Here is a 71,692-nt window from a genome sequence, read left to right as displayed (position 1 = left end):
TGTAGGTGCCATTGGGGCAAGGAATGGGGTTGGGATCCTATAAGGACAGCAACATTGGCAGAGGTTACAGAGGCCACGATGGACCAGAAGTGCTTTGGACATTTGAAAAACAAACAACATAAAAAAAACATATCCACTGTACTGTATCAGTCTGTAACTCACAATGCCTCCTCCTGGGCAGTAGAAGCCGCGGGGGCAGAGGGTGGCTGAGCGCTGGGGGTCTCTGGCCAAACCCTGAGAGCAGACGAAGCCCGGGGGGCACGCCATGACGCTCAACATGGCCTCCTCACTGGTGGTCTCATTACTGCAGTAGTAGCCCTGCAAGCATGGAGAACACTCCACAGAACCCTCATCCTACACAGAGGAGGAAGAAGACAAGAGACAGGAGAAGAAAAAGAAAAGATATATCCATCCAGTATGGGGGAGGGACACAACAACACAACAGACTGAAAACACAGGGGGAAGCGAGCATAGCATTTGGAAGACGACGGAATAACACTGATATCACTTTGGCAATGAGAGCAAGCTGAACTATAAGGAGGGCAATTTGTTCATTTCACCATGACTTCAACTGCTCTTCTGACTGACAGTTACAGATAATGTAACAGTACATAATGTGGTGAGCGATGTAAGATGATGATGATGATCGCTTGGTAGGACGAGAACTAAAAACATCATTTCTGGTTCCCACTGGCCAGGTCACTTGACAGTCACACTGGACTTTGTTATGGATGGGGTCTTACAGAGTAGCTGCCAGTGCCGCACACTCTGGGGCTGACGGTGGCTGACTGGGGACAAAAATAGCCAGCAGGGCAGGAAGAGCAGTCCTCCAGCCTCTGACCTCCTCTCACACGGCGAAATGTCGAGCTGCAGAAAGGCAGGGGGCGAAGTGGAAACAGTAAATCATAGTCATAATCAGCTTAATCTATCATCTTACCCCACATGGCACATGTCCTCTTTCTCATCATGATCCTCTTCATGATCATTCCCCCCCACTTCCCCCACCACCCCTTTATCTTCCTGCACACACTCCTGCTTACGGTGGGCAGTGTGAAGGTTTGGAGGTGCCCTCTTGACAGTAGCAGCCTTCGGAACAGACCAGGCAGTCTTCTCGGTGCACGTTGCCCATCGTGGTGCTGTAGCTGCCTGCAGGGCAGGGAAACTGGGAGCCATATGTAGTCCCTGGTGATGTAAAAGGAGGAAGGTCATAGCCACAAGAATGACTTCTGACTTCTGAACTCTCAACTCTATTCAAAAATCTAATTTTAAGGTTTCATTTTATGCCTAAAGGCATTTCTCATCTACATTTTATACAAAGAAAAGAGACAACAACTTTAAATGAGGTCAATTTGTGTGCTAGATCTTTTGAAGTCATGAAGGTGTACCTTCAGGACAGTAATGTCCAGAGGAGCATCGCCCTGTCGGAGCTCCAGACCCTGCCAGGCAGTACTGGCCCTGTGGACACGGCTGACATTCACTTTCAGCTTCCAAGCCACTGCGTCCACTCCATGTCCCCACAGGACACTTGTACTGGGTGGGGAACATAGTCCCAGGGGGACAATAGTGCCCCGCAAAGCAGGAGAGAGGCGGTCTCTGGATACCACCTGTGCCTGGTTAGAGCAGTAATAACACATACGGTATGTTAAAGATGATGAAAATGAGGACAAATATAAAAATGTGTAGGCTGCAGGAAACATAAAATAAATACTGTTATTAAAATTCCTGTCATTTGAATTCTAGAAAACATTTTGATTTCTGCATTCAGGACAAATAAATGACAAACATCAAATTGTGTTCCTGAAAAGAATAAGTATTGAACATGGGTACGTGTGGCACCTCGCAGACAGGCATATCGCGCTGGGCACTGCCGACACTGTGAGCGGTCAGTGAGGTCAGTGCGATCGCTCAGTGTCCCCGGTGGGCAAGCATTGGTCATGGCGTTGGGTTTGGAGGAACCAGGGGGACACACAAACCTATCAGGATTCAGGCAAGCAGATCGAAACAGTGACGCATTTCCAAGGTAGGAGGAAACACTGAGGTGAGCAAAGTAAAGAAAAATAAGATGGTCCAAGCTGCTACAACAGGGTTACATAAACACTATAATCTACAGTCTCAGTACTAGTGCAGTGTCGGGAAAACATACAGTATTGACTGACAGAAAAACGCTCTTCTCGAGTCTGAGGAGGTTGTTTACCCTTGCATGCAGTCCACGTCCGGCGCCCGCAGAGCTACCTGGGTGCAGGCCTTCCCTGGATAGCACTCCCTGCAGTCAGCCAGCTCATCCTGACCCTCCAGGGGGTTGAAGGTCCCTGGTGGACAGGGCGTGGGGTTACTGGTGCCCTCGGGACAGAACAAACCGGCTGGGCATTTGAGACAGTCCTTCACACCTGGAGGAAACAACAGGCAAATTGTTGTTGTTGTTGTTATTGTTGGTATGTCAGGATTAACGTAGGTCTAGATTAAACTGTGCTCTCGATCAGTTCCCTCTGTTCATTGTAATTAATCTAGTCTTCATTTGAAAAGAGAAAGGGAAATGATAATACAGATCAATGTAATGATGCGGTGCGCCTTACGTATTGCCCCTTGATGGGCAGTGAAGGTGCCTCGAGGGCATATCACCTCCTCCAAGGTGCCAGCAGGGCAGTATCTCCCCCGAGCACAAGGCAAGCCAGGGCCTGCTGAGCCTGTCACACACACACACACACACACACGCACATGCACACACACACATACACACACACACATACACACACACACATGCACACACACACACACACACACACACACACACACACACACACACACACACACACACACACATGCACACACACAACCACAAAAACATGTAGAGCATATACACATGCCGGGGTAGAATTGGCACAGTGTGTCATGCTGTAAGATTCTATCACCAAAATAGATCATGTTCCATTCTGTGTGTGTGTGTGTGTGTGTGTGTGTGTGTGTGTGTGTGTGTGTGTGTGTGTGTGTGTGTGTGTGTGTGTGTGTGTGTGTGTGTGTGCGTGCGCGTGTGTGCGTGCATGTGTGTGTTTTCCTTTTGGCTTCTTTGGCTCTAGTCACAGTGAGTAAGTGCAATACATTTGTTTACCATTTCAGTAAGTGTTGTTCCATTGAGCAACACTTGATTGTGTTAGCGCTAAGACTTACCTGCAGGACAGAAGCGTCCTTCCTTACATCTCTTGCAGGCTGCCCTACTTGTCTGCCCCAGTTGTTCCCCCGCTGTGCCAGCGGGGCAAGGTGACCCGTGGGGGGTGGCGGTGCCTTCTTCACAGTAGTAGCCCTGCGTGCATATGAACTGGGAGGTGGGTCTCTCTGTGCTACCTTCAAGACAGTAAAACCCTGGGGAGAGGTATTTATGGAGGAAGGTCATAAGAGCAATCTTTAAGATACATACAGAAATAAAAATTAAAAAAATAAATATCTGTGTTTTTACACGACATCAGAGTAATGGCATACAAACATATTAGCACGCATAACATAGGTTTAATAGGCCTATGTCATAGGCCTATTAAACTGTAAGACACTGTATGTCGAGCAGTTTAATACATAGGCATTCATATCTGACATGATTTTCTGCACTTAACATGTTGTGCTGAATGACACTATGGTCAATGAATGGGAAAAAATGGATAGAATGTGTTTAGGAACCATCAACTCTACCTGCAGGACAGATTGGACAGTCGACCAGCCTCTGGATGCCTTCTTTAGGGCCATATGTCCCTGCAGGACATGGTACAGCCACACCTCCCACACAGTAATGGCCTGGATGGAACAACATATATCAATACATATTTTTTTTGTGGGGGGGGGGGCAGAATGAGGGGATGACATGCAAAGGACCGCAGGTCGGATTCGAACCCGGGTCGGCCGCGCGAAGGGCCGAGCCTTCGTGGTGTGCGTGCTACCAGGTGAGCTACCAGGACGCACATATCAATACGTACTTAGTTATAGGAATTTTCAGACCTTTATCATTATGTTACAATATGACAGAGTTCTTATTTTAATATCCATGTTGGTTGCCCTTCTTCCTCTGTGTTTGCTTCTGATTTGATGAAACTTTTAGGTTCGTTCTAATTGGACCCAATTATGTGAAGCCGCCCATGACAAAGGCCACACACTTGACCTTCTGCTCTCGTGTGGTTTCTTTCTCTGATTTTGCCGTCTCTGATCACGACGTGGCTGATTTTGCCGTCTCTAATCACGCCACCGTGTTCTTCCAGGTTCCACCTCTCTCCTGACCCCAAACCCACCACACTGATTCGTTCCCGCCCTCTAACTGTTCTGTTCCTCGCTTAAGCTTTTACTGCCTCAAACAACATTTTTTAATACCAGAGAACATCGTGGCCTCACCGCAGAGGAGCTTGTCGGTGATTTTAACAGCTCCTGCATAAATATTTCAGTTCTGTAGCTCCAGTCAGATATAAAAAGCTGAGAACTTCTTCTCTGCCATGGTTGAATGAAGAATTAAGGATTTTAAAGTGACGATGCACGGAGGTAGAGCGGAAATGGAAAGAGGATAGAACAGTGTCTCCCTTGCTTCCCTAAAAGATCCTGTTCACTTATCAGTCTATTACAATCAAAGAAGCAAAGAACAACTATTTTTCTGAACTGATCGCTGAACAGGGTCATAATGCCAGAATTTCCTTTTTAAAACGAAATTCTGTGATTGGTCCCCCGCCATTTCTTAATTACTTTTGTAACAAATAGTGGAGATTCGGCAGCACTTTAACACTGAATTCAGAGAGCTTGATGTTGACTCCTGCCCAGCGTCAACATTAACCCACTTCAGTGTCATCTCTCTGTCAACCCTGGAACGCTCTGTTGCGCCTTCCAAATCATCTACCTAGCCTGCAGTGCATTCCCACTTGGTTTTTAAAAGCTGTATTTCAGATGGATGATCCAGATATTTGAGCCATTATTAACTGCTCTCTGTCTACTGGTATTTCCCCCTGTTTTAAGTAATTTTAGACCCATCTCCAAGCTGCCATTTTTATTGAAGATTTTAGAAGAAATTTGTTTTCGCTCAACTGATTTCTTGTATGAACAGCAATCAATAATAATAATAATAATAATAATAATAATAATAATCAGTTTTTTCCGCCTACACAGCACTGAGACTGCTCTGGTCAAGGACACCAATTACTACTGCTTGTAGCGGACTCAGTTCTGAACTCCATTTGAATTCTCCTTGACCTCAGCTCAGCCTTTGACACAGTGGACCATAATGTCTGTATCAGCCATCTAAAGAACTATGTTGATATTAGTGATGTTGCTCTGGATTGGTTCATCTCCTATCTGTCCAACAGGTCCTTCTCTGTAATGCTTGAAAATGCCTCCTCCTCTTGTCCTCCTGTCTAGGGCTCCCCCAGGGTTCTATTTTGGGGCCCCTCTTATTCACACTATACAGTATACTGTACTGTACATGCTTGCCCTGGGGCAAACCATGCATAGACATGACATCGATTTCCAGTGCTACGCGGACAACACCCATGTGTGTCCCATTAAAGCCTGGTACGACCGATGTTTCTTGTAATATGTCCTGCCTTGCTGGAGAAAAAAAATATATATATGTCTAAAAATGTCCTGCAGTTGAATGATTCCAAATCAGAATTGATTATAATTACCCCCCCTGGCCTCAGCAGCACCAGCAGTGTTAACAATCTCTCCTCTAGTCTGGGTGCCTTATAATGTTTGAAAAGAGGCCCGCAGCCTACAGTAGGTCAGGTGTTATTTATGTCTTTTGATGCTCAGGTGACCAAAGTAGTGCAGCCCTGCTTTGCCCAACTGAGCCAGCCAAACAAGTCCAGGTCATTCCTTTCCTCCGCAGATTTAGAAAAGGTCATTCATGCTTTTATCTCCTCCAGACTTGGCTAATTGCATTGCACTTTATTCTGATATCAGCAGGTGAAACATCCAAAGACTGCAGTTGATACAAAATGCTCCTACCAGGCTTTTAAATAACAATCATCATCATCATCATCATCATCATCATTATAATAATCAAGGCGTTTCACATATCGGGGGGGGGGGGGGACTCAATTAATCCACCAATGTGGGTGATGCAGCCAGAGAAGCTACCACATTATACCAGTCCTTGCTGCCCTTCACCAGGCCCTTCACTGGTTACCTGTGAGTTTTACACTTGATTTTAAGATCTTAATGCTTGTTTTTAAAGCCTTGAATGGTCAGGCTCCTGCCTATATCTGCTATCTGCTATCTGCTAACTGATCGCTGCTTGAGATCCTCCAGCAGGGCCCTACTAATGGTTCCAAAATCTTGATTGTCACTAAGGGGACCGGCCTTTGCTGTTTGGGCCCCTCAGCTGTGGAAGTCCCTGCCTGGGATCTCTTCTTAAGATTCACTTTTATCTTGTGAACTTTTCTTAGCTGATGGTATTTATATATGTATTCTTGGATTTTATTTACTTTTATTATCTGTTTTATTGTAAAAAAAACTTTGTAACTTTGTTTTTGAAAGGGGCTGGCTATATCAATAAAGTTATTATTAATATGTACAATAGGTAGTTATAGCATATTTTACAGGAGCCACAGAAAGGAAAGTGGTATAATATAGTATGCGGAGATAAACACTGACCTAAAGGACAGACCAGACAGGCTAACTCTTCACCGGTGTTTTTGTACGTTCCTTGGCGACAGGTGCCGGGCTGACTGGACCTGTGCGCTGGTTGGCTCCCTGGTTGGCTCCAGCGGGGGGCCACAGCTCCCAAACACAGTGAGGAGGTGTTGTTACAGTTATGGCAGTGAGTCTGGCCAGGTATGGAGGACTGACCAGGAGGGCAGGGAAGAGGCTGCAACATCCCACTCTCTGGACAATAAGTTCCTATGGCAGGCAGTAGACTCTATTACTCATTATTCCAACCCACATCATTCTGAGTGTACTTGTGATAATATTCAATCCAAAAGAAGCATATTTATTTCAAATGTGCTCATACTGTATTTTAACAGTATGTTATTACTATGCTACCTGCTGGACACTGGAGACACTGGATAGTGCACAGATTGGAATAGAAGCCTGGGGGACAGTCATTACACTCAGTCTGGTCCAAGTTAGGCTCCTTGCCAGGGCCACACTAGATGGTACAATGTACAAATGTTTAGATTAATTGTTATTTTTAAGCACACATTACCTATAATAATGACAAGCAAGAGGTCTTTTGTTTTTCCGGTATGACAATTAGTGATGGTTGGACTTCTGAATCAATGATCAAAGTCATTGATCAATGATCAATCAAAGTTGTCAATGCTGTCACCACCTTATTACCTTGTGAGGGGATCCAGAGGTGCAGACGGAGCCTAGGGGGCAGGACATACACTGGAGGACCCCCTCAGGAGAATGCAGTCCTGGGGGGCAGAGAGAGAGGGTCCCACTGAGAGGATCACAGGAGAAACCAGCAGGACACAGACGACAGTCCACTCTGTCTTCTGCACTGATCAGACCTGGAAAACAGGACTGCAACATACAGGGGTGGATGAGTAGAAACATAATGATGACTAGAATAGAATAGAATAGAATAGAATAGAATAGAATAGAATAGAATAGAATAGAATAGAATAGAATAGAATAGAATAGAATAGTAAAAGCTTCATTGCCCACTGCAGTGGAAATTTGGATTTGGCTTCACAAGTTGGTTAATAATAAATAAAATACAATGCAATAAAATGCAAAACAATGCAATACAATACAATACAACACAACACAACACAACACACAAAAACAATATACAAAGCCAACAATATCAACATAAGATCAACTGCCTGTCATACAGTAGTGACTACAATACAACAGCAAAATAAATCAAATTGTCAAAACATGATGAAAAAGGTATTTTTTATCACAGCGGTCCAATTACCTTGCAGTCTCTGATACTACCTTTCCCTGTGTAGAGGTTGAATGTTCCTGTTGGACATCTATGAGGTGCAGATACATTGCCAGGACAACTATAAAATGGAAATATATAAAAAAAATTATTACAGGTGAGTGAACACATCTTCATCTTTTGAGTATCTATTCATTTCACTTGAGAAAACACGTTGAATTTAAATTCTCACCTATCTTTCTAACTGTAGTAAAGCTACACAGGTCAATAATGTCAAATGATAGTCTTGGACTTACAATTGACCAGAGGGACACTCCAAACAAAGCAGGTGGGAGAAGTATGTTCCCTCTGGACACTGACCAAGGTCATCCTGTTCACCGAGGGGGAGGTCTGCACTCCCTTCAAATGATTCTTACATACATAAAGAAATGTCAGGCAGAATGTAAAAAAATCTATCATGATTCATATCTTTGACTACAATAGGTTGTCACAGAGGATTTCATTTTTGTTATGTTTTTCTGTTTAAATTACCAATTGCTTTCATTCCATGATTCTTATGTAAATATAAAAAATCGACCTAACTCAAACTAGGTAACTGCCCTTACCTGCTGTGAGGGCAGATTGTGTCAGCAGCAGACAAATCCATGAGGCTGAAAAACAAAACAGATGTTTGACTTTCCATGCACACATTATTACAGAATTTCTAACGAACGCCACATTGATCTAGTTGTTGTTTGTATATTTTCATGTGTTTAGTCTGAGCCGGTGAGATGGTTTGTTGCCAGGGATGAAAGTGAGAGGCCCTCCGTCACTGAAAGTGAAACATGAGCATGGAATCGGATTCTCCGGCGACTGCTCCAGCTGATAATGGCATGCAGTGGAGTTCTCCTGTAAGTGTATCTTGCGCGCCCTTCATAATGCATGAGCATGTGCTAGAGCTAACCTAGATATTCCCTCTGTTGATGAATCCGTTTAATTATTTATGTTACATGTGTCATTCATTTTGAGGTTAGAAAAGACCAAAAATGGCTTTGCAGAGCAAAACAAATTGAACTTGAGTTGAATGTGAAATGCTTTATCACACGAGACATTTTCTTCTTCAAAGATTGTGGAGAACAAAAGATAAATGATTCCACTGTGGTTGGCAAATGAATGTAGGAGGCTTCCTGTGTTTCACTCCTCCAGCAGTGGGTGAGGTGGCTGATGGGTGCATCTGCACCTATGTGCACGTGCAAACTGCACTATCATCTATCTCTTTGTAGCAAGCCAGGTGCAAATGCATTCTTTGCAGTACAAAGTAGAAGTAGAATTCAATTATTTTGGAAAAATAAGTTGGTGTATCATTTTGTATTCAAGAAATGTTGTTTTTTTCCCCCTTCACATTTCCAACAGACCCTTTCCTTTGCAAGAAATCAGGTGCAAAGTATGGAAAGTTGAAGAACTCTTCTTTACCCATGCAAGACCGCATCCTGTTGTTGAATACCACTTCCTGTGCCCCCAACCACCCATACACAATATGTTGGTATTTCCATATCTATCAGAGCAGTTGCAAGAGGAACCAAAACACATTAGCAAAAGATATCGTATAGGACTGCACGGTTTAAAGAGCGGGAATCAGAAAAACTGTGAGCAAGGATGCTACTCTCAATTCACTTTACACTGCTCCTTCTTTGGTTGACCCAAGGTAAAGTATCAATATTCTTGACAGTCTATGGAGTTTCGCATCAGACTCTTGACATGCACATGGATTATATATTCTGTAAGGTAAGCATGAATTCCTCTCATTGCAGATTTGGTGACCTGTGTGGATATGGAGATCTTAATTGTCTCATTAGGGGATCCTCTCCCATTAAACTGCACTTACAATTGCTCCACTGGGTTTGTCCATGGCTGTTGGAGTAAATCATCAGACAACTCCCGCTGTTTCGGAGTCGTCACCAGAACCCAAGACAGCTTTTGCACAGTGTCTCATCATATATCAAATGTGTCCATGGAAGATCTGAAGAACAACTACACTTGCTACACAGAAGAGAAAGATGACCCACAACTCAAGCAAAAAACAGAGCGTGTTGTGTCACTGTCGCTATATATTCAAGGTAGACATTATGACATTATGAAAGCTACTGTGTGCTGTATCTCTTATCTTTGACCATTCCTGAAGATGGCAATAAATAAAAGGATGTTTACACAGTCAGAAGTAGATCTCATGAGTTAATCTGTATGGGAACTGCTTTTCCAGATCCACTAAGTGGCCCGGACAGGACGGTTGCCCCTAAGACTGAAACTGCAATTGGTGAGTATTGACACAAGTCCTATTTAATGTACGACTAAATGTATCTAAATATCTGACATAATATTGTGTTCTACATTACTCAGTAACTCATCCTGCTCAACCAGAAGATCCAGAAGAAGGTGAGATGACACTTAAGAAAACTTCTGAATGTGAAATTACGATTATTTAGACAAAGTATGAATTTGTACAGTATAGTAGCAGGTTGAAAGCTTCATTCATTGTTAATGTTATTTCCGTGGTAACAGGGGATATTACTGGAATCAAGGTGTTGGCAACAGTTACTGTAGCTGTGGCCATGGTGCTCGCAGCATTGGCCGTTTACCTATGTATGAACCGGAACAGACAGAACTGGAATGGTAAAGGTGACTATACCGTATATTATAACATGTAAACACACACTAATGAAGGCAATTCAAATTGCAGAATAAGAAAATATAGATATTATGTCTGTGTGTCATCATGTTAAAAATGTCATGTGTATTTCAGGGGGGTCTTTTGTTTCCACCTCAGGGTGAGTGGAATGTTTTTTTATTGAATCCTTGCGGAAATCAATATTCAATCACCAGCAAATATCACATTATGTGTTTATGTAAAATACTTAATTGGATCATTTCTTCATCCATCACCCTTTCAGGTCACCAGTGACCTCTCATGCTGTCTACTCACCAGCTAAGGGTAAATATTTTACAGTGCCAAAATAATCTTGTATTAATGCAATGAATTTAGACTCAAATGCCATGTCATGCCATTCATGCTTGATTCCTTCCTTCACTCATTAGGTGAAAGAGTGACAGTGAGGATTCCCACGCCAGGTAAGGTAGTCTTCACTGGATTAAACAGTCACTATGACTGACTCTACAAAGACTCCTGATCACATCATTTACTCCTGTGACCCAGATAACCAGAGTGACACTGAGGTCCCATATGCTGACATCATGATCACTGTCCGAGGTGCCAGCACGCCAGAGCTCACTCAAATCTGCTACTTGACTCCCGGGGATCAGAGAGAGGTGAGAGACAAGCGGCTGCAAATTCACCACTTCTCATTTATCTGTCTATCACTTTCATCAAGATGAAAGAGCAGCCATTCTGCTCTGTTCCATGAGAAGATCCTCGCAGCAAGGCATGCTTTACAAATGCCACATGTCTGTTACAGTTCAGTTATCAGTTGGTTGTAGATTGCAGCCTCAAGCACTAAGCAATCACATGGCTATAGCTATACTATACCTTCTATAAATGACCCCTTTCTCTGGTCTCCCTCCAGCGGTGGAGAGATGAATCAAGCCTCAGCTCTGCTCCAAGGTGTCACCTGCAGGCCTCACGCTCAGCTGACCGGCTGCATGTCCACCAGCCCAGAGAGGTCAGCCGCAAGCTGAGCACCAACTCAGAGTATGCAGTCATCACATATGCCTAACTGAAGATGATCCTACTGAAATGGATGAGAGAGAAGATTAGCAGTATAATAATGTCAGAGTTTTGCTATTATGCTTTGTGTCATTCAAAACGCTGTGTTGTGTAACATGAATGTTTCACGTTTTTATAATGTATCTAACCTTTTGTTTACTTCTTGACTTTGCCAAAATATAAATAAATGATGATTTCCTGGTCAGGTGTGGGGTGTGGGGTTTTTCCCCTTCCGTCTTTTCGTATGGTCCTTGTCAGTGCCCGTAGTTTGAGGCGTTGCATAGAAACAAGTGTCAACAAAACTCAGCTGATGAGCGTCTGAGTGACTAGTGTGAGTGACTGCTTTTGTAAAACACATATACAAAGTAAAGGTACGTAGGAAATGCAAGTTGTTCGTGTGATAGACTGTTGCAGCTCAGTTCGGTGTTCACGTTATGTAATTGTAAACATTATAACGTAAATATTTGAATATAACGCCATCGCATTGCAGCTACATTATAGGCTACTTGTTTTTTTTAACAAGGCTCCAATGTTAGCTAGCTAGCAATAGCGAACACTTTAACACAAAGTTAAGTATCACCGCAGCAACCAGGACACGATGTCAGTGCCTTTCTCCAACACACACCTGCGGGTCCCGCGTGGATTTGGCTCCATCCTGGAGGGGCTGGCCAGAGAAGTCCTGCGAGACCAGCCTGAAAACATCCCTAACTATGCGGCATTGTACTTTAATAACCTTCTGAAACAAAGAGAAGGTAATTCAAACTTGTGTTTGGCGCACCAGTATAGCTACTTGTCTCTGCATTTATTTTAGGCTAACGTCAGCTGTCCCCCAGCGGGGCTGAAGCAGTTTCAGGGGATGCTCGGTGAATGGAAGTGTGTGGGTTGGTTGGGTGGGTGGGGGGGAGGGGTTGGGGCTACATTAGTTATTAGAAGGAGATCTCATAGAATAGCCTAATGTCTGTGTGTGATTTTGGATAAAGTGTTTTTCCCATCCCACTTACCCAGAGACAGAAACAAGTCCTGTGTGTGAAAGCAGCTAATGCCTTCAGACATACCTTTATTTATATATATGTTTTGTGTATTCTGAAGTATGTCAGACAGCAATATCAGGCTATCTTGGCTTAATTGTTGAGTGTCTATGGGGGTCAAACAACATAATCATGATCCCATATAGTCCATGGGCCAGTCCAGGTTCCGGTACCACTCAAGGTGGCAAAACTTGCTTATAATTTTTGATAAGACACATGTCTAGACGTTTGTGTTTTCTTGTGTTCAGACATAGGTTTATAGATGTTATTTATTTACCTTGACAGTTTCGACGAGTCATCTCTCGTCTTCTTCAGAAGCAGTCGCACTGACAGCTGGGTATGACGTGTCAACCAGTTGGTTTTCAGCAACTGGCGGTGTGCCCAGCTGAGCCTATGTCTGAACACAAGAAAACACAAACGTCTATGTATAAATGAAGACATGATGAACATCATTGAACTATTAAGACACATGTCTGTAGATTATATTTTGGTATGATAGCCATTCCTTAGTGGTAGCTGTGACACAGTTACCAGCTTGTGAAGTGAACCACCCCTAAAATAAATTGCATTTTAGATGCTGGTGCGTATCCTGGGTTAGGCACATGGTCAGGGCATTTTTCAATCTTTTGTCAATCTCTTTCAATCTATTTTAAATGGGACCTTCTTAGCTTTCATTTAAGGCAACTGCTGCTAACAACAACTGCTGTTTGCTTCAAGAGAAATGCGGTTTTGGGATTGTGTAATACTTGAAGTGCAATATTGAAGTGCAATACGTGGTTAGGTAGAGTTGTTAACTCGTAGCCCAGGCTGCATCATGTCTGACTATGTTGTCCTCTTGTCTACGCGCTGTTTGTCTTCAGCTGTACCGTACTGTCTGTTACGTTTGTCACGCTCTATTGCTGCTGTACAAATGCCTAAGACAAATTTCCCTATGGGACAATAAAAAGTTAAACTCAAAACTCAAAAACTCAAGAGGAAACCTGCCTATCTCTGCTGCCAAAAGGGCCTAAACACCTCTGCCCTTTTCACACCTAGAAAACCCCCACTTTGCACTCAACAAGAACAAGAACAGCTTAGAAGTTAACTGAAAATGCATGCTGACATAAGCATGATCACATCATTTTAATCATCTATTCATATCCTAATTAATATTAGGTCAATAATAGATAAGTGTAATTGTGTTAATATTCCCATGAAATACCTAGGTCTATAGATTCAAATGTTATTTTCTAATGTTAGAAGTAACTGGTCAAGATGAGCTCTGATAATAAGACTGCTGGTTTATTGTTTATTGTTTATTGTGGATCCCCATTAGTCTGCACCAAGGTGAGACTACTCTTCCTGGGTTCCAAACACATAACATAAAAACATAATACAATAACATTGTCGACAAGTTGATAATTATAACAAACAAAGACAAAAAGAGAAAACATTACTGTCCTTTTCAGAGCATTAGTTTTTGGTAGAGGTAGAGTGAATTGAGCATCTACTGCCTGTCTTGTTGTATAGCCATGTCTACTCTTAGTGCGGTACAGTTGTGAGAGTATGCCCTGTGGTTTCCCAGTGTTCCAGATGTTAAACAGAAAGGTTACCAAGCTGCATGCTATTCTTTGTTCCACTTTCATCCATGACAGTGTGGCATGCATCCCCTCCACTGCTCCTCATAGAGCAGCGGAGAGTGAGGCGTGCCGCCCTGTTCTGGCCCAGCTGGAGTTTGACCAGGTCTTGTTTAGAGGCGCTAGACCAGGGGTGTCATTAGGTAGAGGGCCGGATTTGTTCAACTGAGACCTCATGGGGGCCGGATTTTTTTTTAAACTAAAATCAATTCGACTCATTTACCCATTTACTTCACAAAATAAATACTGCTCTTTCCATTTCTCTTGAAACTGCCTGCATTCCGTGTCAACCTTTCTCTTTTTCGACAGCATCTTGTTGATTCCCTTGTTTTTTCGTAGGTAGCCGAATGCGCGATTCAATTCCAGCGTGGCATCATGGCGGCTTTGTTTACACCTGATGACCTACTGACATACTTCCTTGTAGTGCAGATTAATTAACTTATGAATGAACTCTTAGCTTGCTTATTAGCCACACGTAGTTCATGATAATGGGGTGCGAATTTAATAATAATAATAATAAAAATACTAAAAAAATAAAATAAAAATTGATATTCCAAAACATCTCGCGCGCCGGATGAAACCTGCCCGCGGGCCGGATCCGTATCATCCCTGTGCTAGACCATACTGTTGGGCAGTAGTCTAGGCAGGATAAGACTAAAGATTGTATTACCAGTTTAGCTGTACTAGGAGTCAACATCAGATTAGCACACCTTCTGATCATTGAAGTAGTGCTGCTCATTTTAGACACCATGCTGTTAATTTGTTTCGACCAAGAAAGTAGGGGGGCTCAGCCCCTAATCAGAATGTGACATGCATACAGTGCCTCGCAAAAGTGGTTGAACAAGTCCCAGCTTTCAGCTCGGTGTTAACCGGCTACCAAAGTGACAGACGTGTTGCATTCTGAGATAATTTTCTGCTTACCAAAGTTGTTGTTTTTGCACCATTCTGTGTAAATTCTTGAGACTGTTGTGATATCAGCAGTTTCAGAAGGGTTGCACCAACAACCATGCCGTGCCGCGGTCAAAGTCGCTTATGGTGTGAGTTGCATGTTAGTTAGTTTGTTCAGCCATAGTAACCACACGCAATGCCAGCATTTGTAAAATAGCTGTTGAATTCAACAATTTGATCAGAGTAAAATAAATGATAAACAATAAACATGTTGCATGCAGGTGTAATTACACCTCAATTAGGTCAACAACAGACATCTACACAGTATACTATAATTGCGGGAGCATCTGTCTGTCTCTCTGTCTCTCTCTCTCTCTGTCCTTCGCGTATCTCGAGAACCGTTGGTCGAATCGACTTGAAACTCGGGGGGTGCGCTGATGGCGACCCGACGGAGGGCGGTGCCCTGTTTCCGTCCTGTAAACCTATCAATTTAAATGTCAAGCAAACAAACTGAGCCCGAAATCACAAATCAGAATGAGGGGGTCCCCGGTATATTTTCTATCTTATAAGGGGTCCTTGGCTGAAAAACATTTGAGAACCTCTGCTCTAGGGCAACACCACTTCCAGGAACCCCCATCCTGTGTAAGTAGGGTTCCCAGAGTAAAACCTGACCATTTCCACCACTGCTTATGGATGAGCATCATCTGCTGCATGCCATCGAGAACCGTTGGTCGGATCGACTTCAAACTTTGGGAGTGTGCCCTATTGTGCAGTGCGGTGCCCTGTTTCCGTGCAATCCGGCATAGCGCCACCTACTGGCAACATAGAAAATGCTGTTTATCTCAAGAACCGTTCGTCCGATCGACTTCAGCTTTGGGGAGCGCGCTTATGGGGACTCAAGGGAGTGCAGGGAGCTTAATTCCGTTCAGATCAGGGAAGCCATACCAATCATGCCCCTCCGAGTGCTGTGAGCATTCCAGTTTTTGTGTTTCGTGTTTCTGATGTTCCTTGATGCCACAGGGCTAAAAGAAATGATACAATTTAGGCGAAAATTAAAACTGGCCTTAAATGAAAGCTAAGAAGGTCCCCTTTAAAATAAAGTACCAAAAACAATAGTACAAAAGATTGAAAAATTAAGACTAAACCATTATGCACCAAGGTCTAAAATGCAATTGACTTTAGGGGTGGTTAACTTCACGAGCTGGTAACTGTGTCACGGCTACCACTCAGGAATGGCTATCATACCAAAATATCATCTACAGACATGTATCTTATCAAAAATCATAAGCAAGTTTTGCCACCTTGAGTTGTACCGACAAGTGAAATTTTGAGCTCTGGCCCATGGACTAATAGCCATCCAGGAATTGAGCGAGCGGGGCTCCTTTTTCCAAGCTTTGTCTTGGAGACGCCCACAGTCTCAGACTTTGAAAACCCCTGGCTGGGCTAAGTTATACTGTCTAATTGTTGTTTTTGCTTTGCTTGGAGAGAGTGGCATGGACCCTGCCGAGTGGGCTGCCCGACTGGAAGACAGATTCTACAACAACTATGCATTTAAGGCTAGTTTTACATTTAAACTACAACATCTTTTAGTCTGATATACTCTAGAGAGCGTCCTAATAAACTTAACCTATATATAGCCTATTCTATTTTGAATTCTTTTTTTAAACAGGCCAGTCCAGCAAAAGAAGCTGCATCAGAGGTGACCAGTCCTGAGTGAGTCCAATCTTATGCACCATCATCAGCAGAGGAGAGGGAGAGGGTGACGTTGAGGGAAAGGGCAAAGAAAAGTGAAAAAGAAAGAAGTGATGAAAATAAAATGTGTCAAATTTTCTATTTCGTTTTCTGATATGGACAATTGAACAGGATATTTTCTTTTATATCACTGATGAGATAAACATACAATCTTGTCATTAACAAATGCAGGAAATTAAAGCACTGACCGGTTGTTAGTGTGATATTGAGGGTAAGATGCAAAGGACAGGACTGGAGGATAAGAGGCCTTTAACTGGAGCAAGGACATCACGAGTCTAGGAAGGATGAGCCCAGGGAGACATTTAACAACATTGTCCCATGTGAAGTAGTTTAAAGAAGCATCAAAGTTGATCACATAGCAGGTTTGAAATGTTTGAGTGCTTTCTTCTTCTTCTCATATTGAACATGTCTCACCTCCAGTCTTTATTTTGACTCATGTCACGTTTTAGAGAAAAGTCATCTGAATCCCAGACTGAAGATGAATCCAGTCACCAGGTGGAGGCCTCATCGCCCTCCACCGCAAACCCTAATGTCTCTGAAGAGGTTCAAGTCACTGAAAATGCAGGAGAAGAAGAAAAGGACAACATCACAGACAACGAAGCTACGTCAGTGGAGATGGAGCTCTCACAAGACGAATCAGACGACAGGCTCCCCGTGACAGATGTACGGTCAGGTGAACAGAGCGGGACCGAAGAGGAAAAAGACCAAACGATAACTGCATCCGATCAAGTCGACAGGGAAGCTAATGGAAAGGAGAGCAGACCTACTGTAGACAAAGATGTATGTCAGTCTGAATTAGAGCCCACAGACTTATCATCATTCAGTGGGAGTACAAATATAGATGTGTGCACCGAAGAGTTGGAAACAACACAAGATAAACTAGGTCAAACGTTTCAGCCACAAGAGACAAAAGCTGGAGATGAGGAGATTAGTGATTCAGCTGGAGAAGAACAAAGTGGTGAACTTGAAGAACCAGTGGCAGAGCTTCCACATTCTGGGCTAGCAGAGGTGAATGTGTGTGCCGAGGAACTTGAAAGGACAGAGGAAGCGGTAGAAGGGGCCACGGATGATGATGAACCTTGTGATTCACATACCGCTGAACGGGAAAGCTCAATAGCCCAGTTGGAAGAAACAATTCAACAGTCATCGCTGTCTAAAACTGAAGCCCCCGAAGGTAATCTAGAAATGGAAGATCAGGCAGATGAAACCGTAGAGGAGGAAGGAACCGAATCCAGGCCTTATGACATTTTATCCGTTGAGGAGAAGGCCCTTGAACGAAGGCCTCAGATGGAGGATGTGTTAGATAGTGATGATGCGCCGAAGGAGGAATCTCTGGTTGAGATTAACTTTGAAGATGTGCCAGAGGTTGAAGGGGGAACTGAGATTGGGGAGAAAGAGCTAGTGGAGGAGAGATCAGTGGACGTGTCACAGACTGAGGTATCAGAGATGCCACAACAGGAGGAGTTTACTGAGGTCCAGACAGACCATAATAAACCTGGTACACTAGACCACGATGAACCTGAAATGGAGGGAGTAGAAGTTAATTCTGAAGGGGAGGCGGAAACCAAAAGTCAGCAGGGGGATCCAGATATACTGAAGCAGAAGGTGGGCACAATTGACTCTGATTCAAATGATAGTGATGATGATGATGAGAAGGGAGAAGGTGTTAGAACCATCAGCGCATCACATAAACCCACAACTGAGACAGAGGAAGAGAACCCAGAGGATGAAACTGATCATGATAACGACGAGCAAGATAATGGAGAAATAAGAGACGTGCAGTCTCACCAGAATGATGATATTGAAATGGAGAAAACAAACTCTGAGACAGATGACCCTGACACCAAAGACGGCAAGAAGACAGAAATGGGTGGAGAAGACACGGAAGACATACAAAAACAAGGTTCTGGTGAGATGGAGGATACATCATCTCATCAAATTGATGATGGTAGCGTGGTGGAAATGAATTTACCACCAGCAAAGCAGTCTAACGTATCTCCTCCAGGAACGGAAGCAGAGAGTGAAAATGCAGGGGCAAGTGCAGAGATTCTTCCAGAGGAGAGTGAAGAGAGAGAGGGGACACTTGTAGAGCCACAGCAAGAGGATACAGCAGAGGTCACGTCCAACCACCCGGGCTCTGAAGCAGAGGAGCTTGCGGAAGGAGGGAAGATTGATTGTGAACGGCGAGAACAGAGTGGTACAGCAGGTGAAGAGGGCAGAGCCGGCCCCACTCGACAGCTAGATGACGACAGCCAGGAGGAGCACAGGCCACTTGAGCCTGAGAAGGACACCACGGAGCCTGAAAGCAAGAGTGATGACAAGGTAACTGTGCTATCCTTCTTCTCCACATACACAATATGGAAGATCACTGACCCCTTTTAGAGCCTATTCTACAACACCTGTTTACATGTCCAGAACGTACAGAGACAAACTGCTGGCCTTAATGCCAGCTAGCACAGTAATACCAAACAGACTGACGTCGATTTTGATGCAGTGTTAAGTCGTAACTTAAGTAACTATGGTAATCATGGAGTAGGGATGAAACGATTACCGGTCTATCTGATGATAAACCGTGATAAAATTCCTAATAACCATTACCGTTTCAAATGTTTATTATCATGAAAACCCTGTTTGATTACAGCGCTTTGAAAAACACAGTACTGTAAATACTGTCCATCATCAACCAAAATTAGCAACAGTCTCCCAGATGCAAGCGCACAGATTGAGTTTTCAATATAAAACTTGGTGAAATGATTTTAGTGAGTGTATCGGTACTTTTTGAACATTTTGAGAACGTTTTAACAATAACGTGATAATACTGATGATAGCCACGACCATTTTGGTCACTATAATTGTGATGTGAAATTTTCATACCGTTTCATCCCTATCGTGGAGCCCTCCAGACTATATTCCTTATTATGGCCATATGTTAAAAGATTTGAACATAACACAGACTGCAACTTGCCACAGCTCTGTAAGAAAAAGCCTGTACATTATCAACAGGCTGAGGAGAAAAGTTTGTCCAGTTTCAGACAGAGGTGTCTCTTGCTTGGCTGCAGTCTGCTGTGCTCCCATTCCTTTCTCAGATAGCCTATATAAATATACGCTTCAAGGACGAGTCTGATCAACAGTGCCCCTCTCTTTTTTTGCTCCGCTGGACTCTCCAGAGGCAGGTGATTGAAAATGTCCCCAAAATAGTTCATTTGCCACATGATGACGTGAAGGCCTATGCTCTGGTAAACTCTGAAGGTCATCACCAAAGCTGTCTTGACCAAGAAGTACAGTACAGACAGACGCAGTCGTTTCAGCGTCAAAGTTCAACTGATTCTGTGTGTGTGTGTGTGTGTGTGTGTGTGTGTGTGTGTGTGTGTGTGTGTGTGTGTGTGTGTGTGTGTGTGTGCGTGTGCGTGTGCGTGTGCGTGCGTGTGTATGTGTGTGTGTGTGTGTGTGTGTGTGTGAGAGAGTGCGTGCGTGTGCATGTCTGTGTCTACTGTATGTGTACATGTGTCTTGATGCTGTTTGAAGCCTTTACTGCTGTATGGTCATAAATGACCACTGTAATATTGTTCGCTTTGTAAATTGTTATTGCCAATTCCCATCCTCTTGGGAGCCATTGCAGCCTCTGCAGATTGAAACTGGGCCCGGTCATCTGTCATCGTAAAAGTGTGATTGAACGATGTCTCTTGTGAATTAGGCCTTTTACCATTTTTAACGCCGTCACAGTTAGCCCGTCTGATTTGTCTGGACCAACATGGCTCGCACGGAGGAAGCGGTAATAAGAACGTTACCATGGTAACCCCCCGCCGTCCTGCTCTCTCTTGGTGTCGCCATGGAAGTAATAGGGGATGCTGATAGTTGCTAGGCACCATCTGCATCCGTGATCTATCTTTAATAGTAGTTTTTAACTGACTGACATAAAACTACAGTAATTTCTGTGTTTTTACATTCGGTCGTTCCTTTGATATTCTGTTGCTTACTGGCAGAATTTATTTCGGCTGAAATAGGACTGCCACCTAACTACAGAGTATGTAGGCCATCTATTCCAACAGTGACCTAGCTGCAGGATCTCAGGTGCCTTGTCCAGTGGTTTTGTACACGTTTGTGTCTGTAACTCAACGCTCGTAAAGAATTCATAGAAGTCGCCTTACTGTATGTTCAAAATATATTTTTTATCTCGATCTGAGGTGTATAAATACTGGGAGATACACCAACTGTTAGGCTATACTTACAGACTAAAAACATTATGATTAATTACAGTAAGTTTGATTGCACAGTGGTTATCAATCCTACAAATGATGGTGGCGAAATGTCTTGATTGATGTAGTAAGTCAGCTCAGTGAAAGTAGGCATGACCCAAGTCATTTTTTTTAGGAGACAGTTGAACTCATTGTTGACATGGTCTGTAAAGCAGGAGGCGGGCGTTAATGTCATAGATATAACTCAGATAAATGAATATGTTTTCTGCTTCTCTCCCTCTCCGTCTTGTCTCTGAGAGAGGAGTGTAGGCGGCCATACCAGCTGGGATCTGAGCGATGGAGAGGGCTGTTAGCTCACTCTCTGTCTCTAATCAATTTATAACACCTCCTGATGTAAACCACTCCACGATACTGACACTGTTTTCATTCCAGAGTGTTGGCAGAATTTGAACGTCAGCAATTTTTGCTTTGTTTTGTTTGCTTTGGCCATTTGGCATTGGCATAGTGTATCTCATATCTCTATTGTTGCTCATCTGTCAGTTGGGTTTAAACTTTACTACTGACATACTGTAACTTGTGTATTTTCACAATGCTCCTTCCCTCGACATAATAGTAATTGTCTGAGTTACTAATTAATAACCAAACTCATGAAATAGTTTCATCAACTTAATTTGTGTCATAACTCTCAAACTGTATACCGATAAGTCATATAAATTGTCTAAGCACTATTATCCTCTTATATGAGGCGAGGTCTGTGAGGTCGGCAATGTGAACTCTGCAGGTTAGCAACCTTAATGAGACTGAAAAGAGGGAGCACATGGTGTCATGTTTGTAGGAGGTCTCTCTTTCCCTCCCTCCCTCCCTTCTCTCTCTCTCTCCCTCTCTCTGACTGTGTCTCTCTCTCACTCTGTATGTGAGCGGGTGTTAGTGAGCATACAGTGATTGTTAGTAGGACCCAGCGAGGCATCTGTATTGTACTGGAGACTCGTGTAAGAGAGCTTTCTTGGTCGACATAGAAATCGAGGCACAAGGCGTACTAGGTCAGCCCATCTGAAGACTGAAGTCGTCTCTGATAGTAAGCCATGGACTGTCACAATGTGAGTAAAAGCTTTAGATGAACTTTCTTAACACCTTACATTTTCCCATTTTTAACCAGTGATCGGTTTGCTAGATACTCTGTCCATACACTTACCGGTAGTTGGTTAATACAGTTGGTCGGTATGTGCTCACAGAGTTTGGTTGCCTTCAAACTGCCAGGTTTATGTTCCTTTTTTGCACAGTTAGAAAACTAATGTAAAACATAGTACCGTATGTAAACAGTGTGTGTATTTATGACTTGCAAGTACAGTAGTTTATTTCTAACACAGAAGAGAATTCAAGTCGTCTTGTTTAAAAGTAACAGCTGACGGGGTAATCTTGTGATAAGTGGATCATATTATTGCACACAATTTACATCAGACTATTTCAAATCAGAATGTGTGTCCGATCGATCATGTGGATGGAGACCGTGAAGCGATAAGCAGAAACAGAGAAGCGTGAAAGGTGTATATTAGCCAACACAATCCAGTGCAATAAGCCCTGCTGCACTGTGCTGCTGTAACAGAAGTGCTTCCTGGCAGCTCGCTGAGCAGTCAGACAGAGAGAGGCTAATGACTGCTGAGGCTGAACAGGTGGGTGGTCACACTCCTACACTGGAGGGGTTTCACCGGAGACATAATGCACTGCCTCACCAAGGCAGTGGGATAGCAGTGGGCTCATTCTGTGGGCTCCTGCCTTTGTGCGAGGTGTCAGTCGGTTTCTCAATTATAAGCAACACACGGCCGGCTGTAGCTGATATGTGTCAAAAAATTGGTGTTTATATAACTCCTTGACAGCTTTGCCACTATTGCACTGACACCTTGTGACAAGCAAAAAAATTCTCTTCCGCCCACCTCCTTTGGGGATAGTGCACGCTGTGCTTTCTATGGCTGAATCAGCCATTGGTGTTGACCGCAGCAACATTTCTGCTGGGTCATCTCTTCCTGGCCAAGTTGCAGGGCAAGAATTGCGTCTTCCCTTGAAAGACGATTTTAAGATTAGATTTCAAATAGATTTTCAAACATGTAGCGATATTTTCACTTTGTGGCTTGGTAATAAAAAGAGAACCATGTTTCTTAAAAACAAAACCAAAGCAGCTTACTATAATAATTGTCTTTGGTCATCACCCATTGGTCAGTTTTGAAACCCACACATCTATGTACGCCACTAGTGCCATTTGATGATGTACTGATGTACAAACAGTTTGGTGCAGACCTTTTTGCATCGTTTTATTTTGTTGGTTCCATTGCAGAAACCACAGTGGACCGTTTTAACGTACTATAAGAGATATGTTTTCATCTGCAATGTATGAGAATTTTACTGATAACTCCAGCTCAGCAGTACCAATGGAGAGAATAGAGGGAGGCAATGTGGGTCACTAACCTCCTTAGAGCCCCACTGAAAACTTGGGACAAGGTAGAGCAGCTTTGCAACTGGCACACTTCCCTCTCTGCCAATAAGATACCAGTGGACATACAGTATGCCATATAATGTTAGCCGTGCAATCTGTTAAAAGCCGGAGATCGCTCATTCTCCTGGTCGTGTTCCAAGAGGAAAGCTTCTCGATGACATCCTACTGTGTGTTGAGCCTCTACGTTGTGGTGCTGCCCCCCGCAGGAGGAGTGTAGCCGGCCCCAGGAGGAAGAGGAGGACATCATGGACATCCCCCTGGACGACCCAGAGGCCAACAAGGCCGCGGCCAAGATCCAGGCTGGCTTCCGTGGCCACATGACCCGCAAGAAGATGAAGCCGGAGGACAAAGCAGAAGGGGAGGAGGTGAGCAGCACTGGGGAGTCGCTCAACGGCAGCCAGGGGGACACAGGTCAGTGGTGTGTAGAACCAGGGGATAAGGCTGGGTCACATAATGCCACTAAAAGACGGCATTATGACTAGTGATCATAAGGTTGGTAATAGAGCCACTAAGTACTGTAGGTGACGTAAGGTAAGTGATGGGGAGGTGACACTCCCACTCCAGTATGTAGTCTTTGACCATAACTAGGGTGATGTAACCAAGGGGTATTAGCTAAGTGACATAAGGTCATCTCTCATTTCTCTTTAATTTCAATAGTGTATTGTGCGACATACAGTTACAGCAATTCAGATACTGTATCCAGACATGGGGAATGGCATAGCATAAACTGGCATAGTTTAAAGTTAATATACAGTGTGTTGTTAGTTGAATATTCGTACTCTTTTATTCCATTTGAAGTCACATGATTCGTTTTGGAATATGAGATTAACACTGTAGCATAATACAGAAGCACAAGTAAGTTGATTTGTTATCTAACATAGCAGAAAAGAACAATTAAAAAGCCATACATAATTAAATCCACCTTATTATAGCGCCCTCATGAGTTCTTCCAAGTGTGATTAATGCCATAGATTGTGACTGACTCATGTAATTAGCACATAGGGTCCCCACTCCACTCCAGCAACGCATGATTGAAACTTTCAATTAACACGTCAGTTAAAGTGCTTATTAATTAATCATCTGGCAGATGTGCTGTTGAATCAGCAGTGAGAAAAGGAGACACTTATATCAGAGTTCAGAGATGTCAACACCCGAAATATGTCAGCGCTTAACGCAATTAGTTTTAATATCACACTAAAAGAAAACACACTATCCACTCTTAAATGGGTCTTGCGTTTCCGTCAGACATCCACTTAAGCAGTGGTTTGATCTGAAACTGGTGAGCTTAGGCAGGTTATTTTGAGAAGAGAGGTCAGAGAGGGCACTAGATTCCCAGGCCTCAAAGTTTCACCTTTTCCTGTAAGACGGAGCATGATTTTCTTTGGAGGATATGGACGGCAGCAGCAGCAGCAGGGATGTACTTGGTTGGTTCTGCCTAACCCACTTGCTGGCTGCCTTGCATGGTTATGTAGGAGATGTATTTATAACTCCAGGTGCATTAGATGTGCCTCGGAGGGCCAAGCAGAATTAATGGGCCTGTCGGACCGGGACAGAGCATCCCAGGCTCCTCCCACTGGGGGAGACCCCCTTTTCACAACAGACCACAGAGGTGGCTTCTTAAACTAATCAATTATATCAGACATCACCTACGGTATCACAAGGAATTAAATCCTCATCAGCGTCATGCAACTCCTATCTGCTCAAACGGAATTCTATTTATTAGGGGTGTAACGGTTCGGCTCGATGTGACACAGTGGTGTCATGGTTCGGTACGTTTACGATACAGCAAAAAAGTAGAAATGCCGAAATGTTGGCCTAGATTTTTTTTGTTATTATTTATTTTTTATTTATGTTCACTGTTCAGCAGTGAAATATTTGTTCGGTTTGCAATGCGTATTGAACCTGAAGCCTCGTAACCTAACCGGGTCAGTACGAATATATAATATATTACACCCCTATTATTTATGTGGCTACTTTTGCATCATAGAACACTCGGTCTGCTTTGAAAAGGAATTCTAATGTAGCAACTCAGTATCACCATTGAGATTTTGGTGCGTCATTGTTCGAGGTGTCATGTTGCAATTTTTGTTTCGTTTTTTTTGTTTGCCAACAATTGAGTTTAGCTACTTCTCTTTCTTTGATCATGTATTGGAGGAGCATTATGGCCTTTTCAGTGCAGGAGTGTGTAGAGTGAATGTTCCTTGCAGTGGTTGACGTGTGCCTTGCCCGCTTGTGTTTTCAGAGACAGGAGGATCGGGGGCAGTAGAGAGAGACGACACATCTGTGCCAGAGCAGTGACGCCGCTGCCCTGCCCTGGATGGAGAGACCGAGGGAGACCCAAGGTAGCGAGAGAGATGGCTGGCATAGGCTGGCTGTGCTGGCTTTCAGGCACACCTTTTTACCCCAGGAGTCACTTTCTTTGTAAAACAAATTAGCGGTAGAAAAATTAGCTAACAGACATGACAGATTTGAGGGTGTTATGTGCATTTTTGTGGAACTCTTAACACTCCTTCTCTGCTTCCCCAGCAGTCTCAAACAGTATGGATGTCTTTGACCCAGAATTTGCAACTCACTGCATGTACTTGTGAAACTTCTGGTAGTGTGCTAGTTTCTGTGAATGTGAAAATGAATGTCCTCTAACCGCTAAGCAGGGTTTATTTTGGATGGATCAGTTCACACCATCTGTGTACAAATCTTGGATGCATCATGTTTAGACTTTGCATAACTAATGGCTTGAATGATTTGATTATTTTTTTGCATTGTTTTTAAGTGCTTGTGACTTTAGGATTATTTATCTATTTTTGCTTGCTCACAAGAAAAAGATTAAAATGTCAAAAACATCAAAACACAGGTAGCTATGTATGTTTGATCATAATCTATTCTTATTTATGTTATTTGATTTAGATTGTAATTGCCTTGATTATCTTTTTGATCACATATGATAAATGATTTCTCTTTTCACACTCTCAAGCATTTTCTATAAATCTGATCTTCCAGAACAGTGCATGCAGTAATTAATTACACTTTTTTTTCCCGCCAGAAGCTTTATCTTATGAGAAATAGATTTATTAGCTTATGTTTTTGTGTTGATGGGTTTGACTTGTTTAACATACTTTAAATCAGGTATATTCAATTTTATTGTCAGTGTCTAGAGAATTTACAGAGCTTTCATGCTTGAAAACCAATTGAATGGAACCTTGCTGTAGAATCATGGCGCTACATTAATAAATCCATCTAAAACATACAGGTAAATGTGTTTTAAACTTCATGAATTCAACTTCAGTATCATTTCCATCTTTTTGCTTGGTTTTTCCACAACTATCAAACAGTAGCTTTGACCTCACCTGTTACCCACTTCTCTACCTCGGAGTTGTGTGCTAAACAAAATGCAAATATCACTCAGCAGGCGTTCACTAATTGACACAATACATGCTCAATGATTGAATATCTGTCCTGCTACATAGATCACCAACCAGTCGTTATACTTACATTATATTAGCCAGGATTCTCCTCAATGCAGTAACTCATTTATATAATCAATCAATGAAATAAGCATTTTGAGGTGCGGTATGTATGTAAATGTGGCTGCCTAATTGAACAGATCAGAGGCAGAGACTGTTTATGACAGCAACGTGACAAATATAGGTCCAATTCAGCCAACGCTGCTCATTACTCCATCACTGCAACATAAGCACACCCGCTAATTGGAGAGAGCATGGAGCTGAAACAAAGCGGTTTTATTTCCCATCTGGTTGGCTGACTTAACAACACGGGGAGGCTCGTGTATAACGCATACAACACATAATCGTGCATTTCTAATATTTCTTTTACAACTTCTTTCCTGACGAGTCAATCGAGTTTTTACTTCTGATGATAGTCATCAGAGAGGCCAGTGGTCATACAGTTCATCTGATTGTATGTCTTTGTAGAGCCTTTGTATGCATGAATGCTAGGTCTCAGCTATACGTTTTCTTTTCTCTTTTTTTGCTATCAACATCTGCATTACTTTTAACAGTCACACCAGTGAGTGATGTATGTACAATACTTTGCAATCCGTGTCTGTAAATGTATAAAGATGATCTTTGAATTCAAAAAAAGAACAACATAAATATGTGCTTCAGTTTAAGGCCATCTTGTTGGGTTTATGAAGCTAGCATCTTCAGTCTCCCGGCTCTCCCACTCAGCCTGCCCACACACATCAGAGCACAGCACACTGCACGCACACACACACACACGCATCTGAGCACAGCACACTGCACACGCGCGCGCACACACACACACATCTGAGCACAGCACACTGCACAAACTCCAACTGCAGACATGCCTTCACACAGCACAAACATGACCCATACTTTATGCAGATCCCACTCATATAGTCACTCACATGCACGCACACACATATTCTCTCACACACACACACACACACACACACACACATATTCACACACAAGTTCCTGGTTGTGTCACCAGCTGGTGGAGTTAGAACATTTGAGCCATCATGAGTCTTGCTCTCCAAGGTTTTAAAAAGCAACGTACGTACTGTTCCGGTAGTTCTTTTTTAGCCTGACTCTCTTCCTGGTCCCCAAAAAGCATCTGTGGATCTCATGGACCTATTCTCTCTCCCCCTCAGTCCCTCATGGTGCCACAGTCTCCTGTCTCTTTAATAGATGGGTGTAAAGTCAATATTCTGCACACCTCCAAACATAGCACAACACCCACTGCATGCTGTCAATTACATTCTGAGAGTGCAGAAAAAACAGGTGATCACAAAAGGAGCCTGAAAAAATGGTGTTAGGGTCTTAAATTAGACTAGATTATGAGGCCAATATGCAGCCTTCAAATCTAGTTTGGTGGGACTCCGGCCCGGTGTTGTGTTGTGTGTGTGTAAGGTCTGTGTGTGTTTGTGTGTGTAAGGTCTGTGTGTGTTTGTGTGTGTAAGGTCTGTGTGTGTAAGGTCTGTGTTTTGGGGCTTTTATTTTGAAGGTTTTTGGCTTTTATCACGTAACAGCCAGACCTAAAACCACGTAACAGCCAGACATAAAACCACCTAATAGCCTGGTCTAAAACCACCTAACAGCCTGACCTAAACCTACATAACAGCCAGACCTAAGACCATGTAACAGCCAGACCTAAAACCATGTAACAGCCAGACCTAAAACCACGTAACAGCCAGGCCTAAAACCACGTAACAGCCTGGTGTAAAACCACGTAACAGCATACCTAAAACCATATAACAGCCTGGTCTAAAACCACGTAACAGCCTGGTCTAAAACCACGTAACAGCCAGACCTAAAAGCACGTAACAGCCTGGTCGAAAAAACCACGTAACAGCCAGACCTAAACCCACATAACAGCCAGACCTAAGACCATGTAACAGCCAGACCTAAAACCAACAGCCAGACCTAAAACCTTGTAACAGCCAGACCTAGAACCGTGTAACAGCCTGACTTAAAACCACGTAACAGCCAGACCTAAAACCACGCAACAGCCTGACCTAAAACCATGTAACAGCCTGACCTAAAACCATGTAACAGCCTGACAGCCTGACCTAAAACCATGTAACAGCCTGACCTAAAACCACATAACAGCCTGACCTAAAACCATGTAACAGCCTGACCTAAAACCACATAACAGCCTGACCTAAAACCATGTAACAGCCTGACCTAAAACCACATAACAGCCTGACCTAAAACCACGTAACAGCCTGACCTATAACCACGTGACAGCCAGACCTAAAACCACATACCACGTAACAGCCAGACATAAAACCACGTAACAGCCTGGTCTAAAACCACGTAACAGCCAGACCTAAAACCAATATTATGTGAGCAGTGTGTTTCTACAGCTGATAGTAGCCTTAAAATTACAATAGTGAGGCAAAGTGAAATAGCTGTCTCCTCATTTTATTACTTGCCAGGTTGAATGTGGACTATTTTAGGAGGTAGTGATCATCCGAGTGATCTGCCTGGTTGGTTCGCTCCCCCCTTCCTCAGACAGCTTGTCAGTGGGAAAAGATCTCTGGACTCTCCTGGGGTGTAATTAGAGATAGCTATGAGCCAGGATGAACAGCAGAGGGCGCAATTATCTGCTCTCTGTCTCTCTCTCTCACCATCTCAGGACTCTAGATAGATACAGTAAATGTCATCCTAAGTAGGTTATCAGTTATGAGAGGGGGGGGGGGGTGATTAATGCTGATGACTGTATTTGCATAAACAATGTCTGATAAATTTGTTTATTTAAAAGGATCCCCATTAGCTGCTGCCAAGACGACCACTAGTCTTCCTGGGGTCCTAAGTAGGTTATCAGTTATGAAAGGGTAAAAAAAATATGAATGCTGATTACTATATTTGCATAAACAATGTCTGATAAATCGCCATCAATTAGACAGTACAAAATGATACAAGAATCCCATTCAGAAGGTGATAGGTACACTGTCAGTATCATTTTTGTAATAATCACAACATCTTGATGGAGTCCATCTTATAAACGTCACTGCGTAGAGTATGTGACAAAGGTTTCTCTCATCACACACACACACACACACACCCAGAGGGCCTCTCTCTGCTCTGTCTTTCTTCCTCTATTGACTGGTAAGTGTTGCCCTTGATTTAGGGTCTGTTAGAAGAAGATGAGAGGCAGAGAGGGACCATGCAGGGCAGAGGCTCAGCTTTGATGGCCGTCTACAGAGGGGCCTAGCTGCAGTGGGACCCTGAGAGAGAGGGGCGGTGAGGCAGAGAGACGACAGCTGCTGTGCCCACATTCCGGGAGCTTCCTGTCAACCGTGCTGCCTGCGTTCGTTGCATAAAACCTCCCTTTGTAGTCTGACAAAATAAACTCCCCCTTCCCCCCCAAACGTGAGACGGCTAAGCTTTGATGCAATGCAAGTCAATGTTGTATTACGACTGATGGAGCGTGTGGTGGATTATATACACATGGCATCATGTCTGATATTAGCATCCAGACTCAGGTGGATATCAATCATGATGTGTGTCTTCTCTAATCCTATTGCCAGAGAGAAACATGCATAATAAGGAGATTAAAAAAAAAACCATAAATTCACGCCACAACTTCCATGTCATAATGGCCAAACACTGTTGCTGAGGCTGACTCCATCAGTCTAGTAGTGGCTTGGTGGTGAATCTTCTACACCACCAAGAGGACAAACTAGGAACAACACCTTTGTTTATTTTATTGGCATTATACAGTCAATGATTACCATGCACCTCACATAGCCTACAAGTATGGAGCGTACACCTCTCAGTCTCAGACTTGTATTGTAGCAACTTGTCGTGTGTGTGTGTGTGTGCGTGTGCGTGTGCACAAAGAGAGAGAGAGAGCTAGCTCTACTGCTGTTTGCCAAGTGATAAATTGTGTTTATTGTGAGGCCACAGGAGGGGAAAGTGGGTTCAAAAATGGGGGGTGGGGGAGTTAGTTGTTTTTCAAGTTCAGTCATTTGAATTCCTTAAGTGGTTTTCTTTCAGAGCCTGGTGGTTGAAGTAGTTCATGCCAGCAGGAATTCCAGCAAAGCAACTAAATTCAATATTGTATTCAACTCTTTTATGGCATAAAGTACAAAAACAACCCAGCACAAATCAAAAACACACAGAGAGCTTTATGCAATAACAACATCTTTAGCTTAAATAATGATACCCAAAACAAACACGACTTTCTTTCCGGGGCTCCTTTTCTGAAAAGGCCAATGTGGAGTGGAGGAGAAGAGCTTGTCTACACTCTGTCTCCCAAAACACACACACACACACACACACACCCGCACACACACACACACACACACACACACACACACACACACACACACACACACACACACACACATACAGTTGGCTGTTGTTGGCTGTGACTGGGGTGCTGCTGCCTGTGGGGAGAGTGGGGCTCAGTGCGGCCAGGCAGAGGCCAGTGCAGCAGGCTGGCAGACAGTGTTCAGTGCTCAGCCATAGAGACGTGGAGGGTCCAGGGTGGGTAAACCATGCTCACTGGGTGGGAGAGAGACTCAGCCCGGGACACAAGATGAAGGTGGAGAGGGAGACCTCCTCTCCAGGCGACAGTGTGACAGACATTCCTCTGTCTGGCCTCTTCCTCCTCCTCCTCCTCCTCCTGCTCCTACTCTCAGGTAAGACCAAACACTTCTTACTCAGAGCTTAGAGGATAAAGAATCTGACTGGGACTGCTATGTTTTGGATAATGCGGAACAAGTGGATTTTTCTTTATTCTGAAATTCTGACTATCAACGACTGGAAAGCCTGATTAGGCCTGTCATCAACAGTTAGTTATCGTTTTAATTAATCTCTTTTTAATTAAAATATGTTAACTTTTGGGGGCAATACTTTTTTTTCTGCTAGATAATCCTTGTTGTGTTCTGTGTTAACACAAATGGTAGAAAACATCTGATCTGAACAGAAATCCCTCCCATGAGTGTTTGTGCAGTAAAGGTTAATCCTGGTTATGTTGATAATGGGGTTACTTGTCCTTGGTACCCTGGGCAGACAGCACAATGGATTTCTTATGGATGGTGCTCTGTTCAGCCCCCAGCCCAAACTCAAGGAGCCTGGGGTGGCCTCATTGTAAGCATGTACGCTGGGGAAGTCTCCGTTAACTATAATATCAATACATTTTGGGTAAAGGGCAGCCAGGGACAGGACATGGCTGTTGTGTGTGGTGAGTTCATGTGATGTGAGGGAAAAAACTGTCGGGTTGGCAGTTCAATTTTACGCCCTGTTGGTATTCGGTTTGAAAACATGATTATGAGTTTTGATTCCATGATCCGTACCAAGGGTCCAGTTTACTCTGGACCAGGCCAATGTTGCAAGCTGCTTTTAGCAGAATCACTGGACCCTGTGTCTATCTCCTGCTTCACCACTGACAAAGAGGCTCTCTCCTCTCTCTCTCTCTCTCTCTCTCTCTCTCTCTCTCTCTCTCTCTCTCTCTAAACTCTAAACCCCTCTCTCACCCTCCCTCTCTCTTTTCAAGGGAGGAAACTAAACTAGTTCTAACAATCATGCCCTTTGTCTTATCACCCTGGCAACCCCTGTCAGGCGGACCAAATGGTTGCCACGGCGATGAGGCGATGCCGTGCTAACTGGCTCACTACAGAGAATAGTGGACAGTGCCGACTCTCTCTCTCTCTCTCTCTCTCTCTCTCTCTCTCTCTCTCTCTCCCAAGTTGCTCTTTCCATCTCTGAGGCCTAACGGTGGGATGCCCATAGGCCCCTGGCCAATGTTTAGAGCTTCATGTGTCCAGCGATGCTGAGTTATAGGAGCCTCCACTGTGAACATAATAGCTTTACTGTGTTGGTTACCAAGACAGGCCTCTTCCATAAAGGAGAAAATGCAGCTTACACTGCAATACCTTTTCCCTATATCCCGGCAGGAGGTGTAGAATAATTGGGGGAACACAAATCAAAATTAGTGTGTTACTTGTTCACGACAAGGGGTCATGAAGATGTCTGTGGGGGAGAGAAGCAGATCGGTGATATGTCAAGACATGTGACTAGACATCATGGCCTTGACTTAACACAATAATAAGAATGACGTTAGCATGTATAGCAGGGGTGGGGAACCTTTTTCATATCAAGGGCCATATAAATTTTATAAAGTCCTCCAAGGGCCATACTATTATGAACACGTGACCAGAGATGCAAAAAAAAGACAGAAATAAATGTCTATATAACCACTGTGTTACTGAGCCTCAAGATTGCTGTATTTCTACATGTCAGACTCACCTAATGCGATGGCTGGAACTGTTTCTCTTTGGCGAGGCGTCTGATGTCAGCTGGCAGTGATGATGATGCTACTCGAAGCTGGTTCTCCAAGTTTGGGTCAGTCAGTCTTGAGCGGTAGCGAGTCTTTGCAAGAGTCAGTTTTGAAAAGAACTGTTCACAGCGGTACGTTGTCCCAAACAGAGATGCAAACTTCAGGGCGTGTCTCCTCAGGATGGGAAAATCCTCAGCACGAACGTACAGTTTGTAGAAGTCCAGCAGAGACAGGTTGTTGTACTTAGCTTTGAGCTCGTTGTTGCTTTGCAGCTCAATTATTTCCATTTGGACGTTGTCTGGCACATCTGCTGGTTGCACATTAAACGGCGTAGCAAACATGTCCAGTTCTTTTTGTATATTTTTCACATCATGAAACCTCTCATCAAATGCCTGAATGAGTTGTGCACACTCACCAGCATATTCTGTTGTAACATCAGGCTTTTGTTCTTGCAGAGTGGGAAAGTGCACAGTGTTTCCCCTTTCCAGTTGTCCTTGCCACAGCCTTAACTTCGCTTCAAATGATTTCACATTTGAAAGCAGGGAGCTGATGAGCTGGTTGGGACCTTGCAGTTTGACGTTTAACTCTGACAGGTGCTGGGTGATGTCCACCATGAAGGCCAAATCACTGAGCCACTTGCCATCACTGAGCTCCAAGACAGGTTTCCCCTTCATCTCCATGAACTGTTTGACTTCTTCCCGCAGTGTATAAAACCGTGCAAGCATATTTGCACGACTCAGCCATCGCACTTCACAATGATAAACCAGATCACCGTACTCTGACTCGAGCTCGCTGAGTAGCTCCTTGAACTGGCGGCTGTTGAGCCCTCTGCTTTTGATGAAGTTTATGGTGGACACGACGGTTTTCATCACGTTGTTAAGCTTCAGGGATTGTGCACACAGATTCTCCTGATGTATGATACAGTGACATGCAACTAAATCACTTGGATCCAGATTCAGACGGCTCATTTCTTTTTTGACTAATGCAGTTAATCCTTTTTGCGCACCAACCATCGCGGGTGCGCCATCAGTAGCGATGCCGCTCAACTTCTCAAATGGCAGTTCAAAATTGTTCATGGCCACAATAACTTGACTGAACAAATCCTCACCTTTGGTCGTGCCGTGCATGGCTTGCAAAGACAGCAGCTCCTCCTTCGTCTCAAACTCGGCCGTAATCCCACGCACAAAAATGGCAAGCTGCGCTGTGTTTGTGATGTCTGTTGTCTCATCACAGGCCAGAGAAAAATACTCAAAGTCTCTTGCAGTGGCCTTCAGTGTTTTTTCAATGTCTTGTGCCATATCTGTAATCCTCTCTGAAACCGTTCTTCGAGACAAACTGACGCTTTGAAATAATTTCACTTTGTCGGGCGCGAGCAGCTCCGCCGCAGCGACGAGACACTCCTTCACAAACTCTCCTTCAGCATGAGGTTTCAGCTTCTTGGCTATTAATTCACTCACGACAAAACTTGCACGCGTAACATTCTCTCCGTCAGCCTGTGGTCTTGTGAAAGTTGCTTGCTGGGCACCCAAACTCCGACGAAGAGCGTTGATTTTATCCACACGCATTTGTCCTTTCAACTCGACGGGTTTAGCATGTTTCGAGCTGTAGTGGCGCTCAAGATTCGCCTTTTTCATCACTGCCAGCGCCTCGCCACAAACTAGGCACACTGGCTTGCCTTTCACTTCAACAAAGAAAAATTCGTTTGTCCATTTTTCCTGGAATGCGCGGCATTCTGCATCTACCTTCCTTTTCTTGACAGTCGCCATTTCATCACTTGTTAACACTGTGTGCTCGTCTAGTGTCAACCAGGTGTCAACACACAAAGTCACGTACCGGTCACATGCTGCGTTCACTGACCCTGACGTTGACTCGGACATTTACAACAGTCTGTTTTATTTCAGAAAACTAATGGCTGTCGGTCATTGTTTCGTTTCCCTGTTTTTTTTTTAATTCCTACTAGTCTAAAATGTAACAATTTTATTGTGTTGCGGGCCGGTTCAAATGGCCTCGGGGGCCGTATACGGCCCGGAGGCCGGACGTTCCCCACCACTGATGTATAGCATAAGCTGTGCAGTGACAGTATTAAGACAAAAACCCACTCTTAAACATAAGTATACAAGTCTGTAAGAAAGAAATGGCAAATATTTCTGAGAGTTCAGTCAAGTACTGTGATCATCACAACGTTCGTTGTGATGCCATCAAGAGGCAAAACCTTGAGCTGCTCTACTGAAAATGAAAGATGACTGCATTTGTAAAGTAATAAATTGTTTATATGTTTACATCCAAAACAATTTCATCTGATTGTAGGGTGGGTTTGGAGAGCCAGAACTAGCTCCACATTAGCACTGGGCAAGCGCTAGAGCAGGGGTGGGCAATTATCTTTCCTAGCTGGCCACATGAGAAACCCAGATTGTTGCCAGGGCCCAAAAGAAATTGTCAAGCCGTAACCTCAAACTTTATCACTAGATTATATTATAGAAAATATACTGTGCACTTATTCTTAAGCATTTATTACATAGAAAACCACTCAACCGCCAATTTAGGTCATCTCATTCTATTTTGTTTTAGCTTGATAAGTAAAATGGTGGGCTTTGTTGACCTCCCGGGCCAGGCAGAACCATGATGAGGGCCCCCAGGCCGTATAATGCCCCGGTCTGCACTAGAGGCTTCAGAATGTGCCTCTCTGCCATCTCCTCCAGGTGCCGTGTCAGGAGTGAACGTGACCAGCCAAAGCCAGCTGGTGAGAGGCACAGCGGGCAGAGACGCCCTCCTGTCAGTCAGCTACTCCAGCAGCAGCTCCGACCAGCCCGTCATCAAGTGGCAGCTGAAGAGGGACAAGGAGAAACCCATCACGGTGGTGCAGTCTATAGGAACCAGCATCATAGGGAACCTGAGGCCGGAGTACCGCAACCGCATCCTGGTGTTGGAGAATGGCTCTCTGCTGCTGCACGACCTGCGGCTGTCAGACGAAGGGGCGTACGAGGTGGAGATTTCCATCACAGATGATACCTTCACTGGAGAGCACCACATCGAGCTGACTGTGGATGGTACGCACAGTTAACTGTCCTTTTAAAGGCCTGGATTCATCCCAAACTTTCTAAACCACAAGAGAGACCAGTTCCTGAGACCAGTTTCAAACTGAGCAGGCAAAAAGGACTTATGAGCTAGTTCCAAATTGGAATACATTCTCTTGACTGCGCAAGGGAATGTAGTGTTGTGTGTAGTGTTGTCTGTAGTGTGTGTGTGTGTTTTATCATTGATAAATGCAACTAAATTGAATATTTAATGAACACAGTGATTCAGAGTATCTTGGTGGTGTTTTTAAGACACACTAAAGACACCACTCAAGGTAGCAGGTTTCACACTGCACCTCTGTGTAACTAGATGAGCCTGTCTCCCTCTCAACTCCTACAAGTCTAAATATCTTCAAGTTTCACTCATCTTAAACCACCGTAAAGTGTCTTTTTGCATCACCTGTTTGTCCTGTCCTCCTCAGTTCCTGTGTCCAAACCTTACGTCCAGATGATTGGCTCGTCCGTCCTGGAGTACAGCGAGTACTTTAACCTTCACTGTTCCCATGACAACGGCACAAAGCCCATCTACGGTTGGCTGAAGGGAGGCAAGGGGCTGAGTAATGACTCGCGTCTGCTGCTCTCTCATGACCAAAAGGTGCTGACCATCGTGCGGGTGCTGATGTCGGACGATGACATTTACGCCTGCACAGTGGAGAACCCCATCAGCAGCACGAAGAGCGTTCCCGTCAAGCTCACTGTCTACAGTAGGTGGCGCTGTAAAAAAGTAGTAGGAGCTCTCATAGGCTGAGGCTCACATGTGGGATGAAGAGTGTCTGTCTGTAGTAGGTACTGTCAAAGAGTGTCTGTAGTACTGTCACATGTGTTTCTGAGTCTGCAGGTTACAACTGGAAACTTTGTCAAGCCCATGAGGGTCTGCAGGGTTCGAGTTATGTGGGGCTATGAGCTCCCATAAGGAGTCTGAGACCCCATGAGCACATATACATATGAGGGTCTAATATACAAATAACAACCATTATTTGAATCACAAATAATGCATTTTTCAATGTACTTACTATTATTTATGTTAACGAGATAAATAGGCTAAAGAAACATGTTTTCAGTCTGTTTCCAAAAGAACGAAGCGCCATATTATCTTGTTGTCGCAGCGCCCGTTTGTTGTGTAAGCTGCTGTGTGTGTGTGTGTGTGTGTGTGTGTGTGTGTGTGTGTGTGTGTGTGTGTCTGTGTGTGTGTGTGTGTGTGTGTGTGTGTGTGTGTGTGTGTGTGTGTGTGTGTGTGTGTGTGTGTGTCTGTGTGTGTGTGTGTGTGTGTGTGTGTGTGTGTGTCTCACTCTCTCTTTCTTTCTCTCTTCTAACCGACCGCTTAAAAAGAGTAACCCCCATGTGCCCCTAATATCAGTTTGCCTATTTTAGCAGTCTCTCAAGCCAGACTGTCTCTTCTACAGTCTGTGAATGCACCAGAGTCAGTGAGTAGTTACTTCACGCCCACAGAGCGGTTGTCATACAGTAGCAAGTTGGGGCCAACACTTCAGATCGGAGGAAGTTCGAACCGTTGCAGGTGGTGTATTTCTCCAATCACCTGCCTTTAGGCGGGACATCCGGGACACCCCCCCTATCAGAGCTCAGTATTTTCCCTGAGGTTCCCTTTCCGCTTTGACCAAGTTTACCCTGATTGAAGTACAGACGGGTAGGCGGAAGCATTTGAAAATTGTGTGTTTTAAGAGACTAAGGGGCACTTTACACGAGGACGGTTTCCTATGGAAATGGGGAATTATTTTATCGTTAGTGCCTCCCTTTTAGACGGTGACGGCGAATTCGCGCTTAGGAAACGACACATTTTTAAACCACCCTCCAGAGTGGAATTGTTTGATACGCTTCCCGCTGAGGGCTCCATGTAATCGCTTTGGAACGGCCAACTTCAGTTACATGTTCAGAACGTTACTGCTGCGAGGAGCCGATGGCTGTACCCGGTCGGCATTTAACGTTAGTTACAAAAGCACGTCGACAGTGTTTTCTCACTGCCAGTAGCCTACAGTAGGGTTTGACAGATAGCACACTCAGCGCTCCCGGTCCTCGCTGCTCGTTAAAGATTTCCAATAGGCGTTATTCTGATAAACTGGTCACATATATGTTACATTCTCACCCGACAAATATTAAAACTTTAAAACAGTTTGGGCTTTTTTTTAGCTTGAAAAAAGCTTTTTGGCAAGTCTAAATGACTGCGCAAAGCATACTCTACTTCCGCGTTTAAAACCGGAAAGACGATTACGAAATTACGTCATGCAGAAGCGTCCTTGTATGGGCAAAGAATAAGGTGATCACACTTCCACCAAGCGACCTGGCATGTACATTACGGCGTTTTAAAAATTCAACAGCGCTCATGTAAACAGGGAGAAGGTGTGAAGGAAAAGATGTGAAGGAAACGCTATTGTGTCGTTTCTTCCAGAAACTGTCCTCGTGTAAAGAGCCCCTTACTATTTTAGAGACCCCCACAAAGCTCAGATTATAACTCGAATCCTGAGTGTCTGATAATGAAACCATGTGATAAAACACACATCCATTCTGAGTGGCTGGCCAAAGCAGTGATGGTCCCAAACAGAATGATACTGAAGCATGCCTGCCTCTTCAGCAATGTTGTTTACAGCAAGTGCAAATCCAGGCTGCGGGTCCAACAGAGTGAGTTAGCCCAGAGGGGCTGTTACTGCTGGGCACCAGAGAGGGAGAGAGAGAGAGAGAGAGAGAGAGGTGAGGAGGACCCAGTCTAATTGAGTGAAGAGACAGTATTTATGAGGTGGCAGTAGAAGAAGAGAGCAGGTGGACGCTTTGCCCCAGTGGTGCTCAGTAAGGCTTGATTATTGCTGTGCTGTGAAGTGCTGCATGAAGAGACATCAAACCCCTCTGTATTCCCTGCATGCACACAGCACAGTCCCAGAGTGACTTCCCTAATGTGCTACTTCACGCCACCTCATTCATGCCAACACACTCTGACTCAACAGCCTTGGCAGCCAAGCAGCGCAGGAAAAATCCAATATGTCTTTACCATGCTGATGCTACATAGGCCCTGTTTCTCAGAAAGTTCTTGGCCTGTACAACACTTACGCACAAAAAGAACAGCACATTTATCTGCTTCAGAGCTTTAACCTTTCTAGGAAAATGGACTTATTCCACTGGTTCTTGTCACAGTGAGAATAAAGAGCTAGAATGGGAAAATATTTTGTAGGTAATGGAGGTAAAGCTCGGTAGCAGAGGGATACATGTGTCTGGCTGGGCAAAGTTTAGAGTGTCAGTTCAAGAGCTCAACAGTCACATGACACCTCGGTTCCGGAAGCGTATTTCGCCATTCATATTCTGCAATTAGATTTCGATTATTCGCCATAATGTCGTAACCACGCAAGGTAGACCTACCACGAGCGAGCTAGTTGTGAAACGATGGGATATGTTCCAGAATCCACATTCATCCTTGTTTTGTTTTGGATGGGGGAGGGGGGCGGGGGGTGGCATTTTCTTTTAATTCAATGTCATGGAGAAGTACTACACTACCCACAATTCTAAAGTGTAATATCGATGTCTTTGACTGGTGGAGCTCGCTGTATGATCGTCTGTGATTGGTGGAGCGAGGTGGCTAACCACTGCACTATAGTGAAATATCTGTGGCTAGGGCCTAGCCAGCGAGCCTAGCCGTTAGCTAGGCTATACGAACATAGGCTACAGTTTTCTGCTTTTGCTTTCTTTCTCTCTTTCTTTTCTCGCCTCTCTCTTTCGCTCTCTCTTTCTCTCCTACCCTTCTGTATCCATCTGGCAGGACGGAGCTCGCTATACATCATCCTGTCCACCGGGGGCATATTCCTCCTAATCACCCTGGTGACAGTGTGTGCCTGCTGGAAACCCTCCAAGTAAGAGCCACTGCTTTATTCCTTGCTTTCTACTCATTCCCACTCTTCTCTCCCCCTCTCCCTCTCCCCCCCCCCCCCTCTCTCTCTCTCTCTCTCTCTCTCTCTCTCTAACTTGATTTTGCACATGGACCTGAGGATGTGTCCAGAATTTCAATAAGCTCAGCAGCATCAATACTCTACTTAACCTCTGATATGCACTTTATGTATTGTCAATAGAAGTGTGGTGAACACAGTGACCTGTAGTTTGTTTATAGTTTGTTTATATATTTATAGCAGGAACATCTGGCTGTGTTTTGATGTGTTCTAATTTAAAACACACCCAGATGTTGCTGCTATAAATGTTATTTCACTAGCAAGAACCACACTACAACCAGGAACGTTTAACCATTTATTTGAATGGATGAGCTCCGTCTCGGCGGAGTAATTGAGCTCCATCTCGGTGGAGAGATTCGTCTCGGCGAATCGTAGTGGTTTGGGGAGGTTAGGCGGGGTCCGGCCTACGTTCACTCTTCCGGTGCGTCCGGCAGGAGCTCGGATTCGTGAGACCCCTTCTGCTTCTAGGTACCTATGCAAGAGATAGAACGAGGAGGCGGATAAGAGAGGAGAGATAGAGCACAAAAGGGTGGGGGGGAGGGTTGCACGAACAAGAGCCAAGAAGAGACATTGGGTTAGGTGAGGTTATATAGGAAGTTGAGTATACCTGGGGAGGCGTGGCTATGAACGCCTGATTGATTGTGTGGTTCTGCTCCTGAAACTCGCTTTACAAGCTACCATTCACTAGCAAGAACCACACTACAACCAGGAACGTTTAACCATTTATTTGAATGGATGAGCTCCGTCTCGGCGGAGTAATTGAGCTCCATCTCGGTGGAGAGATTCGTCTCGGCGAATCGTAGTGGTTTGGGGAGGTTAGGCGGGGTCCGGCCTACGTTCACTCTTCCGGTGCGTCCGGCAGGAGCTCGGATTCGTGAGACCCCAAAACCTCCAATTAGTTGAATAAACGGAGAACGGCAGAACGGAGATCTTTGAGATCTGACCGAATGTAACGATGATAGGTCTGGGAGGACCAGCGGCCCATGAGTTGGATGAAGTGATCCGGGGTTCCGTTGCGTGAGGCTGAAGTGGCGGCACCAATTCTGAATGAGTGGCCGGAGTAATGGATGGGGCATATGCCGGATGAGGAGAGGACTTGGCGGAGGTGATGGTGGAACCAGAAACGAGTGACCACTTGGCCGGAGTTGGTGATGAACAGAGGATCAGTGGGTGTATGGCCAGATGAGTTTCGGTAATTGAGATAAGATGAAAGGACTTGGAAAGGATTCAGCGGTGACGGAGCGTTGAAATAGAAGATGGGGGTAGGCTGACCGGTTTGGTTGGTTTTAGAATGTTTAAGGTAGAATACCATGGTGTCTTCTGAGTAGTGGAGAAGATCGGGAGTGCATGCATGTCGGCGAGGGTTGAAGATGAGTGTCGAGGCGGTGAATTCGGAGCAGCGAAGAAAACCAAAGAAGGCCAGCATGAACATGGCCTCTAAGGTTCGTGCTACGTGAGGAGTATCGTAGCCAGTGCGGAGGGTATGGATACATGCTGACAGCAAATCGAAAGTGAGGGGAAGGCGTTGTGGCTCTCTGGTAGGTTCCTGACGAAGGAGACCTCTGAGGAGAGAGGCTACTTGGGGGTGATTGGATGATATGCTTGGACTGCCGGTTATGAGTTTGGAGAAAAAGCTGATTCCACTGAGGTATGACCTGATGGTTTGAGTTTGAACGGTCATGACGGAGTGGGCGTATGAGATGAAGCTGGTTATTGTGACTAGATCGAATGTGGGGAAGGTGATGTTGTAACGGTAGTGGAACAGGTGGAAGCATTTCCAAGCTGACCAGTAGGAAGATAGAGTTGATTGGGAGACACTGTTGATGATGGCATTTTGAGATTGGAGGATGAGGGGAAGAAGGGCAGGATTTATACGTTGAAGATCAAGGCAGAATACGGAGGAACTGGTGTAGGATGGGTTTCGGCGTGAGGAGCCAATCTTCTGAATTTCTGCAGAGAGAAACGAGAGAGAGCGTCAGCAATGGTATTGCAGTGGCCGGGGACATGGGCTGCACGGAGGATATAGTTGTGAGTGACCGAATGCCAGACTAGGCGGCGCATGAAAGGCATGATGGATGGAGAGTTGGAACGGCCTTTATTGATAATGTCGACTACGGCTAAGTTGTCGGAATGTATGAGGACGGCTTTGCGAGACCATTCGTGGCCCCACAGAACTGCGGCGACTACTATGGGGTATATTTCGTGCAAGGCAGAGGAGGTGACCTGGCTCATGTTTGAGAGCTCTGGGGGCCATTTTTCCGCGAACCATCTGTCGCCGTAGAAACCCCCAAAACCGATGGAAGATGCTGCGTCCGTGAAAAGGCCAATGTCCTGCGGACTTGTCACGAGGTCGTCGTAAAAGAACGTGATCCCGTTCCAACCTGCTAGGAGGTGGAGCCACAAGCGAAGCTCTGCACGGCACGAGTTGTCCAGAACGACGCGAGTCAGAAGGGAATGAACGGAGGATGCAATGGACAGCAGGTGGGAGATGAAAGCCCGCCCTTGGGGAATGATGCGCAGGGCGAAATTGAGGTGGCCCAATAGGGAGAGGAGCTGGCGTTTGGTGCAGTATGGGGCCAGGAGGAAGTTTGATATCAGGAGGCAAATTCTGTTCAGCTTCTCTATTGGTAGAGAAGCTTGGAAGCGGGCCGTATCCAGGGTGATGCCGAGGAACTCTAAGACCTTAGAAGGTCCCTCTGTCTTCTCGACTGACAGAGGAACTCCCAGTTCGGCAAAAACTGAGGTCAAGGTGACCAGGCCTTGGGCAGGTGGTGACGAGGGAGGGGAAACAATGAGGAAGTCGTCCAGGAGATGGACGAGGAACGGGATTCCTTTGTTATTGGACAGGATCCAACAGAGGGCCTCTGATAAGGTGTCGAACAGCTTGGGGCTACTTTTGCAACCAAAAGTGAGTCTTACTGCGAAGTAATAAGCCCCCCGCCAGCGTACTCCAAAGTAGCGCCAGAAGTCGGGCCGGAGGGGAAGGACTTTAAAAGCGCTCGTGATGTCGGCCTTGGAAAGCCACGACTCTCTGCCGGCGAGCTTAATGAGAGCGATGGCGTGGTTCACCGTCGCGTACTGGAGGGAGAAGTCCTCGCTCGGTATCAAACTATTGATGCTTGGCACACTTTTGCCATGGGGCGCTGAAAGGTCTATTATTATTCGCTGTTTTCCGGAGTACTTCCTTGTCGCTATGCCGAGGGGGCTGATCCGGAAGTCCGGGAAGGGAGGGTGGGCAAACGGGCCAATCATGAAACCCTCCTTGACCTCCTTGGCCAGCAATCTATCTACTACCTCAGGCTCGTTGGTGGCAGACCTGAGGTTTTCACATTCGAAGGAGACTGATGGCAACACAGAGATCCCTGGATGGAAGCCGTTTCGGAATCCGTCCACTAGGAATGTAACGAAGGCCGGGTCGGGGTGGCCTTTGAGCGCTGCCGCCAGGGCAGGGATGTTGACTGGGGTGGAAAGATGCTTACCTAGCTTTTGTGTAGTAGGGTTATGGGGGCATGCCGAGCGAGCATGACCGCCGCCGCAGAAAGAGCAGACGTGCAGAAATCTGCATTGTGACATTAAGCACCCGGCATCGTTGAAGTTATTACAAATAGAGCGGCCTGCCTGGTTCATGACTGGCCTGCCTTTCCTATCGATTCCACCGGTGGTGGGGAAGGTGACTGAGCAGGCGGGTTGGGCAGGCTGTGGGAGCAGGGGCGCCGGCGGGGCAGATGATGAGAAACGCGAGTACGTCTGGGCCCTTGGTCGGGAAGGGGGCGGGTCGGCACGGGCACGAGCAGGGTAGGCATGGGTGGGGATGGAACAGGTAGAGGCCGGGTGGGATGGGGCCTCACATAAGGAGCATGACACGGCTGCACGATCGGCGAATATGCGACAGTAAAGCTCGGTGTCGAGCGTGCCCCATAGAGTGTTCTCATTGAACTGGGATAGACGAGCCGCGGCGTCTGAAGAGAAGTGAATATGGTACTTGTAGAACCCGTTCCCGCCGAACCGGAGGGCCAAGTTTAGAATGATTGTCAAGTAATCATCCATCTCCGAGCGGCGGGCTGGGAACTGGGAGCACAGGACGTCCCTGAAGAGGGAGAAGGCATAAGCAAACTCAATGGGAGTGAGTTCCTTGGAACGAGATAGCGCCCCCTGCTTCAATTGGACCAAAGTGCCGTCCCGCTCTTCGAGAATCCTGCCTGCTTGTGATTCATGGAGAGACGGTAGGAGGAGGAGCGCGAGATCGACGTATGTACCGTCGAGAATCTGCTTGCGCAGGGAAGCAGGAACCGGAGAAGGCCGGGAAGGAGCAGAGTATGGAATATGGCCGGGTGGGGCCGCAGTAGCGAGCGTGAAGGTGGCGGCGGCCTGCTGCGCTGGGGCGGGCTGTGAAGGTAACACTGGTGCCATATGCTGAGGGTGGAGGGAGTAGGTGGCGGGGGTTGCAGGTAGGCCTGCCTGGATCGGCTGCAGTGCAGACTGTGAATACTGCAGGTGCTGTTTGTAGTTTACAAAGGGCGTTGGCATCCCGGTGCCTGGAGACATCCCGGTGCCTGGAGACATCCCGGTGCCTGGAGACATCCCGGTGCCTGGAGTTATCCCGGTGCCTGATCGCATCCCGGTGCGGTGTGGGGCGGGCTGCCTGCGTGGACTTCTTTGACGGACTGGTGCTTGAGAGCGAAGACGTCTAGGGCTGGAAAATATCATTCTGGGCCGTTGAGGATCTTCTGGTGAAGCATCCATGCGTCTCTGCTGCCTTTCACTTCTTGTCTGTACTGTCCCTTTAAATGGGGTGGTGACGTTGCGAGGCGTCGGCGGATTACGTGCGAACGTGGTGACGTCATCCGGAAATGAACTGGTGGTGTGATGGTGAGTAGCTAGGCTACTCTGTTTAGCTGGGTTTAAACGGCCAAACAGCGTAGCCTTATTATCGGTACGATGGAAATGTATTCCCCCATCCCTCAGCGCTTTCTGAAGCGAGGCTACTGTCCAATCTGATATCAGCATACCAGAGGATCTCACCGGGGCATGGTGACGGCGGGGCCTGCCTGCGGAGCGGCCATGAGTTGGAGACCATGCAGGAGACGGAGAACGGCGGTGGACTGACCTGATTGGGGCTCTACCCCTACCTTGTCCGGCTCGTATTGGAAGCGAGCGGGGGGGAGTGGAGGGTCCGTCGGAGGCGCTGGAGGTTGAGCTGACGTAGCCGCGAAGCTCGTGGAGGGATGAGCCGATGGGAATTACCACTGTGGAAGCGACAGGGCCGGCCGGCCTGGCAGTGGCTGATGCCGGGGACTTGTCCACCGGGGCTGGGCTGCCTTCATCATGGAAGAGGTCGCCGCTCGGCGGAATCTGGTCCTGCTGTCTCTCTGGAAAGAGCTCCTCGTCCGACGCGGAAATGTGGAAGACGTCGGCGACGTTGGTGAAGCTCATCTTGAACAACGGTGAGTAACGATAACGTTTCTTTCTTTCTATCCAAGTACTAAACAGGCCCGACACTGCTTAGCTTCCGAGATCGGACAATTTCAAACGTGTTCAGAATAGTATAGCCGTGGGCTATTTGATCGGTTATTTTGTAGGCTGTTGCTGTTGTGTGTGTTGCACGAACAAGAGCCAAGAAGAGACATTGGGTTAGGTGAGGTTATATAGACCCCTTATACGCCTACGTCACAATGACAACAAACAGCGTCAGATGCGCAAGACGGAGGCAGAAAGACAGACTCCGCGCAGCCCTGTCAAGTAGTTTTCCAGTCGCCTGAAAACTATTCGAGCTAGATATGTCTTCGTGTTGTGCAGTGGGATGCCAGAATCGGAAAGCTATTGTAGGAGAGTATTCGGGTCCGCCTATTCACACTTAGTTAATAAAATAATAAACGATAGAGCCAGGCTGTAACGTTATAATTCACCTAATTCTCCCCACATATCCTGTTCTACGCAACTCGAGGGAACATACACAGCCTCGCACACACGCAATAGAACACAACACAACACTGAACAGTCTGTTACACTATCTACAAAGCAAGGACTAAAGTTTTACCGAATCCCGTCAACTCATACTGCTTTTAATGCTAACCGTAAGTGTCTTTGGTTGCAAGCCGAAAGAGGAAATCGTTAAAAATGCCCGACTTTGCAGTGCTCGCTCATTTCATATCAGGTAAACTGTAGTAGTAGGCTGCAGCCACATCGCTCGGTTAGTTAACAACCAAGTAATGTTAAATAATGTCATTATTGAGTTGAACTGATTGGAACGAGGACATCATTAAAAATGCCCGACTTTGTAGTGCTCTTCATAATCAGGTAAGCTGCCTGAAACTGTAGGCTGCTCAACATCGCTCGGTTAGTTAACGGACCAAGTAACGTTACATAATGTCATTATTGAGTTGTGTGCATTATCAACATAACAATATATCTTTGCAAGTTACAGAATAATTATCTACGCTATCCCCAGTTATAAAGGAATGCACGATATGTATTGCTGGCCATAGGCTTGGCCAATTGACAGCGCCAGTGCGTATGGGTGGGTCTGTAAGACATATCCCATTAAACAACGTTAATTTCGATGCATAACATTGCTTATCACTAGGCGATAAGCTGTGGTAGTAAGCCGAGAACTGCATTTTAAAACTAAAATATAACTGTGTGTTGCAGATGGGCACAGAGCAGTCCTGACAGCGGGGTTCTCGCTGTCTGTCAATGCAAAGCTGACGGCTTTCTGCCTTCAAGTTGCGCGCGCAGCTCAATGTTGACAAGCTGTATAAGGGGTCTATAGGAAGTTGAGTATACCTGGGGAGGCGTGGCTATGAACGCCTGATTGATTGTGTGGTTCTGCTCCTGAAACTCGCTTTACAAGCTACCATGAAAACTTTTGAAATAACATCTGTTCTGTCTGCTGTAGAAAGAAGCACCGACCTGTCCCCCAAAGAGCTCCTGTCTATGTGGAGCAGAGTGATGATGGTGAGCAACAGCAGTGGTGTTTCCCCCTTTATATTGTTGGTATGTACATGGTCAGCTCAATATTAGCCAATATTGGTACTAAAATATCTTCAAATATCTTCATTTGCAGTTGATGTCGTACCTAAACCAGCCACACTTGGTCGAAGGAGTCCTATGCCTCTCTATGTTCTCAGTGAGGATGTAAGTGACTCATTTACCATAAGAGCTAAGATTGGCTTGTGTCTCAGAAGTCTTGATGTAAAAATGTGTCCTAGTTCATTTTCATATACATCTGATTTCAAGATGACATTTCTAATCTGTTGATATTGATTTGAATGTGTTGACCAACATCTTCTTCCAGGAAACTCTAGAGCGTTTGGAGGAATGTCCAGGTAAAGCTGTCAGCCAATCAGAAATGGGCAGCCCCGCTACCTACATCGCATCCCATCCCTTGTCCTCCAATGCCATTGACAGGCCTATCTGGTCCGCCCCGCGCAGGTACGCCCGCAGCCCGGTGCCCTCTCCCCTGGCCCACCCTCTCCCTCTACGCCCCCCGGCTCCCCCCCTGCGCCCCATCTGCTCCCCTGCTCACTCCCCCGGCTCGTCTCCTCACGCTTTCACCCCGATAAGAAGGGTTCGTTCCCCGGTCGGCATCCCAACCAGCCACCTGCCTGTAGAGGCAGCTGAGAGCCCAGGTACCAGCGATCGAACTCACTCCCCAACCCATGTTTCCTCAGGTTCCTAGGGTTTCACATCTGTAGTACGTTGATCTTTTGTCACATTCTGGCATGAGGATACTGGATTTGACTAAGATAGAAGACCTCTCAACTAAACTACTTGTCTTCATGCAGTATGCCATCATCTGTCATCATTCATACCTCCATAGCCTTTCTTATGGACAACATTGTCTTCTTGGTTGTAAGAATAATATATATTTCCTTTCCAGCAGCATTTATGCCACAACCATGTATATCATATTGAGAGAATGTTATATATTTTGCTTCCTGAATAGTTTTACTGGGGACTTTTTATGTCACAAGTGCCTGTACATATGTAAATGAAAATGAAAATGAATGTTTGGGGAGGAATTTGTTTCTTTTTACTTTTGTTTTTGCTTTGTTTTGTTTGTTTTTTAGTAACAAAAATGTATTTCTATTCTATGTTAGGTAACCTCAAAATCAAATAATAAAGAAAAAGAAAAATGGATTTCATAGAATTTTGTTAAAACACACACACCTCTTACAGTACATTGTCCATTATTTGTTTTATGTATGTATTTATGTATTCATATTTGTCATGCAGCAAGTCACAACAGCACAAAGTAAGCACAAAGGCACAAAGCTTCTCCGTCTTCAGTGGGAGGGTAATTCCTAACTAGCCCATTAGGTGTCACCCACACATTTCCTTCAGTTCAGTCAGTCAGTTCAGTGGCCAAAAGACAAGGCTATTGGATTTTGTTGTAGATGTACTGTATTTTACCTCATAAATTGATTATCTTTTTATCTATAAAGTATTGATTTTTCTTCCATTCAAGTAAAAGTGCACAAACATTAACATTGTGCAACAGTTTGCATGTTATAACGCCTGAGCAAAAGAAAGACATCATTCATCTATGCATGATTGAGCCAACCTGAGTAGCTGGTGGACTGATGCCAAAATGCCTCTTGTGCTCTTAAAATGCTTGAGATTGGATAGCTAATGCATATCAAACCACCCTTCAACTAAAAGCCACGTCATTCATTGTTATTAGAGCCTATGTAAAATACAAAAAATAATACTAAAATATGCACGCTAATCAACTCCAAGAGGAAGCTTAGAGTAATGTGTCTTAAGAGTTAATATTTACAACCAATCATCACATTCCATGTACTGCGACCCATCGAATCATGCAAACTGATGGGGTGCCTGTTCGGTGGGTGCTGAGGGTGTCCCCCCCCCCATGTCTTCAGTGCCTACTGGCCAGGTGGGCTATCATCAAGAGGGCCTTTCTGTGTGGAGTTTGCATGTTCTCCCCGTGCTTAATTCCTGGGGTTCCTCCATACAACATCTGTATGGGCAAGTTACTTGCAAAATGTATTATACTACATATTACTAGTTACTTTCATTTGAAAGTAATAAGTTACTTTACAATAATACTGTCTGTGTAGAGTAACTCGTTACTTATTACACTACTTTTCCCTTACTTTCACCAAAATAACTGCAGTAGCAGAATGACATCGCCGCCCCGGAAACAATCCTGAAAAATCATTTCAACCGCCTTGAAGTCAGTGTAAACCATCCAAAATTCTAAATGTTATCCTTTTCCTTTGTTATTGTCATCTATATAGTGGTTATTTGCATAAACAACTGTTTGATTAGGAAATGATTGTATCTTCATTTAAATATGTGCTTTGATTTTTTTTTTAATAACTCAATTTGTAACTTGAGTTACTTGACAAAGTTACTGGTACAGGTATAATATTACTGAAATCCTATAAGTAATAAGTTATACTACTTAGTTACTGCTAAAAGTAATATATTACATGTAATATGTTACTTGTGTAATGAGTTACCCCCAACACTGGTGTGGACCCCCACTAAAAACATGCAGAAGATCGTCATGTAACCAGTGACGACAACGTTGGTCCTAATAAAGAGATAAGATTAAAGGATGTTCTCAACTGCCTTCAGTTTTGAGCTATGTTTGTGTGAGGTCCATCACTATTGTCACGATAATGTGTTCCTTTCAGATCAGATGTCCAGCTGGCCATCTTTTATCATGAAAATCTGCATGATTTGATTTATTGCTTTTATCCTGAAATTCGTCTTCCATTAGCAAAGGTGTGATCACCGGCTGTGCAGTGTCTTGCAGTTACAAAAGCAATCAGACCAGCCTGTTTTTGATCTGGGCTTTACTGTCTTTGTTCTATTTGAAAGATCACTCAGTCCTTGGCTCATGAATATTCATACACACGTGTACATGCACGCATATAAGCACACAAACATAATGCATAATCATTTGTGGCATAGTCATAGAATACATTGTCCTCAATAAGTAAGAAAGTGGGCCATTTTTATTGAGTAAATATCATTCGTAGAATCTCTTTTGATCTATGTTGATGTGACACTTTTCTATATTAGTCAGAGTCCTTCCCATCCGGTTCCACTAATAATTAGTCTCCAGGGAGTGGGATCACATGTTTGTGCCTGCACGTGTCTGTGTGTGTGTGTGTGTGTGTGTGTGTGTGTGTGTGTGTGTGTGTGTGCGTGTGTGTGTGCGTGTGCGTGTGCGTGTGCGTGTGCGTGTGCGTGTGCGTGTGCGTGTGCGTGTGCGTGTGTGTGTGTGTCAGTATCCTATCAGCTGTATAGAGAAGATGGAGGATGCTCTCCATCTCTAATTAATGACCTCCTCCTGCTGCCTGCATGGTGGAGCTCTTCATAATGTTCCTGGCCTGCTCACACCAGCCTGCTGACTGCTGCATTTATTATCATAGAACATTGTAATCTAGCAAATTTGTTTTTCACACTCAAGTCATGTTCCATAAGCTAAAATACATGTATGCCATTCATATTATACCTGTTGGTGAGCATTTCTCCAGAATTCCTCTCAAATGAGTTTCTCATTCTGAACTGTAACCAAGTAACATTTTTGAAAATTGTTGTTTCGTTTTGTTCAGTGTATTTCCTCTGCTATACCACTTGCTTGGCCTTTCTGCAGTGCAGCCTCCAATACATCAAAAGACTCTTTTAGCTACCTTTTTAACTTTAACACAGTTTGAAATCTGCTAAAAAAATATATGCTACTGATGACGTTTTAGTGGAAGATATGCTTTGATATGCTACATTCATTAAATATTCTTGTTAAAAATTTAAATGTACTGGCAACGGGCATCCACTCTGAAATCCCTTCAAGTGCTCTGCTGAACTTATCTGACCAAACCATCTGTCAAACCTATTCTCAACAAAGAGTGGATGAGTGGACTGGGACACACACACACACACACACACACACACACACACACACACACACGCACACGCACACGCGCGCACACACACACACACACACACACACACACACACACACACACACACACACACACACACACACACACATGCCTGTTTATGCTCACATGCATACACCTGCACAGCACGTACGCACACAGCAGCTCACAGAAAACACAGGATGAGAGTGAGACTGGATCAAAGTGGATGGTTGAATCCTGCTGATAAGATGTCATCTTCCATGTAGCTCTGCCTGCTCTAATCAGTGTTTCGTGGGTGCACCACATGCCTATTAAGTCATTAATAATGACTGTTTTCATTTTGGATCTGTATCTGTGTCCTCCTAGGACATCAACAGCAGCACAAAACTATATCATTATTCTCTGGTCCGGTTTCAATCAGATAGGTATCTTCGCCCACTGTTCTACCTAATGCACTTTTTACGTGGGTTTTTCCTCTGTGTGGTGCAGTGAATCTGACTATGTAGATAAGAGGTCTGCCACCAGTGCTCTGTGCCACTCCAGCCACTTAGGGTCATCTTTTTTCACCGTAGTAACCAGCCCCTGGCAACCAATGAGAGTGCCAATTACGTATATTCATAGTACTCCTTACCCCTCAGGCGCCCCCCCCCCCCCATACACACACGCATACCCTTCCTCATCTTCTCTGTCGCTCACACCACTTTCTCTGCCCCTCTCTGCGTATGTGTGCTTGTGTCTGTATGTGAGTCCGCTGCAGCCTCAGCACCTGGGACCGCACTTTCAGCCTCCAGGGGAAACAGTATTGCTGACATTGTGAGTATATCAGATGCTTTTTGTTTTGGCTATTACTCTTTTAGAATTGATTTGTGTGAGAGCTTCTATACCTCAAATGTCCAGTGTGATGATTTATGCTCTATTTGTTCTTTGACTATTTGCAATTTCATTCATTCATTCATTCATTCATTCATTCATTCATTCATTCATTCATTCATTCACTCAACCTTTATTTAGCCTAATTTACAATGATGGCAAGAGTAAAATACATAAAAAACAACCAATGAGAAAACAAACAGAACAGAAAACAATGAGAACACAGCCAAACAGTTCAAAACAGTTACATTTGTCAGTGGTGCAGTTTGCAATTGTGGTTTTAAATGGACCCAAATTGTGTCCAGTTTCAGAGTATGTTGCAAAGTGTTCCAGGTCGGTGCAGCACAGAAACTAAAGGCAGCGTCAATTTGTTAAATTCAGTGTTTGTACGTGGTACAAGCATAAGCCAATTTCTTGAACTATTTTAATAGTGACTAGTGACTAATAGTGACCTTGTACCCTACTGTATGATGCAAGTTGCCATTAAGAGCTTTACAGACATGTGTCTTACTGTTAGGGATGCCCACCAAAGCTTTTCATACAAGAAGCAATGAAGTGTGGAATAGTGATGATACTATATCATCATGATAGTGATAGTAATAGTAGTGATAGTGATAGTGATGTGTTATATTGTGGAAACTGATAAATGCTAATGAAGCATCATCATCATCATCATCAGCATAATCATAACAACCATAACCATCATAATGGGGCGGCTGTAGCTCAGGAGGTAGAGCGGGTCGTCCACTAATCGCTTTGGATAAAAGAGGTCGGTGGTTCGATTCCCGGCTCCTCCAGTCTGCATGTCGAAGTGTCCCTGGGCAAGACACTGAACCCCAAATTGCTCCCGTTGGTGTGCCAGCACCCTGCGTGGTAACCTGCCACCATCGGTGTGTGAATGGGTGAATGTACCTACTGACTGTAAAACGCTTTGGATAAAAGCGCTATATACAGTAAATGCGGGCCATTTACCATTTACCATAATAATAAACTTTATTTATATAGTACCTTTGAATGCAAATTTACAAAGTGCTTCACAAGACAAATTACATAATTGTTTATCACTGTCTAATGTGACCCTCTGAAACATTTTGTACATTGATCTTTGAAATGAGTGAAAATATTTCAGGCAGTTTTTATTGCAGGAAACTGAGCATTTTTGTGTGTGCCTCAAAATAGTTTCCTTCCATTGCTAGCCTTTTTATTTGCTGTTTTCATTAGCATGCACACTGATTCTCATGAATGTATTTGAACAGTAAGGCTTTTACTCCAATGATTTGTTTATCCAGGGTGTCCTGGGAAATAGACCCTTGTTGCCGGCTCTTCAGCTCCAAAATATTCCTCCAGGTGTGAGAGGAGAGGGGGGTTAATATGGGCTCAAGCTCCTCCTCCTACGCCCCCAAAACCATTTACCTGAATGTGGAAGGGAAGGTTCAGAAGGTGAGTCCAGACAGTACCAGTAATGTTTTAATTTACATATCTTTCCCTATTGTTTTGCTCACTGCCATTCAGTTTAGTCTCCCCCCTTTTATCAGTATCTTGTCTTTTCCACCACAAACCCAGTGCGTGCTGTGTGTGTGTGTGTGTGTGTGTGTGTGTGTGTGTGCGTGTGCGTGCATGCGTGCGTGCCGTGCGTGCGTGTGTGTGTGTGTGTGTGTGTGTGTGTGTGTGTGTGTGTGTGTGTGAGAGAGAGAGAGAGTGAGAGAGATAGAGACAGGCTGGTTTTATAAACGTTTTATTCAGTTTAATAGAAATGTAAGTTATTAAATATCAGCAAGAAGTCTCAACATTTTCCTTTGTCAATTATACATGTTACAGTATTGGGGAGTAACTTATCACCTATACAGGACTCCAGTGATGTGACCACAATAAAAAAGAAAAAAAAGAAAATGGTAACTGTAGTTTGTAACAATTCCTTAAAAAAATACAGGAATCAGATTACGAACACTTTTGATAAATATGTAATTGCTGGCTGGATTAATCAGAATGATGTTTGCAGATGTAAATGACAAGTATGAGATGGTATTCATAGTATTCCCATGATGTCACATCCATTTTCTAGGTGCTTAACCATAAATACATCTAATTTGCTGTGGCTATCATTTAATTATAATCACCTGTTAATTTATTACAATCACCTGTTACTTTCCTATCCAGATGGACATGTGGTGACATAGCAGGATAATATATATGAATACATAAAATGAATAATGTTACATTGGTTGAAATGATAACCCAGTTACAGTCTATTGAATTTAGACACAAAGATAACATTAATAATAAACTTACCCCAAAAGGGTTGGAAATAACATCAGCAGACATAATCTAATGAAGTTTGTTACATTTTAAAGCAGGTAATCATAAAAAATCATATTACATTTTGAATGCAACAACCATAAATAACCCTAACTATGACCAGGGTTTTTATATGCATTTAGTAGCAGCGGCCCACCGCTGCTAAATCCTGGCCACCGCTGCTTCAAAATAAGAGAACATATTTTTTGGGGGACCTGGCTAAGAAAAGCAGCATGAAGTTACAGATGCTACAAACAAACCTTACATTATATAACATCACTTTTATAGATAAATAAATTGTGCACAAACTGTTATAGAAAAGTAAATCTGTGCAATTCTCCGTGCCGGCAGCGTCATACGACATGCCCTTAACCACCGTCCCGTGATGGCAATTCAATAATTCAAATATTATTTTAATATTTTAATTCCCTTCTTGAAGCAAAAAGTGGGCATTGCCAGTGGACTAGCCTCACCTGACATGCTGTTAAAAATAGACTATGATGCAGTGTAGTATGTCTTACAGGTGTCCCTGACTGACGGAGCCAAACACCTGTTCGCAGCAGGTTACACATCGTGCACTATTTTCTGCTCTCTTATCATTCTATATGGGTCAAATGGGGATTCATTAGAACTATATGTGTCTCTGCTCCAAAGTCTTCAAAAGCAGCGCAAAAGCCATTGCACAGTGGTGAAGTTGTAGAAAAGAAAAGAAGAGAAAATAACATCTCACACGACTGATTTTAGCCTAATTATAGCGCTCACATAGCAGCCACACAGCAATCATTTCAACACCAATAACAAATGGATGAGGAGGGCCTGGAGCCCGGGGGTTTCACCTTACAGCGTTCCAAACATGCTGTAGTATAGATAAATGACGCACTTGCTGGATCTGTTGATGTCGAGTGTTTCAAGTAGAGAGCTGGAGATGACATCTGTCTGTTGAAGAGCCCTGAGCCACAGGGCTGAGGGTGAATGTTTGTCTGCTACACCTGCTGCCTTCAACATGTAAAGATGACTGTTTTTCTAGGCTGCACTGGGCATATAAATCCACTTCTGACCATTGCAGACAGCAGTTTGTGTAGCACGCTATAATGTATGTAGTGATTTTCATGCATGTTTTTGGAGGTGAATGGTGTGGCTGTGACAGTTAAGGCCATGGATGTTATCGAGAGCTCCATGAACTCTTGCACTCCAGCTGTCTCGCTGGTTCACATGGCTCCTTCATTGCTCTCAGTGTTAACTTGACCTTATTTAGCAGCAGTCTGATCCGGCCCTTATGGACTTCACATACATTCCCATGTGACCCGCTTGTCTAAATTCAAATACGTGAAATTTGATAACCTTCCGGCTACCCCCGTCCGAACACTGAGGCCTTATATCAAAAGCACAGCAGCTGTTTGTGTGCAGGTGTGCCTGTGTAGACACAGATGACTCTGTGTTGGATTTGAGTTAGTGCGGCTCCACAATACAGCCTCTCTCATAAATGTGTGGCCGTGGTGACATGAATTGCATTACTGTTATACATACACTGTTATACATAATAACCTGGCAATAAGAATAAATGCGTTCCCTCTCCCTTTGTTTCTGGATTAATATGAAAGCAGATGCAACTAGCTTGTGTCTGAACTGAGGAAACAGCAAAATAAGTGACCAAATAACTGTGTATCTCTGTCAGGTGGTGTTCAGTCCCCACTGTAGCTCATGTGACATCAAGGAGCTTCTGTGTGCCTCATCCAACCTCCCAAGGTATTTATTTATTTAAATTATTTGTGTTTGCTTGTTTGTTTGTTTGTTGGTTGCTTGGTTGCTTGGTTGCTTGGTTGCTTGGTTGCTTGGTTGGTTGGTTGGTTGGTTGGTTGGTTAGCTTGTTAGGAATAATGCAATTCTGTGCATAATGTTAGATAGCCAGACAAAGACAGAATATGATGCAAAAAGCAATGTGACAGATTGAGAGGATATTATACAAAGCAACACAGAGCTCATAATGATCATCCTCATACTGGCTCCTCTCACTCCTGCTTTTCTGTGTTATCTTCTCACTGCAGGAATACTGCCATCATGTTGGTGGACCCAGAAGGTGCCTTTGTCTCCATAGATCCCACCATGCCAACCAACTCTCCAAAGTAACACGTTGCATTACATTTGATCAAAAAAAGATTTGAGCATTTCAACTACAAGTCTCAGTCATTATTATAGCTACACTTCATTCTAATCTTTGTCAAAACCTCTGCATATTCTTTCTGTAAGAGTTTACTTTGCAATGTGACATTTTTCAATTGTTGGTAGAAAAAAGAAGAAGAAGAAAAGAAAAAGTGCTACTGTGTGAATCTTTGAAAAGTGATGCAAACTTAAAGGACATGGTTCACCAAAAAATGAAAATCCTGTCATTAATTATCTACTCACCTCTATGTCGGTGGAAGGTTTAGTGAAGTTTTTTAGTCAACAAAACATTCGTTTAGCAGGGAAACACAGTTACAGCATTCTCCATAAACAATTGAAGTGAATGGTGACCAACTTTTAAACAAAAACAAAGGGGCATCCATACTGCTCGTCTGGCATAATCCAAGTCTCCAGAAGCCCAGAGATGCCAAGTTGACTTGAAAAGACGTAATTTACACCCTGTTTTAGCTGAAATCTTCATTGTGTGGACATGAGTTGAAAGTGAAAGTGAAAGTGAAAAGGGGACTGAGCTCACGGCTACAGTGATGATTTCAACTAAAAACAGGGTGTAAATTACGTCTTTTCACATCAACTTGGCATCTCGGGGCTTCTGGAGACGCCAGACGAGCTTTATGGAGCCATTTCTTTTCCTCTTTTTTTTTTTGCATTTGAAAGAAAACATTTTGGTGAACTTATCCTTTAATATCTGGACCTATGAATGATGATTGATTGCACATCTGATTCCTTCACAGCTCTTTGTACAAAGTTGTCCCTCTGTCTACTGGTCAACTTGGGGGTAAAGTGTATAAGAGCTTAATTCACTGACCTAACTAGCTCAATGACACACATATGGCTGCTACACACATGCAGAAACAGCGGATTCAGAGAAAGTAATGATGACATTACGGTAGATTGAAAAGCTCAACTCGTCTTCACCGGGTGGTTGCTCTTTCCCTCTGCAGAGAAGGACGACATGTTTCAGAACGTGTTGATTCAGGTGGCCGAGCAGTTCAGCAGGTAACGTCTGTGTTGTTGATGTTATGTTATGGCTGAAGCATGGCCGTACCCACCCTCACACATACCTCACTGACACCAGTGCCTTTCAGACACGTTCAGAGATAATACTCCACGTTTTCTAACCATACATTACCATACATACCTCCTCCTGCAATGCATAACAGCAAGTTAAATCAGACCGTACACTGGTTTCTCTCTTGTTATATGTATTTTTTCCATAACCAGGGAACAAAAATGAAAAAGAGCTATATGTCTTCGAGTGTTTGCTATCTTCTTACAGAGCTTTTCGCATCAATGAGCTGAGGACTGATGTCACCAACAGGCTAGCCATGCTGGAGAAGAGAGTGGAATGTATGTGGTATTTTTTATACAGTAACTCTGAAAGGGTCACATAGCTCAAATTTCGTATTTTATTTTAACATGTCCTGAATCATTGGTAAAGAATGAAACAAATTAAAACTCCAAAATTTAAGAGAAGCTGATTCTTTACTGGAGGTAAATTAATGTCTGTTTACAGTCCACTAAAGATTTGTGTCATATTGTTTCAGTGGAGGGCTTGAAGGTGGTGGAGATTGAGAGGTGTAAAAATGACCTGAAGAAGCTACGAGATGAGATGAATTCCAGGGGTGGTGGCAGGTGAAATGAACATCAAGCCAGCCACTAGGAGGCTCTTACTAATTTCAAATCAAATAACAATATCAAACTAAATTTCTTTCACTTTTTACCTCCCAACTTCAGAATAACCTGCCCTTGCAAATATAACTTCTTAGACGATGGGAGGAAGCACACTCCTAGACGAGATGTCCCCAATTATCCAAAGGTCTGTCCACTGGCATTCTGGGTTCCTCATTACTGTTACACTGAAGCCAACCTCTGCATGTCTCCAGCTTAAGTTGAACCCATCTCTTCTTTTTTTGCTATAAACAGTATACGTTGTCTCAGGAGACCATTGAGGCGCTGAAGAAGCCAACATTTGATGTATGGCATTGGGAACACAATGAGGTTTGTTGATATCACCACTCTGGTAAGGCATTTGCACTCTAGATCATCCCATTTTCATTCAACTGTTTTCTGTTCATAGCTGAATGTCAATTGGATACTTTATCTATCTAAATTCATATATTCCTGTTATTTTGCTGCTGCTACTGTTTGAGGCTTTAATCTCATCACCTTTGTCTTCCTCTGTGTTTGGTTGCAGATGCTGAGCTGTCTGGAGTACATGTACCAAGACCTGGGGCTGGTGAAGGAATTCAACATGAACCCCATCACACTGAAACGCTGGCTGGTAAAGTCAGAACAGTAGAGGAGAACTTAGCATGGATACATGCAGCAGTTCACACAGATTTAGATCAAGAATTCACTGAAAGTGTTGGAATTCGCTCCAGAGACGGGTTCTCTTTTGATACGGAGCTGCTGATTAGGGTCAAGCTGGTTCGATGATCTCATAAAATACTCATTAAAGAGTACAATGTCAGGCCTACTGAGAGTGAGAATATGTACAAAGTGTACTATTACTCAGTGCATGAGTGAATATTTCTGACTGATACATTTCTGTCTTCTAGTTGGGCATTCAGGACAACTATCGCGGCAACCCCTTCCACAACTTCCGCCACTGCTTCTGTGTTAGTCAGATGATGTATGGCATGATCCACCTTTGCAACCTGCAGGTGAGAAGCGTGTGAAACGTTATGGAGGTAAAGTACATGTTGGATTTTACCATCTAAATCATTTAACACCTTGTTGCTTGTTTTATTTGTTTCCTGTGGTCCCCTATTGTCCGTGTCTTTCATTGCTATGTGAATTATTAATTATTACCTTGTTTTACAGTTACAGAATCATCTGTCTTGTTGAAACATTGACAAATTAATTTCAGGTTGCATAACCTTTTTAGATGGACACCCTTCATATACAGTATGTGTCTGTTCTCCAGGAGAAGCTGACTCTCACGGACATGGGCATTCTGATGACAGCTGCGGTGTGTCATGACCTGGACCACCCTGGCTATAACAACACGTAAGTCTTTCACACAAGCTAATACAGTATCCTAATAACCATGTAGCCTATAGATAATATCCCTATATACATAATGTAGGAATATAGACCATGTAGCTCATTATAGCATAGTGAAGAGTGGGAAAGAGGGATATAGACGTACGAGATGCAGAGGTGCAAAATAACTAATTACATTTACTCTAGTTACTGTAATTGAGTAGCTTTTTTGTGTACTTGTACTTTTTTGGGTAGTTTTTAAAATCAGTATTTACTTTTACTGAAGTAGATTTTGTTTGAAGTAATGTACTTTGTTAGATTTTAAATAGCTTCAGAGTACAGAGTAAAATACATCCAAAGTTTCCCCAAGTTTTCTGTGAATTGTGCACCAAAAACTGTTGACCTTTTCGCAATGTTGGTATGTTTTTGTTTGTTTCTTGTTTTTTGTTTTGTTTTTTCTTTCTCTGTGTTTGAGTTTATTTTGCTTCTTTATGTTTTTTGTTTATTGTTTTGTTTTTCATGTTCTAAAAGTTGAAAAATTGACTATTGACCCTTGCTAACTGCCAGTGTCGCCAAATTCCAAGCAAAGTAACGATTGGCTAATCAAGAATTTGCTAGAAATCACCAGATGACATCATCACAATGGAGGGAGGGGGGCTATGCTGTGTGTGGGAAGCGCTGTGATCATCAGACCTCTCTGGAAGTACCAAATGCAACACTTCACCAGAGGTTGAATGACGCAAATGCAACACTTCACCAGAGGTTGAATGACGAATGAGAACGAGAATACATTGGCGCTTAATCACAAAGGAGATGAAAACGCATGAGTTCATTAGAAAACACCTCTGCAGACGTAAATCCAACTGAAACCCCATCAGATTTGATTGAAGTTGAGGATGAACTTGAAGAAAATGAGTAAAATAACCTAGTGTGAGCTTTTTATACAGTATGTTTTTGTACTTTTTATTGCATAAGAGAGATACTACCCCCACCCCCGAAAAAAATAACTAAGTAACTTTTTTACTCTGAGTACATTACAACACTGCTGTCACTGAACTGTGCGACGGGTTCAGCATGGAGAGAGTTCAGCCTGTCACTGAACTGTGTGACGGGTTCAGCATGGAGAGAGTTCAGCCTGTCACTGAACTGTGTGACGGGTTCAGCATGGAGAGAGTTCACTGCTGTCACTGAACTGTGTGACGGGTTCAGCATGGAGAGAGTTCACTGCTGTCACTGAACTGTGCGACGGGTTCAGCATGGAGAGAGTTCAGCCTGTCACTGAACTGTGTGACAGGTTCAGCATGGAGAGAGTTCACTGCTGTCACTGAACTGTGTGACGGGTTCAGCATGGAGAGAGTTCACTGCTGTCACTGAACTGTGCGACGGGTTCAACATGGAGAGAGTTCATGCTGTCACTGAACTGTGTGACGGGTTCAGCATGGAGAGAGTTCAGCCTGTCACTGAACTGTGTGACGGGTTCAGCATGGAGAGAGTTCACTGCTGTCACTGAACTGTGCGACGGGTTCAGCATGGAGAGAGTTCAGCCTGTCACTGAACTGTGTGACGGGTTCAACATGGAGAGAGTTCAGCCTGTCACTGAACTGTGTGACGGGTTCAGCATGGAGAGAGTTCAGCCTGTCACTGAACTGTGTGACGGGTTCAACATGGAGAGAGTTCACTGCTGTCACTGAACTGTGTGACGGGTTCAACATGGAGAGAGTTCACTGCTGTCACTGAACTGTGTGACGGGTTCAACATGGAGAGAGTTCACTGCTGTCACTGAACTGTGTGACGGGTTCAACATGGAGAGAGTTCACTGCTGTCACTGAACTGTGTGACGGGTTCAGCATGGAGAGAGTTCAGCCTGTCACTGAACTGTGTGACGGGTTCAGCATGGAGAGAGTTCAGCTATGAAAACATGCTGACTCAAATGATGCATGTTGTTTTTTGGTCAAAGTTTTACCCGGTCGCTTCTTCGGGTGAGAGGATTCTCAGGGACAATCAGGGATACGTTCTGATAATATGCTGGTAATAGGGTTGCTTCAATGTAATCATTCCACAGATGGAGTGATACAATTTTACTGACTGATTTATCCATCCATCCATCCATCCATCCATCAGGTACCAAATCAATGCTCGTACAGAGCTGGCAGTGCGCTACAATGACATCTCTCCACTGGAGAACCATCACTGTGCTGTGGCCTTCCAGATCCTCTCTCTGCCTGAGTGCAACATCTTTGCCAATGTGGACCATGAGACATTCAAACAGATCAGACAGGTGGGTAAGATACAGGCTGTCATCAGTGAACAGTAAAGCAGCTCACTAAAAGCAGGACGAAGCCAGGGATTTCTTCATGAAATGCAGAATGGATTTGATCTTAGTTTTGTGATTAATCTGGAGAATATCGATTTGTGACTTGATTTGTTAAGACGGTATTCACAGGACTGTCTTTGACTTTGCTTTTGTGCCTCCAGGCAATTATCACCCTGATACTGGCCACTGACATGGCCAGACACGGGGAGATACTAGGCTCCTTCAAACAAAAAGTGGACAACTTTGACTTCACCAATGAGGAGCATGTCACATGTGTACGTAGACATTGTCCATTCAAATATCACAGAGCATCTCCACCTGACAGAGATCAGCTGTTTATTGTACACATGAAGAAGTGAGCTCGGCACAAGCCAGCCTTCATCTGTGGAGTCTGTTGTAATTAGTATAAACCAAGTGTAAACCAGGGATAATTGGGTGAGTGGTCACTAATGGATGCTGTAAGACAAGGCTGTGTGCATTGATGTAGTGTATAGAGAAAAGGCTTCTTTATCCTCCATTTGGTGTGTGTGTGTGTGTGTGTGTGTGTGTGTGTGTGTGTGTGTGTGTGTGTGTGTGTGTGCGTGTGCGTGCGTGCGTGCGCGTGCGTGCATGTGTGTTTTCAGCTGAAGATGGTTTTGATCAAGTGCTGTGACATTTCCAATGAGGTGAGGCCCACGGAGGTAGCTGAGCCCTGGGTGGATTGCCTACTGGACGAGTACTTCATGCAGGTGACCTGCAGCCAAAACACTCACTCTAACCCTGAACCCATAAGGTGCTGCTCAACTCATGATGCTTGACTGAAAACAGAAACAGTCCATGGTGATCAGTAACTAGCCACAATGAGTACAGCTTTTCACGACTTCCCCTCATATATGTAAAGTGTAACCCTGTAATGGTAAGAAATGGCTCCTTAGTGAAGCTAGAATGACAGCGTTTTGCTCCTGTGTGGCGGTCAGAGTGACAGGGAGAAGTCCGAGGGTCTTCCTGTGGCTCCCTTCATGGACAGAGACAAAGTCACCAAGCCCACTGCTCAGATTGGATTCATCAAGTTTGTCCTCATCCCAATGTTTGAGACCGTCATGATGGTAGGCCTGTGTGTTTAAGCGTTGTGGGGCAAACTCATTCCGATAACCCTTCATTTTACAGGTCCATAACAACGTATGAACTATTTGTAATTAGACATGAGCACCAAAGTAATTACACAGTAATTGCCCCGATACATTTTTGCGTTCATATGTACGGTAGTTACATGGTACTGGACCTGTAAAATGAAGCAATCTCTATTCAAATGTGGTTCATATGTATTTACATGGTACCGGACCTGTAAATTGAAGTGAATCTATTCAACTGTAGTTCATACGTATTGACATGGTACCATGTAAAATGACCTGGACCTGTAAAATGAAGGGTTATCCTCATTCCTTGTCATATTGTGCACGGTAACCCGTTCTTTGCAGCTAGCAGCTATATGTTTTATATTGTGGTGTCCATCAGCTTTTCCCTCAGATTGAGGAGATCATGGTTCAGCCTTTGAGAGACTCTCGTGATCACTATGAGGAGCTGAAACAGATTGATGACGCCATGACAGAGGTATAACCTATCTATCTATCTATCTATCTATCTATCTATCTATCTATCTATCTATCTATCTATCTATCTATCAATCAATCAATCAATCAAACTTTATTGCAGACTCCACCGTCCAAATAGACATACAATCACATATAGTAAATAGAAATAAAACACACACCACCACAACAACAACAACAACAAAAAAAACATTATAAAAGGCGATATATCACATATTAAAAAAGTGCTTATTCAAATTCAGTAAAAGGCATCTAATAAATAAGAACAGTAAATGCCATTAAAATGCCATTTATAAGTGCTTATACACATTCTATAGAAGGCACAAATACCAGTGTGTCCACATATAGGATTACATATCTATCTATCTATCTATCTATCTATCTATCTATCTATCTATCTATCTATCTATCTATCTATCTATCTATCTATCTATCTATCTATCTATCTATCTATCTGTCTATCTGTCTGTCTGTCTGTCTGTCTGTCTGTCTGTCTGTCTGTCTGTTTCCCGGGAGGAAGCCTATAGTAAACAAATCCAATGTAGTCAGTGTATTTTAAGCTTGGTGCTTTTCACCTGTGGCTAGCAAACAAACTTTACAAATAATCAACCATGCTACTTGTTTTAGATGGGTGGGGTTACACTCACACACACACACTCATGTACATGCACACACCCATCCATCCAACCAACCGCTTGCTAACATAAAGGTGTGTCTTTTGTTCAACGAGGCACGGAAGAAACAAAATGAAAGTATGTCATTAGGTGGGAAGAAGAAGTAAGCTCTCTGCAGTGAGTGAGTACAGCAGGAACTGTGTAAGTAAGTAAAAGCAATCCAGCTAGCTAGTCTTAATCACGAGTGCCCCCTCTCTCTAGCTTCCAGCTACTCACCACTATAGTCAACTACTCCACTAGTGAACTACTCAACATACTGTAGTAAACTATCTACAAAAGCCCAGAGCACATTAATCACTTTGTATATTCACCAGTGAGTTCATTTCAATTTAGTCACGAAAAGGAAAACCATTCTCCTAATCCCTTTTAGTTTGCTGAAACAGAATTGATCCCGAGTGAGACTGTTCTGGCCGATTTATAGGTCTAGTCCATTGTAAAGAAGTCCAATACTCTACACAAGACAGAAAGAAAGTTAATGAAAGAAAACAATATGAATTGATTTGAATTGAAGATGCAAAATGATTTGCTTCTGAGTTAACCATCATGTTCTTTTTGTTGCATTTAACATTCAGCTTTTCCACGGTTTATCATGAAGTTGCCAGCAAACTCTATCTGGGTCAGTTTTGACATTTCCCCCAAAATGGAGATGGAAGCCAATCCTCACTCAGAACTCAAGGGCAACCACACAGTTTTGTTGGGCAACCACACAGACTTTTGTTGGTCAACCAACCATGCTTTTGTGCTGACTTTGCCACAGTGTTCTGTAGCTTCTGCCTACACAATTGCTGTCTGCATCAGTGTTTATACCAGGGGTGGGCAACTGGCGGCCCGCGGGCCGCATGTGGCCCCCGACCTCACTCAGTGTGACCCCTGGGTCAATTTCCAACTATATCCAGGATGCACATTGCACATGCAACATTGCTAATCGGATTAATATCACATATTTGGGTGATGTACCCCATCAAATTGCTGTAGCGAGCTGTTTTAAAGCTAGAGCAAAGTTTCTGGTGTCATTTTTTGTGTGGCTCTCCCTATCATCAAAGTTGCCCATCCCTGGTTTATACCTAGTTTGAATTGTAAGTTTCCTCTTGAGATTGTTCCTGCCTAATTGAAGCTGTTATTCCATTGTAGGGGACTCATTTTGTGATAAAAAAGAAAAGAGATAACCATGAATAAGGCCTGGTTGAGACCATTCTGTACTGCGGCCTTGGGGGATTGCAGATGGATCAGGAAGGAGAAGACTGCTTGGCTACATGCTGAACTAAACTTAGGTATCAAGGTGGCATAATGTTGACCTTTGACCTGGCCTTCTGCACTGGATGTAACAGAGAGGGACTTGGTGACCTCTCTGCATGCTGTTTATATTCTACCCTCTGCTCGTTTTTCTTTCCTCATGCTGCAAGTGTATGAAAACTCACTTTCTCTCCAAAAAACAAACTTTGGGGAAATTAAGAAAAACAACCTTATATGTTCAGATTGATGGCCATGCATTTTTGAAAATATACAATGGCTTTTGAATAGGTTCATGACACTATTGAACACATAAATGACCATCATGTTTTTATCCAGTAGATAAAATCAAAATAAATAAATCAAAATAAAAAGCACTACATTTTCAAGGAGGAATGCAGCCGTTAAAGCAACTTCACACCTACACTCTTAACACTTAGCTTGCACACAATCAGAAATTGATTAAACGTTTAAAATTATATATTCTTGTCTTCAGGAGTTTGACTTGTAAATGAAAAATAAGACAAATCAGGGTATAGACTACTACTACTACTACTACTACTACTACTACTACTACTACTACTACTACTACTACTACTACTCATAAATACCCAAGAGTACCCAACATTTCAAATGCAAATTGTCATCCTCACAACAATATGGAAAACCCATGTTCATTTGTCACACATTGTAAGTCCTTCTACTGTATATAAGGGTTAGATGATAGAGTGAACAGTATCTTCTATCTCAAGGCCAATACATGATGGTGTTTCCGTAGAGGAAACCATAGCCTACTGCGATCAAAAATTGGGGCTTTAATACAAACAAATAAAGCAGTCCTTAGGTCAGGGACTGGGTCAAAAGAACACCCTCAAATATAAATTGACACGATCAATACATTTGCCTGTTCAAATACATTGATTATGATACAACTCATGAATGTGAATGAACTCCTGTGTGCGGCACGCTTTATGTAATAATACCACATGTGAGTTGTTAAATATTAGCAGTGTTGTCATCCTGTTGTTAATGCATACCGTAGAGACCATAACACGCCACAGCAAGGGCCTCTCTATAATTGTAGTTGCTATTATTATATTGAGTTAACACTGACATGTTATTTTATATCTGTTGTGAAGAAAGGTTTGAGATTTTTGCAAATAGAATGTGTCCTAATTAATTAATCTGAGTCAATATTAGTTTAATGGCATGCTAAATTATTTCTCCTTCTGTTTGCTTCCTCATTGCAGCACATTCAGAGAAATGTGTGTGTTCATAATAGGAGGTTAGTAGTCCTAGCACCAACATCCCATCATATCTAAGGGGTGGGTGGACATATTTCATGGATGTGCTTGGCTTTCCTGCCCATTGGCAGATGGATATCCATTTTAGCACCGTATTTTAGACTCGAGGGCTAGAATACAGCCAGGATGTGTTGAAATATGACTTGTTACCTGGTTGTGTACCACCCAAAGGTGCCACTTATCTCAACCCGCCCCACGCCCCCCTCTCTCTCCTTCCCTCCCTACCTCCTCTCTCTCTCTCCCTCCCTCCAGGGGTGCCTCTGAGCTCATATCACATGGGTGGTTCTCCCTTCAGATACTGTGCAGTGTTTTTATAACTGTTTTTGGCACCATCTTCCTCATACGCCATAGAGATAATTGCCTCTCCTGTTGGCGGCCACTCACACGGTTACACCATCTACCACCTACACAGCTCTGATGAAATCATGTCAACAATACAAAATAATGCACAGTATGTATCACTAACTAATCCAAAGATATTTATTATATAGTAACATTTGTTTTTGAGGTTTGCTCAGAATGACTGTTTTTGTGACTTTTCAAATAGGAGAATAAGTTATTTCTTTAATGTTGTAGTCTGTAGCTTCACTTGGTGATTGATTCAAAGTGTCAGAGACACCACTGATCTATTCGCCTGTTTTATTGTGATGGTCTGATGCGATTTGGGGGATGAATCTGAACTGTTCCTGTGGGCTCTGCTCGATTTTTTTTCTTCTACTCCTGAAATCTGATTTCACCATTCTGTTCAAATCTGTATTGCACTTGCAGCATTGTGTAATCTTGCATTGGTGTGTCATTCTTCTTCCATTCTTGTTCATCACAATCCTACTTGTGTCTAAGCTGAAGATGTCAAAGCAATACGAAAGGAAAAGCCACCTTGTGGGATGGAACGTTAGACTGTGTTTTGTTATTCCAGAGAATAGAAATCCTGGTTGTGGGTTGACACATTGTAACAGAATAACAGAACAGTAATTGAGTGTGGGTGATGTTTCAATGAGCATAATTACTGTACCCATCGGCATTTCCCACTAGCGTGCCAGACTGTGCTTTTACATTAACCTGCAGGAATGCACTAATTAAACACCGAGCGGGCTCTCTATCACCAGGATACTGCACTGCACTTTGCTGCATGTCCATGAGAAAAGCAGTCCAATAAGACAGTGGTCTCCAACCACCGGGCCGCGGACCGCTACCGGGCCGCAAAGCATTTGATACAGGGCCGCAAGCCCCGTCCAAAGAAAACCCTTTTTTTTTTTTTTTTTTTTTTTTTTTTTAAACATAGGCTATAATATTATAGGCTGTGTGTGGTAGTTGAAACATAGTTTCAAGTTTACGTTTATTTATGTTTGTAGTTGAAACAAAAACATAAATACTGTAGGATACATACAGTACAACACAAAAGGCTGTTATTTACCCTTTGTCGCCACCTGGTGAGTAAATATATGTAACTAAAACCATTAACATTGACAACCGGTCCGCAACTTTTTTTTTCATGTATCTACCGGTCCTTGGCACAAAAAAGGTTGGGAACCCCTGCAATAAGAGACACGTCGCCTAATGAAGTTTGACAGTTGTGACGATGTGCATTAATCTGGCCATACTTGAGTGTGTTTGCTTGTACCTCCTCGAAAGGAGAACAAAAAGGCAAATGATGTGGTTTTTCAAAGTGTCAATATCAACATTTTCAAAAAGATCAATATTACTCAGACGGAGACGGAGCATCCACCCCATTGCCAACTTTTCACTCAGTAGCCTGTTAGAATTTGTTTTCCTAAGTGCAAGTCTAATTAAAGTAATTGTTGATCACCAAAAGTGAAGCCCTTCTATTTCTGCTGTCATTCATTGCCTTGAGGTTGGGTGTCACAACAACAGTGTTGATTCCTTCCCAACCACCACCACCACCACCACCACCACAATTGCACTATTGGACCTCAGCATGCAAATGAAGTAGACTAAAAGGTGTGGCAGTTTAGGATTGAAATGTGATCAAACAATTTGTGCAAAGAAATGATTGTATTATCAGACTACCTCACACTCAACAATGTAGTGCTCGCTTAGTTAGCATGAGTTCAAAGGTGGACTCCTACAAATAAGTGCCCTTCTTGGCTCGGAAATGCTGAAATGTAATTTGATCCGATTTGAGTTTTTCTCCCCACGTTTTTAGCGCAGCTTATCGGGCAGAGAGTGTGTGAGAAAGACGTTCACAGGAATGTGAATCAAAATAGATCAAATCTTCAGTTTGCACACTGCAGCGATGAGAGAAGCATCGCCACTGTCTGTTGTGTCTACAGTGTCAATATGCCCCTTGAAGGCCTGCTTTGTGCAACTGTTGGGACTCATCTATAGGCTGCCATATTATGTTAACATGTGGAAATAGATAGTGCTTAATCCAACGCCATAGAGGGGAGTAAAGACCTGTCCTGGAGAAAGTTTCACCTATTCACCACCCAGAGAGGCACCACTTGGACCCGTCTCTGGACAGCTCTGTCTTAAGGGGAGATGGTTGCCACCGACCATGGTCACCGGCTATCATCGATATCCATTGGGCCCAATCGGAAATCGATGGCGACCATACTATAAACTGGCCTTTAGTGCGCTCTGCAGTATTCTCATAAAGGAGACCGTTTTATAGTAACAGTTAAGCCTTTTGGCTGCTGCTCCATCTGCCTCTCTATAGGCCTACCTCCTCATCCTCTCTTTTTTATTTCTCTCTCTCCCTCTCTCTCCTTCCTTCACTCCTCCTTGGTCTTCTTCCTTCTCTCTCTCTCTCCCTCTATCTCTCTCTCTCTTCCTCCCTTCCCACGTCAGAATGCACCATGGAGGATATCTCCCAGCATGTTCCAGGGAGTTGAGGTTAAAGGGCATTTTGTGTGCATGTGCGTGCGCCCGCACGTGCGCATGCCTGTGTGTGTGTGTGTGTGCGTGCGTGTGTGTGTGTGTGTGTGTGTCAGATGAAGCCTTGAGTCTCTGTGATCTGTCAGCAGATCCAGAGAGAGGTTTTCCAGCTGGAAGCTCTGGATGATGCAAGGCCTCTCTAGTTTCATAGGAAAGTGGGTAAAATACAGCACATGGCATGGCTACTAAATAGGTGTATCATTATCCTATATTCTCCTTTACATTACATTAATGATGAGCTGCTACAGGATTCTCCACCGCCTATAAAACACGATTTCCTGCTTCTCTTTTGGCAGATTAGACCACAGAGGCTTGAGTCAGGCCTCTCACCACTGAGCAACAGACAGACAGACAGACAGACAGACAGACAGACACAGACACACAGACACACAGACACACAGACAGACACAAAGATAGCTCAGTGTGGTGCAGACCTATTTCATGTGAGGGGACACACACTCACACAAAGGCGTGTTTATTAGAAAGGCAGTGAAATTATCATGGATGTTCTGTTCCCTCCACTCCCACATTCCCAGGAATGCCGCCTTTATTTGACCATGAGGACAGGGCGAGATAGACGGAGACGGTCCCTCCTCTCCTTAAAAAGCAAGAGTATGGCAAGAATTAAGGGTCAAAAGTGAAAGTTTACCCTCATTTATTTGCATTTGCATTTTTCTCTGAGTGATTTAGGAATCTGCAGCAGACAAAACAAAGAGCAACGTCAAATAGAGTCAATCTGGGAGCCGAGCCAAAATACTTCTTTCCCCGGTGCGACTTCCACTCTCTCTGACCGTTAATTCTGCTAATAATGTTCTCTGTAATGTGGCTCTGTCCTCTCTCTCCCTCTTTAAAAAGTGCTTATTGATGTCTACCTTTGGTCAAGCCACGAGAAGAACCTGATCCAAAAACCCATAAATTGGTTTAACAGGTAGGCTACACTCTTTACAAGGCGGGGGGAGGACCTCACACACTCCCAGAGAGGGAGGACACCTGTGCTCCATCCTGATGAAACAGGTCTTAAACTCAAATGTCTCAAGGCACTGGGGAGAGAGAGCGAGACTACGGTTCCTGTAAGTGAGACGCAGGAGGACAGAAGGCCTCCCACGCTGATGAAGCGCTAGATTCCATCTCATTGTTGGAAAATGTGTTTGCTTCAACTTGACTACAGCTTTTGCCAACCAAGATATTCTTCATGCGGGGAATATTGCAGCATCTAGTTTCCTCATGGGGCCCATCTTATTCGGCAACTATCATCCATCGTAAAATCACATATCCATATATCAACCCCCCTTCCATGCAGTTTCAGGTTCCCGGCACTGAACTATCAAAGGCAACATTCGCTTGAGTAAATATTGAGTGATCTTATTTCCAATGGAGGCTATAAGTATCCGTTTCCTGCATACCAGCATAGTGTAGGATCCGTAGTCTTCTGGGCTCCCTCATGCAGGTTAACCCCTATGTTAAGACAAGAGTTACTCACGGTCTGGTGACGGATATCGGTCAGAGAATGGTTTCATCTAAGCCGTCTCTGCTCTGTTTTCCCTCTACTTTTCTTATGGGGGGTGATGCAGAGGTCATTTACGTTTAGTCACACAACCAAACGTCTTCCTGTCTTCTCTGATTTTTGTCCCCGCTCCTAAACTCACCATTTTTAGTTTCTGTGAGGGGGCCATAATGCAGCGATTGAAAAATGTGGTGTTTCTTTTGGAGAGGGAATGACGGGTGGATGGGATCTCATTGATTTGAAGCAGACACCAGAGGCAGAGGGACAACACAAAGAAGACGTTTTCCACAAGCTGCCATGCTAGCATCACGGATAGCCATTGTGAAACAAAGACATTATTGTGTTCTATTTCGTCACTGTGCAACACAATAAACTAACGATGCAGCCACAGTTTTTCATCGTCCCTGTGGATATTTCTTAATTGTAGCTTTTTTATTGTGTTAAAATAAGAGCAATTATTTTACATTTACCCCATTTAGCTTCTTATTTTACTCCAAATTAAACTCTACACTATAAAACTACTATACTATAAAAACAAATGCTCATTCACGCAGATGTAAAAGACAGCTTCAGTGTTTCCCCTCGTTTACCACTTACAGCATTCTAAAAACAGATATTTTACTGGTCTGCTGCTCTTATTGGGAAAGGCA

At 43.9% G+C, this 71,692-nt stretch overlaps 4 protein-coding genes across 6 annotated transcripts; all 4 read left to right on the top strand.

Moving 5' to 3' along the window:
- The first annotated feature begins 9,407 nt into the window (after positions 1-9,407).
- On the top strand, positions 9,408-11,731 carry LOC310777116 (uncharacterized protein). Of its 2 annotated transcripts, none has more exons than XM_083637382.1 (10): positions 9,408-9,539; positions 9,646-9,951; positions 10,095-10,148; positions 10,232-10,267; positions 10,394-10,504; positions 10,635-10,659; positions 10,783-10,823; positions 10,928-10,960; positions 11,046-11,158; positions 11,413-11,731. In XM_083637382.1, the coding sequence occupies exons 1-10, from the start codon at positions 9,491-9,493 to the stop codon at positions 11,560-11,562; spliced, it is 918 nt and encodes a 305-aa protein (XP_083493508.1). In that variant the 5' UTR covers positions 9,408-9,490; the 3' UTR covers positions 11,563-11,731. The 2 variants fall into 2 exon arrangements, with proteins under 2 accessions (XP_083493508.1, XP_083493507.1); XM_083637381.1 differs by having other exon boundaries at positions 10,394-10,510.
- Positions 11,732-21,956: 10,225 nt separating this feature from the next.
- Positions 21,957-26,755, top strand: nrgnb (neurogranin (protein kinase C substrate, RC3) b). The gene is made up of 3 exons (XM_083637599.1): positions 21,957-22,129; positions 23,727-23,931; positions 25,763-26,755. Exons 1-3 carry the CDS (start codon positions 22,115-22,117, stop codon positions 25,816-25,818), a joined length of 276 nt encoding a protein of 91 aa, XP_083493725.1. The 5' UTR covers positions 21,957-22,114; the 3' UTR covers positions 25,819-26,755.
- Positions 26,756-31,545: 4,790 nt separating this feature from the next.
- Positions 31,546-47,984, top strand: hepacama (hepatic and glial cell adhesion molecule a; the record flags this gene model as incomplete). The annotated part of the gene is made up of 7 exons (XM_083636599.1): positions 31,546-31,648; positions 35,988-36,335; positions 36,785-37,066; positions 40,123-40,213; positions 47,202-47,260; positions 47,370-47,440; positions 47,601-47,984. 7 exons carry the CDS (start codon positions 31,546-31,548, stop codon positions 47,982-47,984), a joined length of 1,338 nt encoding a protein of 445 aa, XP_083492725.1.
- Positions 47,985-53,430: 5,446 nt separating this feature from the next.
- Positions 53,431-64,216, top strand: pde9ac (phosphodiesterase 9ac; the record flags this gene model as incomplete). Of its 2 annotated transcripts, none has more annotated exons than XM_083637751.1 (18): positions 53,431-53,511; positions 56,042-56,112; positions 56,412-56,489; positions 57,279-57,322; positions 57,489-57,543; positions 57,824-57,894; positions 58,092-58,179; positions 58,282-58,363; positions 58,471-58,545; positions 58,742-58,828; positions 59,106-59,210; positions 59,474-59,556; positions 61,654-61,810; positions 62,008-62,121; positions 62,470-62,574; positions 62,803-62,931; positions 63,341-63,436; positions 64,166-64,216. In XM_083637751.1, exons 1-18 carry the CDS (start codon positions 53,443-53,445, stop codon positions 64,214-64,216), a joined length of 1,560 nt encoding a protein of 519 aa, XP_083493877.1. In that variant the 5' UTR covers positions 53,431-53,442. The 2 variants fall into 2 exon arrangements, with proteins under 2 accessions (XP_083493877.1, XP_083493876.1); XM_083637750.1 differs by having other exon boundaries at positions 64,163-64,216.
- Between the last annotated feature and the right edge of the window lie 7,476 nt (positions 64,217-71,692).

The sequence above is a fragment of the Poromitra crassiceps genome (genome assembly GCF_964638095.1).
Source record: "Poromitra crassiceps genome assembly, chromosome: 5".
In the NCBI taxonomy this organism is placed as follows: domain Eukaryota; kingdom Metazoa; phylum Chordata; class Actinopteri; order Beryciformes; family Melamphaidae; genus Poromitra; species Poromitra crassiceps.
The sequence above is the reverse complement of the archived record's forward strand: the minus strand, read 5'-3'. Positions and strand labels throughout refer to the sequence as shown.

What these genes read in the sequence shown, in the direction of transcription:
- LOC310777116 (XM_083637381.1), top strand. Translation starts at nt 9,491, where the DNA reads ATGCTACTCTCAATTCACTTTACACTGCTCCTTCTTTGGTTGACCCAA. An exon ending in ACCAGAAGATCCAGAAGAAG is followed by an intron (nt 10,268 to 10,393) that starts GTGAGATGACAC and finishes CCGTGGTAACAG; the next exon opens with GGGATATTACTGGAATCAAG. An exon ending in TCTTTTGTTTCCACCTCAGG is followed by an intron (nt 10,660 to 10,782) that starts GTGAGTGGAATG and finishes TCACCCTTTCAG; the next exon opens with GTCACCAGTGACCTCTCATG.
- nrgnb (XM_083637599.1), top strand. An exon ending in CGGCAGCCAGGGGGACACAG is followed by an intron (nt 23,932 to 25,762) that starts GTCAGTGGTGTG and finishes TTGTGTTTTCAG; the next exon opens with AGACAGGAGGATCGGGGGCA.